Source organism: Apium graveolens, unplaced genomic scaffold (assembly GCF_009905375.1).
Source record: "Apium graveolens cultivar Ventura unplaced genomic scaffold, ASM990537v1 ctg4861, whole genome shotgun sequence".
NCBI classification, from domain to species: domain Eukaryota; kingdom Viridiplantae; phylum Streptophyta; class Magnoliopsida; order Apiales; family Apiaceae; genus Apium; species Apium graveolens.
The window spans coordinates 108899-170844 of record NW_027418719.1 but is presented as its reverse complement, the minus strand read 5'-3'; the positions used below and the strand labels follow the sequence as shown (position 1 = coordinate 170844).

Here is a 61946-nt window from a genome sequence, read left to right as displayed (position 1 = left end):
TTGTCAACCATCTACAAAGTATACACTCCAAGAAAAAGTCCAGTTTGATGAAAAGCTAACATAACTAAAGCAAAAATATTTCAAAGATGGTGCTGGATTTTGAAAGTTATGTTGAAAAGTCAAGTCTAATGTCTGAAAACCCGTGTTGCGAGTAATCAAGATTTTGTGAATATGGATGTTGATGGCCTAGATCCGAATTTCTGGAATTTGGTCTCTGAAAAAGTTGATAATGTGAAGAAGCATTCAGTGTGATTCAGAACAATTATACCACTGAGAATTTGGGAGAGATGTGTCATCCTGAAGATCAACCATGGAGCCAACCACTTATGTATAGTGAAGGTGAAGATGATAGAGAGTGGGATGAATTTCTTTATCATTTTACCATGAAAAAGAGAAGTGATGATGAAGATAATGAGAAAGAAGTTGAAGGTAATTTTCATACTTTAACAAAGCAAAATGTTATAGTTAATGACAATGTGCCATCTGAGAACTTTTCTAATAATTCCAAAAAGTAATGTTAGTATTGGGCCATTGTTGAATGATAGTGATTTTGATGATTTTTTTGCTGCTGATTTGGTGGATCCGAAGTTGTTTTCTGAACCAGAAAATGATGATCAAGTAGTTTATGATAGAATTGAAGTAGGTTTGCAATTTTTGGACAAGACTGATTTTCAAAAACATCTTAGAAAATATTGTGTATCTAATATGATAGTATGCAAGTTTCATAAAATGACAATATTAGGATCAAGGCTGTATGTCAAAATTTTGGGACAACCAATCATGTGTCCCAGGTTTGTATACGCATGGAAGATCCCTGGTGAGCCAACTTGGAGTATAAGAAAATGCGACCTACATCACACTTGTGTTGGAGATCCTAATGGAAAGAATTCAAGTGCAAATCATGAGTTTGTGGCTGAGTATTTGATTGAAAGATGAAGAAATCACATAGCAAATTATACCCAAACCTAACGAGATTGCTTATGAGTTCTGGGCTAGTCACAACACCTTAATTCCCTATCATGTTGCATGGAAGGCTAGAAACAATGTTCTGGAGAAAATTAATGGCAGTTATGATGAAAGTTTCAAACTAGTACCAAACTTATGTCAGATGATTATAAGAACCAAATCCAAAGACAATTGCAATCTACACATATAGCATGTACATTTTTTAGTTTATGGTATTCTCTGTTTTTAACTTATGATAATTAATACATACTTTATTAAGTTAGTACATAAAGTAATATATATATTAACATTAAAACTACAAAACAATACATATTTAAGTGTTTAATATTGTTTTAGTTTTAAAATTAGTGGATACTTTTTTTCTTTCAGAGAAATTAACGCCATATATCAGTACAATATTGTTGTAGTTTTTAAATTTTACTACATGTTTTTTTCCATGCAAATTAAAATATTTGTAAGTGTTAATATTGCTCTGGTTTTAAAAATGTATACCTATTTTTTCTTTTTTTTACTAATTAATACATGTTGTAGTATAACACTGCTTAGTTTTAAAGATATGTACATATTTGTTCATATAAATTAGCACGTATTTAATTGTTGATACTAATTTAGATTTAAAAAGTAGTATATATTTTATTATAATTGTAATTTAGCATTCAAAATTAATACATATTTTTTCTTTACTACAAAATAATATATATTTAAGTGTTTAATATTGATTTAGTTTTAAAATTAGTAGATACTTTTTTTCTTTCAGGGAAGCCGTTCATAAGTTATTCCCCACTTCACCACACAGGTTTTGTTTCAGGTTTGTAACTACATTTTGATATTTCTTGTTAGCTAACATCTGTAATACATTGTTAGGAATATATGTGCATTAGTTGATGATATGTTTAACAAACACTAAGTAGAAATTTAGTGTCTGTAGCCTCAACGGATAAGACCACTTTGGCTATCCGTTGATGGTGTAGCTTTACTTAGAAATAAGTCTAGTATTGTAGCATATTTCAGTCTCTGTATTTAAAATTGTAATTCTTAGAAGTTGAGAGAAACTATGAGTCATGTTGACTACTAGATGATATGCAGATAGGAAGGCCAATTGTAAATATTTCATGCCTTGTAATTTTGTATAAATGAAGTGGTATCAACGGATGACTTAAAAGACCTTCAACGGATGAGAAGCTAAGCTTCAACGGATGTCTCTAAAGCTTCAACGGATAACATCCTTCAACGGATGAGAGCATCAACGGATGAAAGCTTCAACGGATAACATCCTTCAACGGATGAAGTCATCAACGGATGAAAGCTTCAACGGATGTTCTGCTAATCAGCCGTTGATAAGTGGTAGTTGTACCTACAAGCAGAGGCACGTGGGTTGACAGAGAAAACTGAGATGTGGTAGCCGAATTTCAGGATCAACAGAAAAAGCAGCCGTTCTTCTTTTGTACAAAGTTGCAATAGTCAACAAAGTACTTGAGTGAACAGGAAAAGAAGCAAGTGAAGAACTTATTTTACTATTGTAATTTTATATTGTTTTTCACTTGTACACTTGGTAATATATATGAACCAAGAAGAAGCTAGTAATTAGAGAGATTTTTCCAGAGCTGTTAAGAAATATCTTGAGAGAAAATTCATCTAGTTTGTACTAGGATGCAGCTGTGATCAACATTGTTGAACACAGATTTTCTAATATACCATCTCTGGTGGAACAACAAATCCACCAGAAAAGTTTTTAAGGTCTGTTGTGTTCTTTACATTTGTGCTTGAATATATATCTGTCTGTATTAGCTTAAAGCAATTCACACACTTGTTCTTCTTGAACACACAACTTTATAAACTGCTCAAAACTTGAAAAAGTTTTGAGATTTACATTCAACCCCCCTTCTGTAAATCTCATTGTTAGTCTTCTAGGAATAACAATTGGTATCAGAGCAGGCTCTTGACACACAAAGAGTTTAAAGATCTTGGAATCTAACAAAGATGAGTAAGAAGGATATTGGAGTAAAGATCCCAGTTCTTGACAAAGACAGTTATCACCACTGGAAGGTGAAAATGCACCTTCATCTACTCTCCCAAGATGAAGGTTATGTAAACTGCATTGAGAATGGTCCTCACATTCCCCACAAAGTAGCCACAGTTGCTACGGCCACAATTGCTGTTGGTCAATCCATTCCAAAACCCTAGAGCAGAATGGACAATGGAAGACACAGAAGAAGTCCACAAGGATAAGAAGGCTATGAACATTTTGTTTAATGGTCTTGACAAGGATATGTTTGATAATGTGATAAATTGTTCAACTGCCAAAGAGGTTTGGGACACAGTTCAGCTGCTGTGTGAAGGTACAGAACAAGTAAGAGAGAACAAAATGCAGCTTCTCATTCAACAGTATGAGCACTTTCATTTTGAAGAAAATGAATCTTTAAATGACACATTCAATAGATTCCAAAAACTGTTGAATGGACTGAAGCTGTATGGTAGAGTGTACCAGGTGAAGGATTCAAATCTTAAATTTTTGAGATCCTTACCAAAGGAATGGAAACCCATGACTGTTTCCTTAAGAAACTCTCAAGATTATAAGGACTTTACTCTTGAAAGATTATATGGAATCTTGAAGACTTATGAACTAGAGTTGGAACAGGATGAGGTATTGGAGAGGGGGAGAAAGAAAGGAGGTTCAGTTGCATTGGTAGCTGAAAATGAGAAAGAATGCAGAAAAGAAACTGTGAGATCTACATCAAGCTCCAAAGATGGTGTAAGAAATCCAGAATCAGACAAGGGTAAAGGGCAAGTTGCTGAAAATGAAGACAACTCCAGTCAAGATGACTCTGATGGTATTGATGAGCATCTTGCATTTCTGTCCAGGAGATTTGCAAAGATGAAGTTCAGGAAAAACACTAGAGCCACTAAACCCCATAAGAACATGGTGGACAAATCCAAGTTCAAGTGTTTTAATTGTGGTATGAGTGGACACTTTGCAAGTGAGTGCAGAAAGCCAACCTCTGAAAAGAAGAAATTTGAACAAGTAGATTACAAAAAGAAATATTTTGATCTGCTCAAACAGAAGGAAAGGGCTTTCATTACTCAAGAAAGAGACTGGGCAGCTGATGGAGAAGAAGAGGATGAAGACATGGAATATGTTAACTTGGCTCTCATGGCTGATTCTGAGGAGAATGAAGTTAGTTCATCAAGCAACCAGGTAATTACTACTGATATAACACAGCTTACTAAAGAAGAGTGCAATGATGCTTTTAATGACATGTCTACTGAACTGTATCATTTGCGTGTATCTCTTAAATCTCTTGCTAAAGAAAATAGTAGGATTAAAGAGAACAATCTGTTTTTAAGTAATAGAAATGCTGTGTTAGAAGATAAGTTAATTGACCTAGAAAAGACTAAGCTGCATTGTGTATCTGTTGAAAATGAACTAGCTGAATCTATTAAGAAAGTAGAAATACTTTCCAATCAATTAGAGAAAGAGCAAGAGGTGATTAAAGCCTGGAAAACATCTAGGGATGTAAGTGCTCAAATTGCCAAAGTCCAAGGAATTGAATCATTCTGTGAAACTGCCTGGGATAAAAATAAAAAGAAACTGGAATTAATTGATGGACTGTCAACGGATGTGGAATCAACGGATGATGAAAGTTATCCGTTGAAGGAAGAAAAGGAACATCCGTTGAAGGTTCCTCAATTAAAACAGGCAGATGTTTCTAAAAGAGAAAATCTAAAGAAACTCAACAAAAAGTTTGGTTCAACTTCAAAGAACTTTGTCAAAGAAGGAGCAAGCACATCCAAAGATGTCAGAAAGGTGAATGTAGGGCACATGACCTTAGAACAGTTAAACAATAGGCTCAAGATGGTTGAGGATAAAAAGGAATCCAAAAGGAAATCCAACAGAAATGGGAAGGTAGGAGTTAACAAACATAACAATTACACACCTGACAAGTATGCTCCTAGAAAAAGCTGTGTGCATTGTAGTAGTGTTAATCATCTATCTGCTAACTGTAAATCTATTAAGAAATCTCCCATAACTGTACCCTCTTCCATGCCTAACATGTCTGTATCACCTCTACATGCTCTGCCTGTTATGTCTCAACAAAATCCTTATGCACATTTTGCAAACATGCCATATTTTAACAATTCTTATCTTGCTGCATTCAGTATGCCTCAATTGCCATACAATATGCCAATGTGGAATAACATGTATGCACAATCCATGCCTAATAATACTATAAATGTGCTGGATAATGTTGTGACTAACCCTACACCTCAACCAACCACATCTAAGACCAAGGTTGACTCAAACTCACCTAAGTCTAAAGATGCAGGAGGAATGAAGTCTAGGAGAAAGGCTAACAAGAATGGACCCAAGGAAACTTGGGTACCAAAATCAAATTGATTGATTTTGTGGTGTGCAGGAAAATAGAAGAAATCTATGGTACTTGGACAGTGGCTGTTCAAGACACATGACTGGAGATTTCTCCCTGCTCACAGAGTTTAAAGAGAGAGCTGGCCCCAGCATAACCTTTGGAGATGACAGCAAAGGGTTTACTATGGGATATGGCTTGATTTCAACAAGGAATGTCATCATTGAAGAAGTTGCATTAGTTGATGGTCTCAAGCACAACTTACTGAGTATCAGTCAACTATGTGATAGAGGGAATACAGTTTCCTTCAATTCTGAAGCCTGTGTTGTCACTAGTAAGAAAGACAACAAAGTGGTTCTAACTGGAGTTAGAAAAGGAAATGTGTACTTAGCTGACTTCAACTCTACAGATGCAGAATCTATTACTTGTCTTTTCAGCAAAGCAAGTTCAGTTGAGAGTTGGCTATGGCACAAGAAGCTATCCCATTTGAATTTCAAGACAATGAATGATCTAGTCAAAAAGGACTTAGTAAGAGGAATTCCTCTTGTTGAATTCTCAAGGGATGGTCTGTGTGATGCTTGTCAGAAAGGCAAACAAAGGAAAGCATCATTTCAGAAGAAGCTTGAAACAACAATTGATGAACCATTACAGCTGCTACATATGGATTTGTTTGGACCAGTCAATGTATTGTCAATAGCAAGAAAAAGATATTGTTTAGTGATTGTAGATGATTTCTCAAAGTTCACATGGGTCTGTTTCTTGGATCAAAGGATGAAGCAAGTGAAATCATTATCAATCACATCAGGCAAGTCAATAATCATCCTGACTTAAAGTAAGAAACATCAGGAGTGACAATGGAACTGAATTCAAGAATTTGACATTAAGGCTGTTCTGTGAAGAAAATGGAATCATGCATGAGTTCTCAGCTCCAAGAACACCTCAGCAAAATGGGGTAGTTGAAAGAAAGAACAGATCTTTAATTGAGGCTGCCAGAACAATGCTTGAAGAATCAAAGTTACCAACATATTTTTGGGCTGAAGCTGTTAATTGTGCCTGTTTCACTCAAAATATTTCTCTGATCAATCAAGCTAAAGGCATGACTCCTTATCAGTTGTTCAAGAAAAGAAAACCAACTCTAAACTTTCTTCATGTCTTTGGATGTAAATGTTTTATACTAAGGAATCAATCTGACCATAAAGGGAAGTTTGATGCAAAGGCTGATGAAGGAATATTTGTTGGTTATTCAGCTGGAAAATCTTATAGGGTCTACAATCTAAGAACCAACATTGTTATGGAATCTGTGCATGTTGTGTTTGATGATAAAAAGATTGATGGACTAACAGATGAGGAACATTATGAGAGACTCAAATTTGACAATATTGAAATATATTGTGATGATAGTGAAGAAGAGATTGATGGAGACGACACTTCAAAAGGAATACAAAATTTGCTCCTGGATAATGCACAAAATTCAGCATCCGTTGAAAGACATTGTGCATCATCCGTTGAAGTACTTAATGAAGCATCCGTTGATCATAGCTCATCAACTGATAATCAATTTACATCATTAATTGATGGAACTCCAAGTTCCCTGCAAAGGACCAACAACTCAGGGGGAGTTTCAACTAATCAAAACTCTATCTCACATCATGACAATACTGAGATCACCTCATCTAGAGCTCATCTTCCACCTCAAAGGAAATGGACCAAGAATCATCCCTTTGAACTGATCATTGGTGATGCATCATCTAAAGTGCAAACAAGAAGAGCTACTCAAGATGAATGTCTGTATAGTAGTTTTCTATCTCAGGAGGAACCTAAGAAAGTGGAAGAAGCCTTATTGGATCCAGATTGGATATTAGCTATGCAGGAAGAGCTAAACCAATTTGAGAGAAACCAAGTTTGGAAGCTGGTACCCAAACCAAAGAACAAGAGTCCTATTGATACAAAATGGGTATTCAGAAATAAGATGGATGAAAATGGCATTATCATAAGGAATAAAGCCAGATTGGTTGCTAAAGGCTATTCTCAGCAAGAGGGAATAGATTTTGATGAGACATATGCTCCTGTTGCAAGACTTGAAGCTATCAGAATCTTTCTAGCCTATGCAGCCCATGCCAATTTCAAAGTCTATCAATGGATGTCAAGAGTGCATTTCTAAATGGGAAATTAGAGGAAGAAGTCTATGTAAGTCAACCTCCAGGATTTGAAGATCCAAATTTCCAGACTATGTGTATTATCTGTTGAAAGCACTCTATGGACTGAAGCAAGCACCTAGAGCCTGGTATGAAACATTATCAAATTTCTTTTGGAGAATCACTTCACTAGAGGTACTGTTGATAAAACTCTCTTCTTTAGAAATGTTAATGGCTCTAGTATACTTGTTCAAATTTATGTAGATGACATAATATTTGGTTCTAAAGATAATAATCTTTGTAAGAAGTTTGCTAAGCTAATGCAAAGTAATTATGAAATGAGCCTAATGGGAGAACTAACCTATTTTCTTGGTTTACAAATTAAACAAGTTAGTAATGGAATTTTCATTAGTCAAACTAAAATATTCATGATCTTTTAAAGAAGTTTGACTTAATGGAATGTTCATCTGCAAAAACTCCCATGGCCACTGCCACCAAACTTGAATTAAATAAGACTGAAAGGTCTGTGGACATTACAAGTTATAGAGGCATGGTCTGTGGACATTACATTAAGTCAAACTTCTTAAAAGATCATGAATAATTTAGTTTGACTAATGAAAATTCCATTACTAACTTGTTTAATTTGTAAACCAAGAAAATAGGTTAGTTCTCCCATTAGGCTCATTTCATAATTACTTTGCATTAGCTTAGCAAACTTCTTACAAAGATTATTATCTTTAGAACCAAATATTATGTCATCTACATAAATTTGAACAAGTATACTAGAGCCATTAACATTTCTAAAGAAGAGAGTTTTATCAACAGTACCTCTAGTGAAGTGATTCTCCAAAGAAATTTTGATAATGTTTCATACCAGGCTCTAGGTGCTTGCTTCAGTCCATAGAGTGCTTTCAACAGATAATACACATAGTCTGGAAAATTTGGATCTTCAAATCCTGGAGGTTGACTTACATAGACTTCTTCCTCTAATTTCCCATTTAGAAATGCACTCTTGACATCCATTTGATAGACTTTGAAATTGGCATGGGCTGCATAGGCTAGAAAGATTCTGATAGCTTCAAGTCTTGCAACAGGAGCATATGTCTCATCAAAATCTATTCCCTCTTGCTGAGAATAGCCTTTAGCAACCAATCTGGCTTTATTCCTTATGATAATGCCATTTTCATCCATCTTATTTCTGAATACCCATTTTGTATCAATAGGACTCTTGTTCTTTGGTTTGGGTACCAGCTTCCAAACTTGGTTTCTCTCAAATTGGTTTAGCTCTTCCTGCATAGCTAATATCCAATCTGGATCCAATAAGGCTTCTTCCACTTTCTTAGGTTCCTCCTGAGATAGAAAACTACTATACAGACATTCATCTTGAGTAGCTCTTCTTGTTTGCACTTTAGATGATGCATCACCAATGATCAGTTCAAAGGGATGATTCTTGGTCCATTTCCTTTGAGGTGGAAGATGAGCTCTAGATGAGGTGATCTCAGTATTGTCATGATATGAGATAGAGTTTTGATTAGTTGAAACTCCCCCTGAGTTGTTGGTCCTTTGCAGGGAACTTGGAGTTCCATCAATTAATGATGTAAATTGATTATCAGTTGATGAGCTATGATCAACGGATGTTTCATTAAGTACTTCAACGGATGATGCACAATGTCTTTCAACGGATGCTGAATTTTGTGCATTATCCAGGAGCAAATTTTGTATTCCTTTTGAAGTGTCGTCTCCATCAATCTCTTCTTCACTATCATCACAATATATTTCAATATTGTCAAATTTGAGTCTCTCATAATGTTCCTCATCTGTTAGTCCATCAATCTTTTTATCATCAAACACAACATGCACAGATTCCATAACAATGTTGGTTCTTAGATTGTAGACCCTATAAGATTTTCCAGCTGAATAACCAACAAATATTCCTTCATCAGCCTTTGCATCAAACTTCCCTTTATGGTCAGATTGATTCCTTAGTATAAAACATTTACATCCAAAGACATGAAGAAAGTTTAGAGTTGGTTTTCTTTTCTTGAACAACTGATAAGGAGTCATGCCTTTAGCTTGATTGATCAGAGAAATATTTTGAGTGAAACAGGCACAATTAACAGCTTCAGCCCAAAAATATGTTGGTAACTTTGATTCTTCAAGCATTGTTCTGGCAGCCTCAATTAAAGATCTGTTCTTTCTTTCAACTACCCCATTTTGCTGAGGTGTTCTTGGAGCTGAGAACTCATGCATGATTCCATTTTCTTCACAGAACAGCCTTAATGTCAAATTCTTGAATTCAGTTCCATTGTCACTCCTGATGTTTCTTACTTTTAAGTCAGGATGATTATTGACTTGCCTGATGTGATTGATAATGATTTCACTTGCTTCATCCTTTGATCCAAGAAAACAGACCCATGTGAACTTTGAGAAATCATCTACAATCACTAAACAATATCTTTTTCTTGCTATTGACAATACATTGACTGGTCCAAACAAATCCATATGTAACAGCTGTAATGGTTCATCAATTGTTGTTTCAAGCTTCTTCTGAAATGATGCTTTCCTTTGTTTGCCTTTCTGACAAGCATCACACAGACCATCCCTTGAGAATTCAACAAGAGGAATTCCTCTTACTAAGTCCTTTTTGACTAGATCATTCATTGTCTTGAAATTCAAATGGGATAGCTTCTTGTGCCATAGCCAACTCTCAACTGAACTTGCTTTGCTGAAAAGACAAGTAATAGATTCTGCATCTGTAGAGTTGAAGTCAGCTAAGTACACATTTCCTTTTCTAACTCCAGTTAGAACCACTTTGTTGTCTTTCTTACTAGTGACAACACAGGCTTCAGAATTGAAGGAAACTGTATTCCCTCTATCACATAGTTGACTGATACTCAGTAAGTTGTGCTTGAGACCATCAACTAATGCAACTTCTTCAATGATGACATTCCTTGTTGAAATCAAGCCATATCCCATAGTAAACCCTTTGCTGTCATCTCCAAAGGTTATGCTGGGGCCAGCTCTCTCTTTAAACTCTGTGAGCAGGGAGAAATCTCCAGTCATGTGTCTTGAACAGCCACTGTCCAAGTACCATAGATTTCTTCTATTTTCCTGCACACCACAAAATCAATCAATTTGATTTTGGTACCCAAGTTTCCTTGGGTCCATTCTTGTTAGCCTTTCTCCTAGACTTCATTCCTCCTGCATCTTTAGACTTAGGTGAGTTTGAGTCAACCTTGGTCTTAGATGTGGTTGGTTGAGGTGTAGGGTTAGTCACAACATTATCCAGCACATTTATAGTATTATTAGGCATGGATTGTGCATACATGTTATTCCACATTGGCATATTGTATGGCAATTGAGGCATACTGAATGCAGCAAGATAAGAATTGTTAAAATATGGCATGTTTGCAAAATGTGCATAAGGATTTTGTTGAGACATAACAGGCAGAGCATGTAGAGGTGATACAGACATGTTAGGCATGGAAGAGGGTACAGTTATGGGAGATTTCTTAATAGATTTACAGTTAGCAGATAGATGATTAACACTACTACAATGCACACAGCTTTTTCTAGGAGCATACTTGTCAGGTGTGTAATTGTTATGTTTGTTAACTCCTACCTTCCCATTTCTGTTGGATTTCCTTTTGGATTCCTTTTTATCCTCAACCATCTTGAGCCTATTGTTTAACTGTTCTAAGGTCATGTGCCCTACATTCACCTTTCTGACATCTTTGGATGTGCTTGCTCCTTCTTTGACAAAGTTCTTTGAAGTTGAACCAAACTTTTTGTTGAGTTTCTTTAGATTTTCTCTTTTAGAAACATCTGCCTGTTTTAATTGAGGAACCTTCAACGGATGTTCCTTTTCTTCCTTCAACGGATAACTTTCATCATCCGTTGATTCCACATCCGTTGACAGTCCATCAATTAATTCCAGTTTCTTTTTATTTTTATCCCAGGCAGTTTCACAGAATGATTCAATTCCTTGGACTTTGGCAATTTGAGCACTTACATCCCTAGATGTTTTCCAGGCTTTAATCACCTCTTGCTCTTTCTCTAATTGATTGGAAAGTATTTCTACTTTCTTAATAGATTCAGCTAGTTCATTTTCAACAGATACACAATGCAGCTTAGTCTTTTCTAGGTCAATTAACTTATCTTCTAACACAGCATTTCTATTACTTAAAAACAGATTGTTCTCTTTAATCCTACTATTTTCTTTAGCAAGAGATTTAAGAGATACACGCAAATGATACAGTTCAGTAGACATGTCATTAAAAGCATCATTGCACTCTTCTTTAGTAAGCTGTGTTATATCAGTAGTAATTACCTGGTTGCTTGATGAACTAACTTCATTCTCCTCAGAATCAGCCATGAGAGCCAAGTTAACATATTCCATGTCTTCATCCTCTTCTTCTCCATCAGCTGCCCAGTCTCTTTCTTGAGTAATGAAAGCCCTTTCCTTCTGTTTGAGCAGATCAAAATATTTCTTTTTGTAATCTACTTGTTCAAATTTCTTCTTTTCAGAGGTTGGCTTTCTGCACTCACTTGCAAAGTGTCCACTCATACCACAATTAAAACACTTGAACTTGGATTTGTCCACCATGTTCTTATGGGGTTTAGTGGCTCTAGTGTTTTTCCTGAACTTCATCTTTGCAAATCTCCTGGACAGAAATGCAAGATGCTCATCAATACCATCAGAGTCATCTTGACTGGAGTTGTCTTCATTTTCAGCAACTTGCCCTTTACCCTTGTCTGATTCTGGATTTCTTACACCATCTTTGGAGCTTGATGTAGATCTCACAGTTTCTTTTCTGCATTCTTTCTCATTTTCAGCTACCAATGCAACTGAACCTCCTTTCTTTCTCCCCCTCTCCAATACCTCATCCTGTTCCAACTCTAGTTCATAAGTCTTCAAGATTCCATATAATCTTTCAAGAGTAAAGTCCTTATAATCTTGAGAGTTTCTTAAGGAAACAGTCATGGGTTTCCATTCCTTTGGTAAGGATCTCAAAAATTTAAGATTTGAATCCTTCACCTGGTACACTCTACCATACAGCTTCAGTCCATTCAACAGTTTTTGGAATCTATTGAATGTGTCATTTAAAGATTCATTTTCTTCAAAATGAAAGTGCTCATACTGTTGAATGAGAAGCTGCATTTTGTTCTCTCTTACTTGTTCTGTACCTTCACACAGCAGCTGAACTGTGTCCCAAACCTCTTTGGCAGTTGAACAATTTATCACATTATCAAACATATCCTTGTCAAGACCATTAAACAAAATGTTCATAGCCTTCTTATCCTTGTGGACTTCTTCTGTGTCTTCCATTGTCCATTCTGCTCTGGGTTTTGGAATGGATTGACCAACAGCAATTGTGGCCGTAGCAACTGTGGCTACTTTGTGGGGAATGTGAGGACCATTCTCAATGCAGTTTACATAACCTTCATCTTGGGAGAGTAGATGAAGGTGCATTTTCACCTTCCAGTGGTGATAACTGTCTTTGTCAAGAACTGGGATCTTTACTCCAATATCCTTCTTACTCATCTTTGTTAGATTCCAAGATCTTTAAACTCTTTGTGTGTCAAGAGCCTGCTCTGATACCAATTGTTATTCCTAGAAGACTAACAATGAGATTTACAGAAGGGGGGTTGAATGTAAATCTCAAAACTTTTTCAAGTTTTGAGCAGTTTATAAAGTTGTGTGTTCAAGAAGAACAAGTGTGTGAATTGCTTTAAGCTAATACAGACAGATATATATTCAAGCACAAATGTAAAGAACACAACAGACCTTAAAAACTTTTCTGGTGGATTTGTTGTTCCACCAGAGATGGTATATTAGAAAATCTGTGTTCAACAATGTTGATCACAGCTGCATCCTAGTACAAACTAGATGAATTTTCTCTCAAGATATTTCTTAACAGCTCTGGAAAAATCTCTCTAATTACTAGCTTCTTCTTGGTTCATATATATTACCAAGTGTACAAGTGAAAAACAATATAAAATTACAATAGTAAAATAAGTTCTTCACTTGCTTCTTTTCCTGTTCACTCAAGTACTTTGTTGACTATTGCAACTTTGTACAAAAGAAGAACGGCTGCTTTTTCTGTTGATCCTGAAATTCGGCTACCACATCTCAGTTTTCTCTGTCAACCCACGTGCCTCTGCTTGTAGGTACAACTACCACTTATCAACGGCTGATTAGCAGAACATCCGTTGAAGCTTTCATCCGTTGATGACTTCATCCGTTGAAGGATGTTATCCGTTGAAGCTTTCATCCGTTGATGCTCTCATCCGTTGAAGGATGTTATCCGTTGAAGCTTTAGAGACATCCGTTGAAGCTTAGCTTCTCATCCGTTGAAGGTCTTTTAAGTCATCCGTTGATACCACTTCATTTATACAAAATTACAAGGCATGAAATATTTACAATTGGCCTTCCTATCTGCATATCATCTAGTAGTCAACATGACTCATAGTTTCTCTCAACTTCTAAGAATTACAATTTTAAATACAGAGACTGAAATATGCTACAATACTAGACTTATTTCTAAGTAAAGCTACACCATCAACGGATAGCCAAAGTGGTCTTATCCGTTGAGGCTACAGACACTAAATTTCTACTTAAGTGTTTTGTTAAACATATCATCAAACTAATGCACATATATTCCTAACAATGTATTACAGATGTTAGCTAACAAGAAATATCAAAATGTAGTTACAAACCTGAAACAAAACCTGTGTGGTGAAGTGGGGAATAACTTATGAACGGCTTCCCTGAAAGAAAAAAAGTATCTACTAATTTTAAAACTAAATCAATATTAAACACTTAAATATATATTATTTTGTAGTAAAGAAAAAATATGTATTAATTTTGAATGCTAAATTACAATTATAATAAAATATATACTACTTTTTAAATCTAAATTAGTATCAACAATTAAATACGTGCTAATTTATATGAAACAAATATGTACATATTCTTTAAAACTAAAGCAGTGTTATACTACAACATGTATTAATTAGTAAAAAAAGAAAAAAATAGGTATACATTTTTAAAACCAGAGCAATATTAACACTTACAAATATTTTAATTTGCATGGAAAAAAACATGTAGTAAAATTTAAAAACTACAACAATATTGTACTGATATATGGCGTTAATTTCTCTGAAAGAAAAAAAGTATCCACTAATTTTAAAACTAAAACAATATTAAACACTTAAATATGTATTGTTTTGTAGTTTTAATGTTAATATATATATTACTTTATGTACTAACTTAATAAAGTATGTATTAATTATCATAAGTTAAAAACAGAGAATACCATAAACTAAAAAATGTACATGCTATATGTGTAGATTGCAATTGTCTTTGGATTTGGTTCTTATAATCATCTGACATAAGTTTGGTACTAGTTTGAAACTTTCATCATAACTGCCATTAATTTTCTCCAGAACATTGTTTCTAGCCTTCCATGCAACATGATAGGGAATTAAGGTGTTGTGACTAGCCCAGAACTCATAAGCAATCTCGTTAGGTTTGGGTATAATTTTGCTATGTGATTTCTTCATCTTTTCAATCAAATACTCAGCCACAAACTCATGATTTGCACTTGAATTCTTTCCATTAGGATCTCCAACACAAGTGTGATGTAGGTCGCATTTTCTTATACTCCAAGTTGGCTCACCAGGGATCTTCCATGCGTATACAAACCTGGGACACATGATTGGTTGTCCAAAATTTTGACATACAGCCTTGATCCTAATATTGTCACTTTTATGAAACTTGCATACTATCATATTAGATACACAATATTTTCTAAGATGTTTTTGAAAATCAGTCTTGTCCAAAAATTGCAAACCTACTTCAATTCTATCATAAACTACTTGATCATCATTTTCTGGTTCAGAAAACAACTTCGGATCCACCAAATCAGCAGCAAAAAAATCATCAAAATCACTATCATTCAACAATGGCCCAATACTAACATTACTTTTTGGAATATTAGAAAAGTTCTCAGATGGCACATTGTCATTAACTATAACATTTTGCTTTGTTAAAGTAGGAAAATTACCTTCAACTTCTTTCTCATTATCTTCATCATCACTTCTCTTTTTCATGGTAAAATGATAAAGAAATTCATCCCACTCTCTATCATCTTCACCTTCACTATACATAAGTGGTTGGCTCCATGGTTGATCTTCAGGATGACAATCATCTTCTCCAAAATTCTCAAGTTGTATAATTGGTTCTTGAATCACACTGAATGCTTCTTCAACATTATCAACTTTTTCAGAGACCAAATTCCAGAAATTCGGATCTAGGCCATCAACATCCATATTCACAAAATCTTGATTACTCGCAACACGGGTTTCAGACATTAGACTTGACTTTTCAACATAACTTTCAAAATCCAGCACCATCTTTGAAATATTTTGCTTTAGTATGTTAGCTTTTTCAATCAAACGTGGACTTTTTCTTGGAGTGTATACTTTGGTAGATGGTTGACAAATCAACTTTTTAGGTGTTACACACCTAATTTGTGGGTTATAGATCAAGGTTGATCTTGAAGTTCTGTTATAATTAACAAATGGAAATTATATTATTAAATCAATTAGAATTGTTAAATTTTAGAAAAGAGAATAACAAATAAACAATTAAAAAATATTATCTCATAGGATTGGATGATATAATCGCTTGAATCTTCTGTTTCTCCATAATTATGAGAGAACACAAATTATGAGAAAACACTGAGAGGAGGTAGGGGATGTGTATTACGCGGAGTGCAGACCTGATAAAAAAAACTAGTAATGGCGGGAGTAGACACCTAACATAAAAAAATTTGGCGGGTCATGTTACGTGGTTACTTAAAACTAATCCCTAATTTATTAACTTATTTGTCAAATGTTGGGGATATTTTAGTCAATTTAAGTAGATAAATATACAAATATATAAACTAATTATATGTATATGAGTTATATAAGAGTTAGAATTTAACCTTGGGACATTTTAATAATCATTAAACAAAACATGATACATCTGTAAAGTAACATAATAATTTGGGATATATTATACAAATCCCCATTTTTTCCTTTTAAAGGACTTACCCCTTTTTCTCACTTATTTTTATAACTTGGTTTGTATTTTTTTTTAAATTTAATTTGAGCACAATTTCAATTAATTTTGACCATCTCTTCTATATATAATAGGAGAACAAGAGGATAAAATTCATGAGATTGTCTCATTGAAAAAACTAAACTACCCATATTTTTAATAATTATATAAAATATGTGGTTTGTGGGAATCGAACTTTAGATATTTTATTCACATGTACATCTCATTCCACTACACCATATTGTCACATATATTTTTTATCATACACATAATATGTAAGTGTGCTAAATAAATATTTTATTTAACTTTAAAGATAGTTACTTGAATTTCACAAAAAAATAGATAGTTACTTGAATATTTGTACAGTAAATTTTAAAGAATTGAATTCCAGATATAAAGTTATGCATAGTACATAAATGGATTATTATTTAATTTATTAATCATCTTTTAGCTTGAAAATATATCTCATATATTTTTAACATATTTTTTATTATAAAAATTAATAAAAATGTACATATATAATTTTTAAAGAAAATATTGAAAATAGAATCTCTTATATATGAATAATCTATATTGGTATTACATATTTAGATAAGTTCGAATTATAATGAGTTAATTAATTCATTTTAGTTTATTTCGAATTTGAAACCAAAACTTGGACCATTTATTCAAAAAATACTCAAAAAACATCTTAACATTCTACATTTAGTAAATTTAAATTAAAAACTCTGCGAGAATATATCTTACCAATAATATAAAATTTTTTAATATCTTATGTTAATATAAATTAATGTGTTTGAGGTCTTTATAAGATCAAGTCAATTGATTATTTAAAATTACTAAATTCACTGGTAGCGCATTATTATTTTTGGAATTTGTCCCGATTTTAAAAATATTAGAAATTTGATATGAGATCTCACGCGATTTGTTAATAATACGATGATATATTAAATCTATTTATTTTTTTATTTTTCTTTTTAACAAAATAGTTTTTTCAAAATAATTCTTTTAGATAAGCAATATTCATTGATCAAGATAATATTTTACAAATATTTTGATTTATTTTTAACATTTTGAATTATTCAAATAAAATTTATATCTATACTATATTGTAGCATTTGATTCAATCCATTTTATACTATTTAAAGAAAAAATATATTGTTCAATAATTTGAAGCAATTATCCAGTTCAACTGATATTTATAAAACTTTATCGAATTGAAAAATATTTAATTTTAGGAGAATAGTATACAATGTTATCAAATTATTATATGAAGAAATATTAGAGTCGTAATGAAAGAAATATAAAAACGGTTTAAATAATGATATTTTACAATTTTTCTTCGAATTCTTGAAAAATCATTAATATCAATAATAAGTCTTTACAATATATAATTTATTTTTATGATTGATACTCGGTTGCGTAAAAAATATATATGGATTATTTATCGGTGATAATTTGAATACCATATATAAATTATCACAATTTATTTATTACATAATTTGAATTTTTGAACAATTATAAATGCATGTTATTTAAGTAATCAATTATCTTACTAAATGTTAATAATGATTATATATGTAGATAAATCAGATACGTAACATATAAATAATTGAAAGCATCGTAATTTACTAAGAAATATAATACGATAATTTACATGTTGACACACACATATAACTTAATCTTACTTTGTTAACAGTAGTGTAAATAAAAAACTAACATTTTTCCATACATACATCCGTTGAATTTCAAAAACTAACAGTTTTGATAAAATCAACTTTTATATTAGCAATAGTGTAAATTTTACATTATTGTATATTATAATTTCAAGTTATTCTGATATCACTTATGCATTTTTTTTATCTTTTTAACTTGAGTAAGTTAATTGTAAGTTAGTAGTGAACTCGGTAATAATTAGACCAGTACATATAGTTTATTTAAATAAAATTTAAAATTTTTGGTCAACTCTGTATTTAACCTATATGTTAATATTTATTTAGTTTTTTTTTGTAAATATACTAACGGCATTCTACAGATTAAGTTTAATCGTTTCATTTTAAACGTACACTGACTACCGTGTTTATATTGATTCATTAAATACAAATTATACAACACAAATAAGAATATATATATATTTTGCATAATGAAGTATATTAGAAATATTGTGTAATTTGGTAATATCTTGTATGAAAATAATACACGTTCATAAACAATCAACTTGTATTTGATATACATTAGATATTATACAATATTTACAAATAAAAAAATAACTAAAAATATTATAATTGCATGATTTATAAAAAAAATCTAGAAAATGATCCATGCCTCGCACGGGTTATTATGCTAATTTATCATATAATGCTTCATAATCAAATTGCGGAAAGCTAATATCCACTTTAATTATGCTATTCACTCTTAAAGATGTTGTGTCGATATATGTTGTTCAATATCCCCGCTTTCATGCCAACACTTAACATTTTATTACAATGTTCAATCAGGTTTCACTCTCAGTCACGTACGTAAGATGATATGAAAATTTAATTTTACTATTCAACCTTAAAATTATATATATATATGTTAAGTGAGCTTGTTATGGTGTTTAATTTCTCACAAATTGTATATACTAAAAAAAAACATTTTTAACCACTGTCAATTCTTTGACCAACACTATCGATCACGTTTCACTCTAATTTATCTTAAACTTATTATTTATGTGCAATATGCACATTCACATCAGACATTACATCACGTATCTCTTTATGAACTTTCTCAATTTTTTATAGCAATTTTATAAAACTCGAACACCTTAATTATATCGTCTAACAAATCTTGATAAAATCGATCATTTTTTTGTCATTTTTTTCATATTATCTCAGTATATCTAAGATTGACAATTGGTAGCCGTTATAATAAAAAAAAATCACCGGCTCTAAATCTCGAATATCGTTATTTTTTAATGTAAAAAGAATTACATATAAAAATAATATATAAACTTCAATCGTTGATGGCTAAATACTACCGCAATAATATGACATCCTTTAATTAATTTCCAACAACAATCTTAACAGATTTGAACAACAATTTGTTATGAAGTTTGTTTCCAGAGATTTTTGACTGATATCATTATTTATTATACATATCGAGTAAATACAAAATTTAAAATAAACTTAAAAATATTAACAATTTGTAATAAGAATACAAAATATATAACCAAATTATATATATGGAGGTTAATTTATTCTCTTAATATATTATTATAAAAATAGAAATTATATTAATAATCAATTCAACAAAATTTTATTTATTCGTCTGGAACCTAAAATCCTAGAGGGAACTAGGCGCAGTGTATATTGGGCAGGTCACAGGTGCATGAGATAGATTATTTTGACAATAAGTCCAGTCAATCTCGCTTCATAAATTTGACAATAGATTATTTTGACTCCACGTTTCTAAAAATTTAATGAAATGTATAAAGAATAATTTAATGAAATTAAAATTTTCGGGTAGTTCACAGAACAAAATTTGACCCTTCTAGACTTATTATAAGTGAGTAGAACTTACAAGTTACAAGCACCCCCCCCCCCCCTACTTTAACCCTCAATCTTAGATCTAGATCCATTTTTCATTTCTCAGCCTGCTACTTAACCTTCAAACCCTTGCTTCAATCAATGATAAAATACTCGAGCCGATTGTGTTGATAGGATAGGGCTCACCGCCCTTATCCTGAATCTGAATCGCAACAGCCAAACAGGGTGTTAAATTCCCTGTAACAACCTAAATTACCTGGATCCGCTGTCCAGTATGCTCAACGGATCATTGACTGTCTCCATCCGCAATTCAAGCTCTTGATATATTCTCAATTTGTCTCCTAGCAACTTGAGTGGTTTGCTCCCCCATATCGAAGAAGTTTCAACTACCGTCTCTCGGTGTTCGATCTATAATTTTAAGGTAATAGTCACTACTTTTTTCTATTTTTTCTGATTTTTAGGTGATTTAATGATGTACTGTATCTGTCATTCTTTGAAATTCGTGAATGATGTATTTATTATGATTTTGTGTAATTAAGCATGTAAATTATGTATAATAATATGAAACAGATGTTAATCTTACAAAGGACTTGCAAAACTTAATACCGATAATTAGATTTAGCCAGAAAAATAATGTAAGTGAAAATTGTTCGTTAACGTCAGATTGTTACATGTGACAATCAGTAGAGGCCTCCGAGTGATGCTTTCACTTTTTGTAGATGAAAGATTTTGTTGTTCTTTTTGTGTTTCAATTATTTGTATACAATTGCGGACGATGTGAAATTGACTCCTCTGTTTGTATTTGTGATTTTTACAAACAGATCTGTGATGTGCACGTGGCTGGACCTTTGAATGAGAGAGTTTGATAAAACATGCTATGGACATACGGCTATGCAAAATTCAACCAGAGTGTCTAGGTATCTGCGTGTGCGCCCCTTGGTATGGTACAGCCATCTTGTCGGTTATATGTAGTGAGGAATGCATGATAATGAATTTTTTTTTATCCTTAAAAGCCTTCATAATAGCAAAGATCAGTGAAACTCCATAAGATGACATAGTCGTAGCCTATGGTTTTATTTTCTTTCAGTTCCTTAGCATGCATTAATTTGGATTTCAGCCACTTGGCTAATAAGTATTGAAATGATAAGATGCATCATATATCGTTATCACTGGTTTCTAATTTTCCATCAAATTTAATTTTTGGATTAGAAATCAAGATATTTGTTTATGTAACCATATATATATTTATGCATGCTTAAATTCCACTTGTGCTAAAATTTCCTTGAAAAGCTCAAAATTGAAATTAATGCTGTGTCTTGTTTAGTGTACTCGTTTAGTATAGGAAAGATATTGTATATTGTTGATGCTTTCTAAGGTTCTTGTTGAAATCATTTTAGGAGCTATCATTGTAGATCGAGCACCGAAATATTGTTGTGTGGACTTCTTCGATATGTGGGAAGCAGACCACTCAAATTGTTATGAGACAAATTGAGGATGTAAAGAAGTTTGAATTGTTGATGGCGACGGACAATGATCCATTAAGCTTATTGGATTGCGGATTGAGATAACTTAGGTTGTTTCCGGGAATATGCTCAAGACCACCTGCTAGGCAGTTCTCAGAAAGATTCAAAGAAAAAATAAACCCTTCTCCGCCAACCAAATTCACAGAGGCGTTTCCCTTAATTTTAGTTTGTCAGATTTAGAACCATCATGATCTTGCAATGTACAAACCAATCCCTGAAGTTTTTGACTGAAGCTTAGGCCACAAATTGAGGTTGAGGTTCAACAATAAGTTTATTAAGGTTTTTACTGAAATTGGGATCTATCAGGATATTGTTTGTTCTGGATCAACAATTTCGTTTACATTAAAAACTTGAGGTAGCCCAAGGAATCAGGTCGTCCTCGATAAGGTTGTTTCTGCAGGGAAAGCATCTGAATCTACTACTTCTTTCCCCACTTTGGCAAACTAGCAGTGCGACTGAGTTTAGATAAAGTTCAACTCTTTTAAAGCCGAGGAACCGGAGATAAGCAAGTTGGTCAAGTTGTTGTCACTATTTTCTTAATTCTTTGTACAAGTCTATGGTCTGTACTACATGATTTCAAGTATCAGTTCACCATTTTTTTTTCTTGTTATCAGTGGGTAATAGGGTCAATTTGTTTTGCTTTCTGTATGTTGAGTTACAGTTTAATCAATTAACAACCTTTTGTTTGATAAGGTTTCATGCATCACTTGTTAACCAAAGATCACTGTCGACTATTTGTACGAATAGACTAATTAACTTTATGATCATTCTTGCGGATTTGCACTGGTGAATATTAATTTTCCCATTTCGTGTATTGCTTTGTATACAACAAATAACAGCTTTTGTTGATAATTTATGAAAAATAATAATAAATTGATTGGCAAATTTCTGAAACAACTATTCTCAGGAGCGATCTTGACCTTGAAAATTAAAATTACTATTTTTTGACAGAACTACTTTTTGGTATTTATGAAACTTAATATCAAATTTCGACTAAAATAATATTTTAATATATAATTTTTGGAATCTAACTCATATTTTAATAACACATCAATATTTGACGATAATCCAAAATGAATCAGAAGTATGCTTACTAGGATTTGACTAGAACTGCCTCATTAATGAATAGGTAATGGGTTTTTCCAAGTGTATTTACTAATTTATGCTCGCTTGATTTATTTCTATTCACTAATTTATGCTCGCTTAATTAATTTTTATTGATGAATTTTTTTTAAAAGCAATCTAAACCATAAATAACAGTTTCATCTAATATTTGTTGACTAAACTACCTAGTCAGAGTTAAAGACTTTAGTTTTCCATATTAGTAAGAAAAATTAGTAGTAGTTAATAAAATATTCGTACCCAACCAATCCATTAAACTTCCCCAACCCAAATAAAATAATAGAAAACGCACGAATATACATAATTTTGGCTTAAACCAAGAAGCAAGGAATCAAACCGGGTCAAATACCCCAAAACTCGGTCAGCAGCCGCCCCGAATCACCCCACACACATATATAAACACAATGAGAGCTAAAATGAGTGAATCATAAGAGTAATCGCCATGTTTGCTAAACGCCTAATTCAAAAAGCTACACAACAGCTTCATCTTCCTCATCATTCTCCTCAGGTTTAATCATCTTCTCTGTAATAATTATGAAATATTATGTTATTTTATCAAATCACACTTACCTAACTGCTATGCCTTTGACTTTAATCACACTTTATTCATTTCTATGCCGATTTGAAAATGATGATGATGTTTAGGGTTTTCATGTATCCTATTGATGATCGGAAGCTGAATTTGTAGTTTATTTGTGGTTTCGTTTTGTTGATGTCGATATGATATACTATTTGTTGAGCTTCTAGTTGGAGAATTTGTGATTATAATTTAAGTCTATGTTAAATTAATTTTCAAGGCAAGGACATTGTGTGGTCTTAGGGCTCTCGAGTGGCTAATTTTAATAGAACTATGGACTAAGAGCAAACTCTTGTTGCGGAAGTTTAAAGGCATTGGTGTCAGAAAATGTAGCTCTTTTAGGGAAGAACAACTTATATATTTTGTGTTAAAATTATATAAACCCATAATATTCAATTTTAAATGAATAATCAAACTACCGCTATATACAAATGTGGTATAAGTTTGCATATTTTGGCGTCTAGTTTCTCAAATTACGTATTTTGAATTATAATTAATTGTAATAAAAAATAAGTTTAGATGTCGTGTTGCAGTCACTTTAATGATTAACCTCTCTTAAAGGAATTCAGAAGTTGCAATTGGAATCTAATAAATAAGTATCACATTTCATATGATGCTCCCTTCTCAAAATATCTGCTTTTTTAGAGTTGGGCACGAAAAATAATTTTTACAAAAACTAGGGTAAAATATTTCCGTTCTTTACGGTATTGCCCTTATTGGAATTACTAGTCAAGTACTAATGTCAAGATACACCGAAAATTCAAATTCATAATGAGGGCATAGTCGAAAATGTGTCATTTATTATCTTATGAAATTAAGAAAGGAAATATATTGAAGCAAGGAGAATGCTCCAAAACGTGAAAGTTTTACGGAGGGAGTAAAGTTAAACATAACTTTTATAATCTCCGGATTATGGTTACATTTTTCTTTTTGAAATTTGACCTGGTTAAATTTGTGGTATTTTAGTTTATTGTTTTTAAGAAATAATATTTTCATCGTAGTATTTTGGTTTAAGTGACACTTCAGAAGAATTTCTGAATAAAAATATCTATGCGCTATGATTTCGGCACTTGCCAATCTCTTATCCGAAGTCTTACCTGATGTTTTTCTCATCAGGTTAAATGATGCTATTGAATGCAACAATACTTTAACTGAAAGTTATTAAATGGTCTTGGTTATTCGAAAATTAGTGGAGCACAAATGCTAACGAAGAGTGAGAATTATTTTAAAGGGAATTAGTAATTGTTGTAATTCCGAATCTTGAATATTCCGTATCAATACCTTTGAACTTGTATATGTCAAACCTAAATGAATGTTTAACTAATATCCAGAAATGCATAATTAAATAAAATTAAATTATTACCCATGTAACCCATCCTCAGTACAAATGTTTACCATAAAAATAAAAGTCATGTGCTAAATACTAGTGGGTCTATATTGCTAAATCCACTCTGATTAATCCATAAAATTAATTTGTATATGTATGGAAATTTTATAAACTAAAATACTGGATAAATTATGATGGTTTACCGAATCGACAATGTCAATCTCCGATTCCATTTCGAATCTTAGGTTCATTTTGCAACAATTTGCATGATCTTTGAGCTGGCAGCTTCCAGCATACCCGCGTGATGCATAAATTTTTTAATGGAACTATCTTAATATCTTCCTTTTTCCTACACTCATGAATATAAACATGATACATCACTACCGAACAAATGCAATCATGCAAATTTACCGATTCACTAATATCTGCCAGACTTTCCTTTTCTTATATATTTTAATTTTTAACTCTCTCCTTACTGGCTATGAACTTTAAAAAATGCTGGGATTTCTTAAAGACTGATTGACCGGCTAATTGGCTCCACAGAAAAATCTACTTGGTCTCTAAACGTGGTCAACGGGAAATTATAAGAACTTCTTTGGATTTCGACCTCTGAATTAATTTAAATTTTTTGGGGTAGCAACAGGGCTGGTAGAGTAATGTTATGTACCCGATGACTGATGACCATTAATCCTGACACATCCAGCCCGCATTTCATCGTAAGACACCAATTAGTAGTAAGTATGCGGCTGTGGCTTGCATGAAAATACACCATTCTTCATGCTATTATACATAATCTACACTTTCATATGTAAAACATATTGAATGAAAGTCATTTGACTATAGCAACATCCATTGGTGTTACATGACAAAACACGTGTAGTTCATTTTATGCTTTGTTCTTCTCTGTTTAGTATTAAGTATTAAGTTATACCTTGTTTGGTATAATATGTTTGTCTTAGTGTAATATGCTTATTTTCAATTGGACATAACTACAACCCAGCATTGGTTCATTTTTGATTCAGCACAATTTGAGCTCTGTGACAGCAGCTGACTTAGATTTTCAAGTAGCAGTTCACTATGGTATCCCATCTACTGCATCAATTATTTCATTTGATCCTATTCAGCGCCTGCTGGCCATTGGAACACTGTAAGTAAAAAACATCTATTTTTTCTGTTAATTACTTAATTTCCCTTGGAAGTATGATTACATATATATATATATATATATATATATATAAGAACTGTAATGTGATCCTACTATACTTTGACCTGTTAAAAGGTACATCCGAATCCTTTAGAGTAGTGTTATCAATTAATCTTCTTGGTTTACAGGTGCTTATTAAACATTAAATCTGGTTGCTCGTATTAAGAACTAGTTATGCCTAGCTTAGTTCGTAGCAGTTAAATGGAGTTAAATGGTGTGTATTTAGTGCATAGGGGGATTACAGGGATCGGATTAGAGTATATTTGATGCAGGACAACTTGTGTACACAATAACATACAAAGCAACAATCGGAATAAGATAAACTTGGGTGGAAGAACCGCCGAACACTTACTACTCCAAGGGGTTCCCAACTGCAGAAGGGATAAAAGAGATCCAATTCGATATTTAATAAAATTTAATTATCAAGCCTAATAAAAAATGCGGGGATTACAATACTTATATAGGGAATAGAAACCCTTAAAAGTTATAACCTAATGGATTAAGGCCCGTAAACAACTGGGAATTATAATAAATAAAGTAATTATTAATTTAACTCCTAGCCCCACATAGCAACATGTAAATAAATTATTTTAGTTATCTCCGAACTAGATACATATAAACTGATTAATAACATATTAAAAAATTCTTTAATCCTTTTCCTCATCAATATTTGTAGAAATTAATAATACTACAAGCAAAGTCCAAGTTAATTCTTCATCACATTAACCTAATTGTCTTAAAGATGTATATGTTTTCCTGGTCTAGTAGGGTCATTTGAAGATGTTTTAACTATTGCTTCATTGCTAGATTGACCTTGACCTTTAAGATATGCATGTTTCTTCTGACCTAGAAAAAAACTCGGTTCCTTTTGCTTGATTCTAGTTTTAATTCCTTTTGTTTATGGCTGCCAAATTAGGCTCTCTGTTGTGCCTTAAATAGATACACTGTATTATGAAAGCTATACTATGAGCTTGCTGCTTTATTGAAGAAAATCTTGTTTTGAAAAAAAATGCCAAGATAATCACCGGAAATTGTTCAATAATGGCAGGGATGGTAGAATCAAAGTGATTGGTGGTGATAATATTGAAGGACTTTTGATTTCACAGAAACAGTTGCCTTACAAATACTTGGAGGTTTGTGAGCTTCAAACACATACGTTTTCATAATTAAATGTTACTAAATAGTTTTTCTATAACTGCTTGACCCTATGGTAGTGTGGTGGTTGCAGACCCTTCATGTTAGTCCTAATATTATTAAATAATGTTCACGGTAAAAGATTTGGTTAGTGTAAAAATTGGTTAACTAATGCCCTTGTGCATAAACATATGCATTTCTGCACATACATATACTATACACAACACATATACATGTTTGCAGAATCGTGTAGGTATCTTTAAAGGAGATGTAGCATTATGATTCTAATAGCTCAAAACACATCGTTAATAATGCTTTGCTGGGAAACTCGAGCATTGTCTAAGCAGATATTTCATTACTTTGCAAGATGATGTGATTATAAATGTGGACTTGCAGTATACCAGTTAAAATTAATTGTGCAAACTTAAGTTGTGTGACTGTATCAAAGGAAGTCCAGATTGCTACAAGCTAAAAGTAAGATTTACATCTAATATAAGTAAACTTAAATTGTCATCCCTACATTATTTTTAATACAAAAAACTTCACCTGAAAAGAGGGTTTGCGGCTGCAAATAAATTAGATTGCTGATATATTCACCATTCTAGTTGGTTGTATGTTAGATTGTTAGAAAATTGGCCAACTAAGTATGTGTGCTTGTGGTGGAAATTTTATTAGGAAGGTCAATGGAATGCTGATATCAGTTTTAGGATGTATAGATACTATCACTATGTATGTAGGAGTTAACTAGTCAGTGCCAAAAAGGCAAATACTTCTAACACAACTTTCCTTTTTTGTCTTTGTTGTTTTGGCAGTTTCTAGTCAACCAAGGTTATTTAGTCAGCATCTCCAATGACAATGATATCCAGGTATGAATGTTAATTGTCTATCATGCTGTTTTTCGAAATGATAAATATAACTTGAACTATCTTATTGTGGGTGAATAATCAACTCTTTTGATAATATTACGGCAGGGTTACTGAAATAGAGAAGTAAATAACATATATCTTTTTTTGACACACTTGCATAAATTTAGTACCAAGAGGTCTTATTAGACTAGAGATTAGTATCCAGTCCCCTACTGAGAGCCAATTGTATAAAGACTAAATTTTATGTAAATCTGAACCATATGCCAAATTCATTATAATAATTTACAAATGAAGTTCACCTATAAGAAAAATATGCAGAGTGTTTTAGTAGTTCAAGAAAATGGTAAATGATACGGTGTGTGATTCTATTGATAAATAAACAAATATAAATCAAGGTATTTATGAAAATTATAATAGCTTTTTAGCTAAAGAATTATAAACAAAAAATAAAATTGTAATTCTAGTAAAATTCAAATGTAATAGTAATTTTTTTATTAGAATCTATATTTGAATAGAAAACAGAGAAAAAAAAACTCTATGATTATATTTGCAAATTCTAATAGGATTCTAATGGGAAAACTGCAAATGAAATTAAATAATAATATATGTTTATAATAGAATTTTAATTGTAAACACTAAAGGACATTATATATTATGTTAATCAAAAACCATATTTGAAACTCCATACTGGGAATTTTTTTCGGCTTTTTCTATTTTTTTAATCTTAGAGATTATTTTCTACTGGAATTTTTTGAAATATAAATCTGTAATTGAATATGCAAACTCTAATAGGATTAATGGGAAAATTTTGGACAAATTTTTTAATTTTTAATTTGTAAATGTAATAGGATTTTATTGTACAAATTAATATATATATATATATATAATATCATATTGGCCAAAATATGCCATTATAAGGGCTTGTTGGCTTTAAATTAAGAGTTTTAGACAAATTACTTGCAATTTTTAAATGTTTTCATTCTTAGTTGTCCTCAGTCTCGCTCGCAGTTGAACTAGATAATAATTTTATTATATTTTCATTATTTTTGCTAGTTATAATTTTTGCACTATGAAAACATGTCGGATAGCTTTTAGAATGTATTTGATGTTTCCCTTTATTAAAGAATTTCTTAATTCTTCTGTGTTGCAGGTGTGGAATCTGGAGAGCAGATGCATCATGTGTAGTTTACAATGGGAATCCAACATCACGGCCTTTTCTGTAATAAATGGCTCCTACTTCATGTATATTACTTGTGTCAATCGGTTTTTATTATTATCTAAATCTGATTTACTGGTTACTAATCTGAGTAGGTGCTTGGTGTATAACGTAGTTACTCGCTTATTGTGTACAGGTATATAGGAGATGAGAATGGTCTATTATCGGTACTGAAATATGAGCCTGAGGATGAAGATATTTTGCTATTGCCATATCACATTTCTGCAGATTCGCTTGCTGGTAATTGCTTGTGTGTGTGTACTTATCTTCTTCTTGAATCAGTTTTATATTACTTTCACATTAGGGTCTTTCACTTTTATCTATTTTCTATATAATTTTTGAATTGTATGTTTATACTCCAATTTTAATGTAAACGCTCAAGTAATATGAGGTATTTGTCAATTCCTAGTTATATTCTAATATTGCGTCAAGTGGCCTCAAACATGTGTGAAACCCAATAGTATTATATAAAAAGAAGGCAACATTTCATACTCTGGTCAAGTTTTGGTTGGCTACCCCCTTTTCCCATTTTATACCATCTTCGTAAAAAATGTATTCCTCTTGGGTGCATATACATTATATCTAATACATACCATTTCTATATTTTTTTCTTTATGTTGGTAATGACTGCTTGCATGAATCACGTGTTTTTGTTTATACCTAGGCCCTAGCTAGTAGCTTCGTAGATTAGGTCGAAGACCAAAACATAGAAATTACATGTTGTGCCATTAAGTTTGATGACCAAATTGATATATGACATTCAGTTAAGTGATCACTTTGATATTTAACCCATTATTGTTCGTTTTCTGTAATTACGTTATGTGTACTGCTGAGATATTACTTCCTACTATATATGCAAGGCAAATGAGCACTACAAATACTTTTCTTGCATTTCTCATCTTTAGTTAACGTTATATGCTTTATCATCTGTCTCAATGTTTGTGCTTTTCACAGAATCAGCTGGATCTTCATTTCCTGATAACCCAACCATTGTTGGAGTACTTCCACAACCTTGTTCTTATGGAAATAGGTAAGATAAAAGACTTCTCAAAATTTTTCCAGTTCTTGCTTTCTTATGTATGAAACTGTGTCCCTTTTACAGTTTGTAATTTAACACCTCGAAAGATCATATCGTCTGTCATGTCTCCTTGTCATGCACACAAGTGGATATTCTATATATTGTGCTTACCAGATAATAAGTTATGTAGGCTACCTTTGGTCATTGGGATTTTAGCCTTCACGGATAAACACACAGGTCAGAGGTGCTCATGGCTCATTTTGATCATCAGAAGTCAAAACAAATATGCATACCATGATTCCAATCTGCTTTTAAAAAAATAAAATAAAATATGAAATCTCATGAGTCCCTATCTAGTATATTTACGTTCAGTACAAGGCGAGCTTCTATAATAGTTGAAGGTCATTACCTTAATATATAAATTTAATTTGTCTTTCATATTCTAGGCGTACAGTTTTTTTTTTGTATTAAACGATATTTTGCTTTCAAAAGGCTGTCTTGTGCTCAATTTTTCGATCTTACTTGGAGAATGAACAGGAAAGTGATCTTTATGTTATAATTTGCTTTCGTGATTTTGGAAATTTATCATACTAATGAAAAACGTACCTGGTAATAAAAAGATAGCTGCATCACTAAAACCTAACAGCACGTTGGGAGGGAGGGAGGGAGGGTGTTTTAAGTTGTCAAGTTGCAAATAGTTAGTTACCCGGCTAGAGGGAGGGAGGGAGGGAGGGTGTTTTAAGTTGTCAAGTTGCAAATAGTTAGTTACCCGGCTATTCACGTAACGCGAGAAGCAGGTGATTAATCCGGCTAGAGGGAGGGAGGGAGGGAGGGAGGGTGTTTTCAGTTGTCAAGTTGCAAATAGTTAGTTACCGGGCTATTCACGGAACGTGAGAAGCAGGTGATTAATCTTGGACCTGGGGTTGGTCGAGGGAGGGAGGGAGGGAGGGAGGGAGGGTGTTTTAAGTTGTCAAGTTGCAAATAGTTAGTTACCCGGCTAGAGGGAGGGAGGGAGGGAGGGTGTTTTAAGTTGTCAAGTTGCAAATAGTTAGTTACCCGGCTATTCACGGAACGTGAGAAGCAGGTGATTAATCCGGCTAGAGGGAGGGAGTGAGGGAGGGAGGGTGTTTTAAGTTGTCAAGTTGCAAATAGTTAGTTACCCGGCTATTCATGGAACGCGAGAAGCAGGTGATTAATCCGGCTAGAGGGAGGGAGGGAGGGAGGGTGTTTTAAGTTGTCAAGTTGCAAATAGTTAGTTACCCGGCTATTCACGGAACGTGAGAAGCAGGTGATTAATCTTGGACCTGGAGTTGGTCGAGGGAGGGAGGGAGGGAATTCTCTTTATCTGGGTTTTATTTGTTTAGGAGGCGCCTCGAACTGGGGTTTCTCTTTATCTTATTGTATGGTTCTTACAGCTGATTGTGAATTCATTTATCAATTTTCAGACATATTACTATTCCTTTTGTTAATCTTCTTACAGTTCTATCTTTAGACCTTTATTCAATTTAATTCACATCATACCCTCATGTCATAATATAACTACTAGTTACTACTATTGCTTTGTATTACTACTACTTGTCGAGTTCTATCTTTAGACCTTTATTTACTTTAATTCAGACCATACCCTCACATTTTTTAATATTACTACTAGTTACTACTATTGCTTAGTATTACTACTACTTGTCTTGACATATTGTACAAATACTTGAGAGACTGCTAACATTGATGAGATGTGTATGCTCTTTTTCCATAAAACTGAAATCTAATGGTGCTTTTGCAGAGTTCTCATTGCTTATGATAGCGGGTTAATTATTCTTTGGGATGTTGTTGAAGCTCGGGTTGTCATGGTTAGAGGTGATAAAGTTCTTGATCTAAAGGACGGAAATGTTAATTCTCATAGTGCAGTTAGTACCAGCCATACAGATGATATCATTCAAAATATGGAGGAGAAAGAAATTAGTGCTAGTTGTTGGGCATCTTCTGATGGGTCCATTCTAGCTGTTGGTTACATAGATGGAGACATATTATTTTGGAAAACATCAAGTTCTAGCTCTATTAAAGTTGACCAGGGTGGATACTCAAGTAATAATGTATTAAGACTACAGTTATCTTCTGCAGAAAAAAGGCTCCCTGTTGTTGTGTTGCACTGGTCTTCAAACAATAATTCACAAAATGATGCTGATGGACATCTCTATATCTACGGTGGTGATGAGATAGGGTCTGATGAAGTTGTAACGGTTGGTTATTATTTTTTTTCCTTTCTATTGTAGTGAAATATGTTTACATATCTGCTACAATTGTACACATGGATCTGTTTTATTTATGAGGTCTACCTGTTAATATAGCGTTGTTGTGGAAGTTGTTTTTGTGTATTATGCTTTTGTGTGCAAGATTGGAAGGCATGATAGTTTTCTACTTTTCTTAACCTAAAAGAGTCTTTAAGTCGGTGTTATATGTTAAATAGTGATAATGTGTTGAAAAACATTTTCCTTTCTCCTGGTACATTGAAATCGATAAAACCTTATCATGCCTACTTCAGATCTGCTATGCGGTTGAATTTACTTGTAGGAAGATGCCTTCTATAAGCAGCAAACTGTCATGATCATTTACTTATTTGCAAACACTGCTTGCTCGAATTAAAATTTTTTTTTATTAAAATTATTAAATTAGGAATTTTTTTAATTCTTGTGCCAATTTTTTGCGTTGTTTGTATTATCATTTAAATGATGTGTCACTTTGCCATGATAAGTTAGAGTTGAGAACTCCCTATTTTGGAGAGAGTTGATCCAAATGTACTTTGGTCGTTACAGGTGTTAAGTCTTGTCTGGTCTCCTGGGATGGAGACTTTAAGATGTACCGGTCGTTCTGATCTCCACCTTAGCGGCTCCTTTGCTGATATGATTTTGTCACCAAGTGCTGGAGAAGTTAGAAGCAGTCATAATGCAGCTCTGTTTGTATTGACAAGCCCCGGAAGGCTTAATTATTATGATCATAATAGTTTGTCTGGCATAGCTAATCAAGATGACAAGAGAGTGTCTATATCTTCTGCTGAATATCCTATGGTTGTCCCTACAGTCGATCCTGTCATGACTGCCACGAAGCTCATCACATTATCTGCAAGTGAAAACTCATCAAAAAATTCGTTTGAGGTATGATATGTTGTAAAATAGATTTGCATTGCTCTGATAGTGATATTACCATCAGTTCTGGGATCTCTTTAAATTTATTTCGGCAATATAATGGAAGGGAAATGTGATTTATATAGATGCTCACGCACCTCAGAAAATGTTCATCGCTAAATCCGGTTGATGGTATCAAGTGGCCCATGACTGGAGGCATATCCAAACAATTGGTTGATGCTGAGGACAGGGTTGGGAGACTCTATGTCGCAGGTTATGAAGATGGATCTGTCCGTATATGGGATGCCACATATCCAGTCTTATCTCTTCTTTGTGTTTTGCCAGGCGAGGTGATAGTCCCACAGTCAACATTTCTCTGATTTATGTGCTTAAAGCAAACCTATTTTTGTTGATTAGGAAGTTAAGTTATGAATCTCAATTGATCTGCAGGTAAAAGGTCTAGAAGTTACTGGTTCAAGTTCATCAGTTTTAAAGCTCGACTTCTGCTCCCTTACGTGTTGTTTAGCAGTCGGCAACAAATATGGACTTGTAAGATGTGTTCTGTTTTATTGGGTGGCTGTATTTTTACATTTATCTAAATTGATATAATTTGCTATGAACTCATGTAGGTCCGTCTATACTGTTTCAATGGAAGTTTGGATGAGTCAAGCTTCCACTTTATTACTGAATTAAAATCTGAAGGTAACTTACTAAAATGCTACTCTTCAATGTGTTTTCATATGCTTTACTTGCCACTCTACAGTTTGCTTTAATACAAGATGATGGTTTTGTGCAATGAACTGAGATGTCAGATGCCACTTTTTTGCATTATAGGTTTTTGATTTATTAATTGATCTTTATATGTTGTTGAATTTTTAATGTACTTTATAGATCGGTGACTCACAAATACAGTGATCACTTCATTTATTAGACTAATCCAAAATATATTATTCAAAATAGTAAGCAAGGAAATTTTCATAGGATTGCTGTGAGGAGGGTAATGCAGTCACTCATCACTCTTTTGTAATCTGTTTTTTGTTCTTATTATAATTTTTAGCACGAAAGGGACATTTTTGTAAACCAGCATTGGATATGGTAAAGTAGTATAAAATCACTCCTTAGACCTATGATGCTCAGATTACATACACATGCAGGCCTATTCACCATTACAGTGAAGGTTATCACATCGATATGTAACTCCCAAGCTTGTATCTAGCTTATCCTAGTGGAAAATTAATACATTAAATGTCGGTTTACATGCCCAAAGTATGTTGGTGTGTAGTACTTTGAGCACTTCAGTTGTGCAGGCTACATCTTTTGCTGTTTTTATTCATTACATCGTTTTTGGATTTCTCTATCTTTTAACTTGATTGCAATCAGTGGCGGACCATAAGCTGGGCTGGGGTTGGCTCCAGCCCAGGTGAAATTTTGCTGGCCCATATAAGATTTATACAACAGTGTTATCCAGCCACGGTAAGAGAAAACAGAAGCCATGTCCTTATGTATTAGCCCAAACTAGAAGTCCATATTAACACCGGTGCATCATGTCAAAATCAAGTTACGACACACAAAAACTCCTTGCCCGTATTTTATTTACAAATTTGAAGAATAAAATACCCCAATTTCAGTCCCAACTTAAAAATTATTTGCTCTTGAGCTTCATTAAATATTTCAGCGATGAGATAAAAATTTAGATTTTAAATGTTTTAATACAAAATGCTAATAAATATAGTTTCATTTTTTTTGCTAATAAATTACAAACGCACACACAATGAGTCTAACTCTTGAATTTCCGCAAAAGAATAAGATTTCAACCACTGTACCAACCACCAACACTTTTTGGTTAATATAGTTTCTATTTATTGGATGGGTGAAAAAGAAAATTTTACACCAACCCCGGTAGATTTTGAATCCTGGGTCCACCCCTGATTGCAATAATCAGAGAAAGAGAATGCACTAATGGCTAGAAATAATTCAACAAAGTTAATATTTCTGTGAATCATTATTTTAGTTGGTCATCACATTACCTCTCTTTATCTTCAGCTTATAGTCTTACGAAAGGCGAAGGATTGAATTTTAGAGCTATTTTTGGCCTACTACAGTCTCCAATTCAGGCACTTCAATTTGCACTTGAGGGAGCGAAGCTTGCCGTTGGATTTGAATGTGGCCGTGTGAGTACATTTGACTAGTCTATTTATTATTTTGGTTAATCTACTGGTCAGGTTTTTTAAACATGGATATTTGGTTTCACCGTTAATAATTCTGTTTCAGGTTGCTCTGATTGATATGAGCTCATTATCAGTTTCTTTCTTGTCTGACTGTCTGTCTGAACCTAGCTCTCCTGTCGTAGCAATCGCCTGGGAAGCTTTAAGACAAACTGGTGATCGTATTGGAAGTCCCAAAATTTCAGAAGCAAAAATTCTAGGAAACACAGCAGAACAATCATTATTTGCACTAACGAAAGATGCAAAAATCTATGTTATTGATGGTGGTAAAGGCAGCAGGATCAGCCCTAAGCCGTTGCACGTAGATTTAGCAGTGATATCCATGTACGTTATAGGCAAGTATTTTTGGATGGAGGTGTGGTGAAATCTATTGTCTATTTGGATTTTTCTTGATTGTTTCTGAGTATATTTATCCTCCAGATGGAAACATTACTTCATCTGAGAAATTAACACAAATGCAAGAAGCTGTTATGGATGCTGCAGGAGAGGATGAGCCTTCTCAAGACACCAGTTCTGGTGAAATTGATCAGCCTAAGACTGACAGTCGTTCTCAGATTAGTTCAGAGGATCCGGTACTTCTACTTTGTTGCAAGGATGCCTTGCTTTTGTATCATATGAAATCTGTGGTTAAGGTGAGAGTATTTGTATCATCATTTATTAGTCATCATTTTATGCTTGTTTTGAATCTGGAATTTTCCATCTCGTCTCTTTGTTATTTGAATCTGGAATTTTCCATCTCGTCACTTTGTTAGGGGAAGAATAGACCTATTAGAAAAATGAAACTAGCAACTGCTTGTTGTTGGACTACGACTTTCAAGAAATTTGAGAAACTTTGCGGAATAGTGTTACTCTACCAAACTGGGGATATCGAAGTGAGGTAAATACTATCTAATTTAGTTGATCATAGACAGTTCTGTTCCAGCATTCTACTGCAAGTCTGCAACTCTGCAACTCTGTTCATATATCACATAGATATAAATTTATTGTATTTGCTTGTGTAGAGCGTTATCTGATCTGGAATTGGTATACAAGACCTCCTTAATGTCAATTTTAAGTTGGAATTTCAAGGCAAACATGGACAGGACAATGAGTTCTACAGAAAATGGGGAGATCTCTTTGGTATATATTATAAATTACACACACAGACACATATTAGTCATATGTTACTGACTCAAGAATATGCAATTGTTTATTACAATTAGGGATGTAAACGAACCGAGCTGATCGTTAGGCTCGACTATACTCGACTCGTTTAACTCGACTCGACTCATTAAGTAATCGAGCTCGAGTTCGAACAAGAAAATATGCTTGTTTTGCTTATCGAGTCGATCCGAGTTTTACAAGTGGTCGACTCGAACTCGACTCAATAAGCAATATGCATAAAAAAATCTAAATATATACATGAGCATGCTCTATTCTCTACATGTGTCTTCCTAATTGGACTGGGCTTAAATTTTATTTTATTTGGGTTGGGCCTAGTTTGACTCTAATTGTAAAAAAAGACCAAAAAAATGAAAAATTAATGACCAACTCGAACTCGACTCGAAAAGTTCGTGAACAACTCGAACTCGACTCGGTTGTTAACAAACTCGAGTTCGAACATGAAAATCTGATCGTTAAACTTTTCGAAATCGACTCGACTCGTTAAGAAAAAACTCGAACTCGAACTCGTTAAGGAAAAACTCGACTCGACTCGGTTCGTTTACAGCCCTAATTACAATGCTACCTTGCTAAGCGAGGAATGTCATTCCTCCGGATTGTCATAATGTTTAGACTGTTTATGAATTCCTAATGGTTTGTTGTCTGCATGTGCTGTAAAAGCAACACCGATTTTATGATAATAGATTTTCCTAATTATAAGTATCTGTGTAGGCAAGTGGGCGTGAAGTTGCTTTCATCTCACTGTTAACCGGTGAAAATAATTTCAGGTACCTTACTTATATTCACCTTGTTCACTGTTTTGTTGCAGCATACAACCAAAAAAGTTTTTAGTACGTGAGGAGGAAGACAAAGTATATTAGATTTGATTTATTTTTTTGCTACAGGATTCCAGAATCTTTGCCTTGTCTCCATGATAAAGTAGTTGCAGCTGCAGCAGAGGCTGCCTTTAACTTTTCGTTGGATCAAAAGAAAAGAAAGGTTTACCTTCTCTTCGGTGCTTGTTCTGTTTAATTGTGATATGTATTACAGCTTTGCTTTTGTTTGCTTAACTCTGGTGTTACAGGGGACTGCACCAGGAATCTTAGGTGGAATTGTTAAGGGGTTTAAAGGGGGAAAAGTGAACAATGCTACAGATCTAGTTGCCAACTCTAATTCGAATCTTAGTCATCTTGAGCAGATTTTTAAGAGGAACCCATTCCCGGAACCTGTTTTATTTACAAAAGATGATCAGATAATTGTTGATGAAATTGATATAGGTTTTTGCCGTTCTCCTTTACCAGTATTTGTGCAAATCTTATTCTTCTATCTTGCCATGTAACGCACACATAATTTCTTGTGTATGTAATGCAGATGACATTCATATTGATGAGCCTGTATCTGTGCCATCTACTTCAGCCCCAAAAGTTCAAAAAAGTGAGATATCCAGGGAACTGATACATTTATACAGCAGCTGTATGTTGTTTACCGAATGTAAAATGAAATTTAACCTGTTGCTGCAGAAAAGGGAAGTGAAAGAGAACAACTATTTGATGGCGAGGCTACTAACGGGAAGCCCAGACTTAGAACACGTGAAGAAATTCTAGCAACGTATAGAAAGGTATGTAAATTTGTCGCCTCAGTCCTTCCCTATCCCTACATCCCCTCTGGGGAACATGCCAATCTTTATCAATTTTTATGAATGATTATACTATATTACCTGATTTCAGGATGCCTCTTCAGTTGCTGGACAAGCAAGAGACAAGCTTTTAGAACGCCAGGAAAAGCTTGAGGTAGTAGAGGCTCACTAAGTATTTAATAAATTATTAGCATTGGGTATATGATTGATCTCGTTGTTAGTCTAGAGCAGTGCTGGGAAGAGGTGGGGCGAACATGTATAGGAAGAGTAGGGCTGTCAAAAAAATTCGAAAAATCCGATATTCGTCCGAAAAATCCGTATTCGTATTCAAAATAAAGCGGATATTATCCGTATCCGAAACAAAGCGGATATTATCCGTATTCGAATCCGACGATTGCGGATACGGATACAGATATAGGCATATTCGTATCCGATAATATCCGTATCCGATAAATATATTTTATATTTAAATATTTAAATAATTTAAAAATATATTATATTAAATTTATAGTATATTTATGTGTATATATATACATACATATATATATACGGATATATTATGTTTGTAAAATTTTATAGACATGGAGAAAAAAAATCATTTGAGTTCAACAATTTAAAGATAACGATTTTATTGAAAAGATAAATAAAAAATTAATTTTTAAAAAAATGAAATATTATTAAATCACTTTATCTCTTATTTTAATTTTTAAAAATGAATTTTTAATTTTTCTAATTGTTTTCATTTTTAAAAAAAATTTAATAGAAAATAAAAAAACGGATTTAAAATCGGATTCGGATCCGGATATTATCCGTATCCGGATAGTATCCGTCGGATCCGGATCCGGATATAATTCTTTAAATATTTTTGGATTCGGATACGGATACGGATATGGATTTTCGATCCGGATACGGATTTTCGATCCGGATACGGATATAGGCATATCCGTATCCGAATTATCCGTTTGACAGCCCTAAGGAAGAGATAAAACAAAACATATTATATTTGATTCTCTTAGATGACCATCTCCCAAAATTTTGATAGAGAAGACGCCCAAAATCAATGTTATACATTTAACACTCTCCCTCACTTGGAAGTCCATCTGGGATTATAAGTGGACCACTAGGAACCTATCTTTTGGGATAACGATTTAAGAGCAAGTCCAACAATATCTTATTGTGTTCTATATATATATATATTATAAAATAATAACTCTTAGTGATTGAAGACATTGTTTTGTATTTCAACTCCAACAATGATCCTTATATACATTCCTTATTATTATTGATATTGATATTGATATTGATACAAGGGATTACAAACAGATTGTTGGAGCACTATTTTTGCTCACTATTTTTGCTCAAAATCCTTATAATATTAGTTAAGAGCTAATAAAAGTAATCTGTGGACTTGCTTTAACATAGCATCCAGAATATTCTTATAATGTTTGGGGACAGTGTGGCTCAAACACATTATCTCTTTAATACCGAACTCTTACCATGTTAGATGGTCGTCTCTCCCAAAGCTGAAGGCTATGCTCCAGAGAATTTACTTTAAAATAAAATTTGAAAGAAGAAAAGAATGGGAGAGAAATTATGAGAATAAATTTTCTAGTTCTGAGTTTTTTTAGGAGAGAAGAAAAAGGTAGAGTGAATTCTTCCTACTACTTTGGGGATGATCGGGATATGGCCCAATCTTTTTTAATTTTTTGAAATATCTCCTTTTTATCATCAATTTTTCTTTCAAAGAACTTGGGTGCACGAAAGAGGAAAGGTAGTCCAGCTCTCCTTCACTATTCTTTTTTTCACTATTCTTCTCTTCTTTTCTCTTCTTCCATTAGAAACTCTGGAACAGAGTGTTAAGTGTTGGAATGGGCCACTAAAAGGATCTTATATCGTGGTCAACAATTACTTTGAAAAATGTGTTTTTTTGCATCTTTCTAGATATGTATGTTGTTTGTTGATTTCTGGTTGATTGTCATTCATTTCTTTTGTCAGCGAATCAGTAGAAATACTGAAGAACTGCGAAATGGAGCCGAAGACTTTGCTTCATTAGCTAATGAGCTCGTCAAAGAAATGGAAAGGCGCAAGTGGTGGCAGATATGAATCTTTGTTGTATAGTTTGTACCTAGCTGTATTCTTTGTTTATTTTGGTTTATTCTGTATTAGACTCTCCCAAATGATCTTCAGAAATGGATACAGGTCTGGTGTAGTTCTCTGAAGAAGGCATGTATATGTGAGCGATATATGGGAAGAAAGTTTAGCGTACAATAGTGTTAACCTCTAGCGACAGTCGTATGATGTGGGAAATTTTTGAAGGAGTTACTTTTTCTCAAGTATCTCACCGAACAGTTTAATTGCAGGATCAGAACTCCTTCAAGGATTTTGATAGATACAGAGGTTACTCTAATAAATCATCCCCACTCTATACTCTGGAATTTTATTTAAGAAAATTCTGCATTGGGCAAATCACATTGTTCTCTCCAGCTGCTGTATCATTTTGGCACATTTTAGCATTTTGTTTAGAGCAACTCCAAGAGATTCCCTGTTTGTTATTTTAAGGTGTTATTTAAGGAACAAGGCTAAAAACTGTACTTCAATAGAATCCTAGCGAGTCCTTTTATTTTATTAAGATCCTTCCTCCATTTCTTATAATTAACTAACATATCCTTTCTTCTCAGAAAATGTTAATTTTAATTTAATAATATAATATTAGAGTATTTTGTTTCTCTCTCTATAAAAAATAATTTTAATAATATAATATCAAATAAGAAATCAATATAAGGAACATTGGAATTTAAAGTCATTATCAATGTTCTAAATTATTAAGATTTAATATTTTATATTAAATATAAGGAATGAACTAGAATTTTATTGGAGTTGTCTACTTACCATTAATGTTTAAAACATGTTAATTTAAACATGCACTTGATTTTTTAGCTGCAGGTTCAAAATGTTTGACTAAACAAAATTTTATTTTAATTTGTTGTCGAAACATTGTTGAATATGTAGAAGTAAAACATAGTTTATACTTTATATGTATTTCATGTGTTTTTTGGATAAAATATGTATCTTTAAAATTATGTTTTATTGACAAATTGTGCATTGGATATATTTGTTTTTGTATAAATGAAGTGTTATTTCTCATTTTCAGATTTACAAATTCAACATCATATGTTTTGTGCTTGCATATTAAATTAAATGTAATTATTTAACGGATTGTTGAAACTGTTGTCTAAATATTGAAGACAATTTTTGATGATTTATATGACAAGAAAATACATTTGAGAAACAAGCATACAAAAAAGCATTTGGAGGTGGAAGTTTGTAAGTACATGTGCAGCCATCTAGAAGCCTTTAATAAGAGTGTGACGCAAGCATTTGATTTGAAGCAGATATAGGGAAAAGGAACCTGGCTGAATTTCATGTAGCTTTTTTGTTATTTAAAACTCCTCTTGAATTAAGCTGCATTGTATGATGACAACCTCACAACAAGCTTTGCCAAAGGCAAAAGGATTATTAGAAACACCACGACTCATCAACTCCTGTCAGAGTTCACTCCTTCACTCTCTTGGATGTGGCTAGTTCCGTGGCCATCGGAGTGTCACCTTCTCTGGGGAACGGAAACATAATTTGAGGCCAAGACTACTCATACAGAGCTAGTGCTGTTATTGCATTATTGCATCCATTGGTGTCAGGCTGTTCGTACCTGTCGAGGGCCTAGCCCTGGGGTCAAAATCAAAAAATGACCCCTAAATTATTTTTGCTTGTTAAATTTATCAAAGTAAAATTGTAGTAATGTAAACTCTAATTTTAGTCACTTTAAATAAGAATTCGGACTATATAAAATATCCAAACCATAATAATTCAAATAAACGATAGCAATGATGAAACAGTCAAAGTCAAGTTTTTCAATTATTTTTACTGATTGAATTGATATGTTGTAATAATACTATACTAGCCTATAATCCGCGATGCACAGACTCATTATAATATTTGTATTATTATTATTTTATTACTTTATATGAATAAATTATAAAATAATAATTATATATTATTGAGATTAATGAAATTAAAATATTTACATATTATTCTGTATATATCATATTATTGAAAGATTTAGAATTTAGATAATTAGAATTTTAAAATGTCCTCCTGCTACGGTCTATAGGTCGCTTCGTTGCACGGGTGCACAACCTATAGGAAAGTGGGAGTTTTGAATAGAAGTGGTATATATGGATGTTTTTCTAAATTTTTCTTGATTTATTAATTATTTTATTATATTATAATTTGAAGTACTAAAATTAATCTTAAAAATATTTGATTCCCTACAAAAGAGGTAAGAAAGAAGTTTTGTATAATTAGAAATTAAGCTGGATAATAATTCATAGAATTTGTAGTTATATTAGATACATGATTTAATTTTTTTAATAAAATTATACTTATTTAAACTTTATTTTGAAAGATGTTAGCATACTAAAAAGGAAGGTGTTGACTAACCGACCAAACGAAACCATGTTTTTCTTATAATATTATAGTACTAGCCTATAGCCTGTGCAATGCATGGACTAATTATATATTTATAAGTTTATTATTTTATAAAAATAATTTGTAAAAGACAATATTTATATATTATTGAGATTAATGAAGTTAAAATATTTACGTATTATCTTGTATATATTGTATTATTGAATAATTCAAAATTTAGATAGTTAAAATTTTAAAATGTCCTGCTACTACAACTTTGCTGGTCAAGATATTATAGGAAAGTATAAGTCTTGAATAATAATGGTGTACGTGAATGATTAGGTATTTTTTTTGTAATATTGTTTTTTTTTGTTTTTTTTCTTAATTTCTTAATTATTTTGTTATATTATAATTTGAATAAAAAAAAATTGGAAGGTTTTTGTTTTCCTATAAAAGAGATAAGAAAGAAGTTGACTGCGATTAGAAATCAAGTTGAATAATAATTTATAAAGATTTTAGTTATATCAGATACATGATTTAGTTTTTTTAACTAAATTAAATTTATTTAAACTTTATTTTGGAAGGTGTTAACATACTAAAATAGGAAGGTGTTAACCAACCGACCAAACGAAACCATGTTTCGCTTATAATAATATAGTATAGAGTTTTTTTAACTAAATTAAATTTGTTTAAACTTTATTTTGGAAGACGTTAACATACTAAAATAGGAAGGTGAACCGACCAAACGAAATCATGTTTCGAAATAGGAAGGTGTTAATCAACCGACCAAACGAAACCATGTTTCGCTTATTATAATATATATAATATAGATAGATTATAAAATTTTGGGCCGCAAAATTTTTTTAAACCCTCTGCGATCTGCGATCGACCTGGAAAATGGTGCCCTTATGCTAAATTATGATGTTGGTAATTGAGGTAATACTTTAAAAAAAATTCTAAAATCTGATATCGGTCCGAAATATATACATCTCTATGCCAAACAAAATAGATATTATCCGTATACGAAATAAAGCATATATTATTCTCAACATATCGATCACATTGTGAAGAAAAACTGTAATTTACTTTCTTTTTGGATAGTGATATATGCACACCCTCAATTGATGGTTGCACACCCTAAAATAATTACTTGACCATAAAACCCTTACCTATTCTCCTTTCATTTTAATTTTTGTCAATTCATTTATTATGTTGCTCCAATCTGGTATTTGCATTTTAGTTTGCATTTTAATAACTATTATTATAAGCTTATTATTAATATAAATGCCAAGAGCTATTATTTTTTAGATATTAATATTTTGTGTCCAAAATAATATAATTGATAAAGATAATTCAAGAATAAATGTTGATTTAAATAAATTAAAATTACCGATTTATTATATAAATATTATATTAAGAATAAATACAAATTATTGTATTAATAAAATGAAACATTTCGAGAATAAGGATATTTCAGTGTTCATGATTTGTATATAAAAAAAATATTTTTTCAGTTTAATCCTTAAAAAATATTCTGAATTCATCGTTAATAAGGTTGGGCCATCAAAAAAAATTCAAAAAGTCTGACATGGACATATGCATACATCTATAATTAAATTATTTGTTTGACAACCTTGACTTGTATGGTTGTATTGGTATAGTTATCTCTCATTTTTTGCATTCCGAAAAAAGTGTCTGACACGCTTTTAACGCGCATATAAAGTATACTTGCATAACTTCTTTTTAAAATTATATTTTTTTAATAAAAATCTAAACATTCAAATTTTTTTTAGATCATAAAATCATAAAAAGTAAGTTATTCAACTACATTTTTATGCACCTTAAAATTCGTGTCTAACACCCTCTCCATAAAGAAACGAGGAGAACAGAGAGAGTGACTTTTTTTTACGTATAATATAAACTGAAATAAAAGGTATATTTAAGATAATTAATATAAATATAAATTAGAAAATTAAAAATAAATATAAAAGTGTTAGTCCCTTAACAATATAGCAAGAATTACAGAAGGGGGGTTGAATGGAATTCTTGAACCTTTTTCTCGAAATAAAAATGTTCAACTCGAATATAGATATAAATGTTTTGATTAGCACAATGCGGAATAGAAACTTAATTGAATCCAATTGAGAAATATGGAATCTCAGTCTGATAAACAAGAGTCTTTAAAAACTTTCTGGTGGATTTAAACAATTCCACCAGAGATATATATTATATATCGAGAGGACTCTGTGTGCAAGAATGCTCACAGCTGCTTACAAATTGAACTGTTGAGAATACAGGGGAATGTTAATGATTCTGCTTACAAAGATTTCTCTATTTTTGTTTCTCAACACTTTTCTATTTGCTACGTTCTTGATTTATATATTACCAAGATTACAAAGTAAAAAAGACTGAATAAATATAAAAACTATCAGTCTTAAGCTTTGCTGCTTTTCGTCCTCTATTACCCAGTTAATGGGCTTCCACAGTAGATTTGTATACATCTCGACGGCTGTGCTAAACTTTCACTGTTTAACTGCTGTTTGAATTCTTTATATGATCATCCGTTGGATTTTATGAACATCCGTTGGATATATGATCATCCGTCGACTTTCTGAACATCCGTTGATGGCTTCATTGATCATCCGTCGACTGCTATACTAAACATCCGTTGATAGTCATTTGATCATCCGTCGATGGCTTTGTTAATCATCCGTCGGTAGCTATTTTGGCACTTGACTTCATTTCACTTATGCAGAATTACAAGACATCATTTATATACAATTAATCAACTTATTCTGCATATCTAGTTAAAGTGAACATGACTTAGGCTACTACAAAATCTATACAAAGATGTATACAGAACTGTGCTACAGACTTATTATTACATAAGCTACTCACTCGATGGATAATAAGTTAACATCCGTCGGGACTATAATGAGTTATCCGTCGGGACTATAATTCTTATCCGTCGAGTGCTACATTATTTTACTAAGTAAAATCTACTTAGATGTTTTGTTTATGAAATCATCAATCAAGTCCACAACATATGCACAACAATCTCCCCCAATTTATGTCTACTGGAATTGTAGCCATAAATTAAGAGATACTTGATGATAACAAAACATCCTAAACATACAGCTTTGAAGATAAGCAGATAATACTGAAAGTGCTTCATATAATCAAAATGTACAAGGTTTGGCTCACAGTCATTTTCAAGATGCTCCTCTAGCCTGAGCAGATTTTTCTAGTTCCTTGAAGGTCTGGATCTTCTTCCAAGCTTTCTGTTGTTTTCATCAATCTGATTTTAGAGCTGCCTGTGAAATTCCAGTTCTTCAGATTCTGAGAGATCTAGCTTTTCTTGCATTTCCAAGAGAGTCTCATTGCTAGAGATACTCAATTGGTCTTCTAATCTGAAGAATATTCTCACACCCTTGTCATCTATGAACTCCATCAACCAGTAGGGCCTTAGATGCACTCTTCTCCCTGTGTATGGAATGATTAGAGTCTTTGGGAGTGCATCTTTAGCTCTAATACTCCTTAGTTCTTCAATCTTATTCAATACTAGTCTTCTTACAGTTACATTGAACCCAAAGTTCTTCTTGAAGGATGAATAAACTTTGATCAGTACAGCTTGGCTCTCTTGAAGAATCCTGTGAAGTGGCCACTGAATCTCCCTTCCTCCTTTGTACTTGAACACTAACCTTTCAGGTAGGTTCCTGTATGCATCAATTCCCCTCACTTCATCCAGTTCATCCAGATAAATATGAAAATTCTTTGATGTCACACAAGTATAAATAGTCTCCCCTGTTGACTTTGGGTTGAGCTTTAACTACTGATTTGGATTTGAGAGGTGACAACTTCACTTTCTTGACTGCCCTTGACTTTGTCCTTTTTGGCTTGCTAAGGATTGGTAAGCTGAAGTCAGGAATTGGTATGTTATCCCACTCTATTGGCTCATCCTTTGGCACAATAGGTTCACCATGAATATTCCTGTAGGGATCCACCACCCTTATGTCTTCAAATACCACAGAGGGCTTTGATGCTTGAGTTGTAGCTAGTGTGGGTTCCTTAGGAAATTGATCTTCCAATTCCTTGTCAATAATATCCAGTTTTCTTTTTGTTCTTCTAGCCAATTCTTTCTTCCTTGGGGATTTCTTCTGTTCTTCAATTTTCTTCTTTGATTCAGCAGCTTCAGATGGTTGAGAGGGAATTTGTTGAGATGAATTCACAGCCTGTAGCTTGGCCAAGATAGCAATCTGCTCTTTCTTTTGTTTAGTCTTCTTTGCATCTAGAGCAGCTTGCTTCTTTTACTGCTTCAATCTGGCTTTTTCTTCTCTCTTTGCTTGAGCAAATTGTGGATGTCCAGCTACCACACAAATTTCCTTTCCATTTCTGAATATCTTAGCAATTCTCCTTTTTGAAGCTGAATCAGCTGGATCTTTATTGAAGACAATTGATCTTGACAGAAGCTTCTTCTCATCAGGCTTGGGTGTCTCATACACAGTGTCCAAGGGGTTCTTCAAAGATGATTTTGGATAATTTGCCCTTGGTTTAAGAATTGTTTCAGCCTTTGGAGACTTGATGCAGGAAGATTGTCCTCTTTCCAGATAATTCATGCTCATCTCATTCACACTTATTTGCTTCACTTGAGAGTGATGGATGGCTGACTTAACTGGCTCCTTGACAAGTTCAAACTTTTTCTGTATCTCCTCATCAATCATCTCCCAGTTGATCAAGCCCAACTTTCCTTTTTCAGCAACTTTCAAGTTTGCTGCTGTTGCTTGAATTAGATCTATACCATCTGCAACTGGTGGCTTGGAGACAGTAATTGAAGGTACAATTATTTTGCTGATTTGTACTTGAAGTTTCTCCCCCTCACTTGGTCCTTTCTCCCCCTTACTTGATTCTCTCTCCCCCTTTTTGTTATCATCAAGTTGAGGAGTTAGGCCTTGTGCTTTAGCCAGTTGCATGAGAAGATTTGTCTGAGTCTGTTGATTTTGAAGAAGGATAGCCACTGAATTCTCAATAACTTGAACTCTGTCTTCCAGCTTGGCCAGCTTCTTTTCAGAATCTGATTCTCTCCTCAATCTTAGTAATAGATCTTGCATGGTACCATATGGCATGACTGAATCCAGCTTCTCAGAATTGTAGGTCTTCAAGTCAGCTATATCCCTTTTTAGTTCATCCACACTCAGATTCTGTCTTAATTGCTGGATCTTCATGAGATGTAGAGAGTCTAGGTGAGCTTGAAGAATAGCCTTGGTACCAGCATCTGAAGTTTCCTGAAGGGCCTTTTGAATAGCCATAACTTGCTAACCAAAGATACACCAAATTGTCCTGGTGTAGATTCCTTTGTCCATGCCCATTCAGGTAAATTTGAAACAGAGCTTGGGCCTTCATCTCCCCCTAAGTTCATGCTTCCATCCAAAGAAATAGAGTCATCATCATTAGAATTTACTCCAAATTCTTCAGATGGCTCATCAGTTGTAGGAGGCATTAGATTGACAGCAGCTTTATCCCTTTTCAGAGATTCTGAAGTATGCACCAAATTTAATGTCTTTTCAGCCTCTTCATTGCCCTGAGCAGCCAACAATTGATAGGCTGACACAGGATGAGTGAAAGTGTCAGCATCCAAGGAAATGTTATCAATTACAGCCTTGTAATGTTGCTGAAATTGTCTTTCCTTTTCAGCATCATCCACAATCATTGACTCATGAGCAATGGCTGTATCCACCCTTATTACTTCTGTACCTGCTTTTCTCTCAAAATCTCTCCTTTGTTACATCAGGGTCTCACCCTGGCTCCCCACCCTCACACCCTCACCTTCACCTACTAAGGTGGGACTCCTCTCACTCACTTTTGCCAATCCTGAATAAATGGATTGCTGATTTTCACTCTTTTCCTCTCCTTTTGCCTGGGAGCAACCCAACCTCTCACTCAATACACTCTCCTCTCTCAGTCCTAAGAGTGACTGTACAACCACTAAATCTTCTGCACTTGAAATAATTGAAGTTTGAAGTTGTGTAGAGATACTCGACGGATAAGTGATATCCTTCGAGTGAGTGGTAATGCTATCCGACGGATAACTGCTGTTAAGCTTATCGTCGGGATACAATCACTACTCGACGGATGAGCAATATCCATCGAGAGAGTAGAAATGAATGAGGTGGGAAGAGAAACTATTGTTGACTCTGTGTTGATTGAAAATATTTGGGGCACAGATGTCACAATAGAGTCTGAAAGAATTGGCAAGTGAGCCAACAAATTATCTAAAAGATGATGCTCACTTGCACTAGATTTTGGCTTCCCTAACAGAGTTAAAGAAGGGGAATCAGGAATTGAAGTGTTTATCATATCCACTTCCAGAGAGTTTGTTGGTGAGTAGGGTGTTTCAGATGCTTCTATTATTAGAGATTTTGGTTGTGACTCCACATTTATTGGAGCCACATCAAACTGAATTTGAGAGAGTGCAGAGACTGTGTCTTTAGCACCAATTTGCACTGTGTGTGTGCCCTGTGCATCCCCAGAGGTTTTAGATTTCTTCTTTCTTGTGTAAGTTTGGGGTGAGCTTGTGTCCCTAACCCTTTTGGCCTATGCTCTTGGCTGAGAGCTTTGTTCAATAACTGCATCCTTTTGGGAGGATGTAGCTAGAAGTGAGCTTTTATCCTTTTTAAGCACTGCAGTTTGTTGGGAAACTGCAGTGTGGCTAGGCTGGGATTCACTCAACTCTCCAACCTTATTCTTGGGGTTTCTTTGATGTTCACCCCTTCCCTCACCTAACTTACCCTCCTTCACACTCCCCTCTTTGGCTTTGGTGGATTTTTCAACTGGTACCTTTTGAGAGATACCAGAGGGGGTTTTCTTTGATTTGGATTTAGAAATTGCAGTAGTTTTGGCAGCTTTGGTAGGCAACTGTTTGGTCATTGTCACAGTTGCCATAGCTACTCCTGAACTCAAAGAAATAGTGGAGGTTGGAATAGTTGTAGGGATGGATGAACTTACCTCACTTACCTGAGGTGTCTGCATTACAGGAAAATAGAATATTGGCACATCCCTGTGATGGTTGGCTCTGTTCAAATCTGCAATGAGTCTTCTCTCTTGAACCTAACAAGCCAGTTTGTTGTTTGGGTTCTCAAGCACAATTTCTTGACATAGATGGTTAGCCAATAACATGAAAAATCTAGCATAATACACATTCTTTCCTCTTTTAGCTAACTCACCTAGTTTAAAACCTAACTCAATCAAGACAAGGTCACTGAAATTGTAAAATTTATCTGTGACTAGCATGTATAGCATGTTAAGCATGGAAATGTTCACAGAATCAAAATTACTGACTTTTCCAGAGAAAACCTTAGTAACTACATCACACATGAAACTCCACTCCTTCCTAAGACCCATTCTTCTAATATCACTTAGTTTAGAAGTAGGAAGTGCATAATGCATGAAATTAAGCATATTGATAATATCAGTGTCAGTTTGTGGTGAAGTCACATTATTATCACGAATTTTGAAACATGCTTTTATCACATCACTATTGATGCAGAATTCATTACCTTTGATGGTTAGAGTGATGGTCTTGTCAATAGAGTTGTAGATTGTAGTGGTCCACATCTCTTCAACAACTTCACAGAAGATTGTGGGTGATTCCAGCATGGCATAGTTTAGCTTGCAGTTCTTCACAAAGTCCATCATTTTGTGATAGTCCTCTGATTGCTGAATACCCTTATTGACCAAAGAAGTGAAGTTGTTCTTCTCATAAATGAACCCAGTTTGAGATATAATCTTTACTATAGGTGCCATTGTTAGAGAATGAAAGCTTGAAGAGAAAGAGAAGATTTGCTTGAGAGAGAATGAAATAAAAGCAGTTGAATTTAAGAATGATAAAAGAAAATAATTGGAATGAAATAAGCTTTTATACTATCTAAAAAATAACTGACAAAAATAATAAAGAAAAGTAAATTAACCAATAGAAATTGCCTAAAATAGCCGTTTAAAAGTAAACTGTAAAAATTCCACCCATTATCCGTCGTGTAATGCTTACAAACTGTAAGTATACTCGATGGATAATGTTCAGGGAATTAACGGCTGAGATTTAGACAATTCGACGGATGAGGATAAACTGATATCCGTCGAGTCATAAAGTATTCCAGAAAAATAATTGACTTTTATTAGCAAGTAGTATATCGACGGATGACTAAACTCGATGGATAAGGGTCATCCATCGAGATGCAAATTTTGACTTGGCCAAAATCTCATCCAAGACTTAAAAATCAACTAAATTTCTGGCTACATTACAACTTGCAAAATAACTCAGATAAATTTAAGAGTAATTAAGCATACCTAACTCACTTACCAACCTTGAAAAGGTGGATTCATCCAGTGGCTTGGTAAAGATATCTGCAAGTTGCTTCTCACTAGGAACAAAATATAATTCCACAGTACCATTCATCACATGTTCCCTTATGAAATGGTACTTGATGCCTATGTGTTTTGTCCTTGAATGTTGCACTGGATTTTCAGTGATGGCAATTGCACTTGTGTTATCACAGAAAATAGGAATCCTCTCAACTTACAAACCATAGTCTAGCAATTGATTTTTCATCCATAAAATCTGTGCACAGCAACTGCCAGCAGCAATATATTCAGCTTCAGCTGTAGAAGTAGAAATTGAATTTTGCTTTTTACTGAACCAGGACACAAGCTTGTTTCCTAGAAATTGACAGGATCCTATTGTGCTCTTTCTGTCAATTCTACAACCTGCATAATCTGCATCTGAATAACCAGTTAGATCAAAACCAGAATCTCTAGGGTACCAAATGCCTAGTTTTGGTGTTCCCTTGAGATATCTGAAAATTCTCTTAATAGCTATCAAGTGAGATTCTCTAGGATCAGCCTGAAATCTAGCACACAAACATGTAGCAAACATTATATCTGGCCTACTAGTTGTTAATTACAGAAGTGAGCCAACCAGGCCTCTATAACTTGAAATATCCACAGACTTTTCAATAGTGTTTAATTCAAGCTTAGTTGCAGTGGCCATGGGAGTTTTTGCAGATGTGCAATCCATTTGATCAAACTTCTTTAAAAGATCAAAAATATATTTAGTTTGACTAATGAATATTCCATCACTAACTTGCTTAACTTGTAAACCAATAAAGTAAGTTAGTTCTCCCATCATACTCATTTCATACTTACTTTGCATCAATTTGGCAAACTTTTTGCAAAGTTTCTCATCTGTAGAGCCAAAAATAATATCATCTACATAAATTTGAACAAGTATGCTAGAGCCATTAACATTTCTGAAAAATAAAGTTTTATCTACAGTACCTCTTGTGAAGTGATTTTCCAAAAGGAACTTTGATAAAGTGTCATACCAGGCTCTAGGTGCTTGCTTTAGTCCATTAAGTGCTTTCAGAAGATAATAGACATATTCTGGAAAATTTGGATCTTCAAAACCAGGAGGTTGACTGACATATACTTCTTCTTCCAAATCTCCATTCAGAAAGGCACTTTTGACATCCATTTGATAGACCTTGAAATTGGCATGGGTTGCATAGGCTAAGAAGATTCTGATGGCTTCAAGTCTTGCAACAGGAGCAAATGTTTCATCAAAATCTATTCCCTCTTACTGACAATAACCCTTAGCAACCAATCTAGCTTTGTTCCTGACTACTATGCCATTTTTATCCATCTTATTTCTGAATACCCACTTGGTGTCTATTGGATTCTTTACTTTAGGCTTGGGTACCGGCTTCCATACTTTATTCTTTTCAAATTGGTTTAGCTCCTTCTGCATAGCTAAAATCCAATCTGGATCTAACAAAGCTTCTTCTACCTTCTTTGGTTCTTCCTTTGATAGAAAGCTGCTGTATAGACATTCTTCTTGAGTTGCTCTTCTTGTTTGAACTCTAGAAGAAACATCACCAATGATAAGCTCAAAGGGGTGATCTTTTGTCCATTTCCTTTGCCGAGGTAGATTAACTCTAGATGAAGAGGCCTCATGATTGTCTTGATGTGTGATTGAGTTTTGATCACTAGAAACTCCCCCCGAGTTTATGGATCTTTGATTGGAGAAGGTGATAAGTGGCATTTTATACCACTTAGAACATCTTAAAATGGCTTAAATTGGTGCCTTGAAATCAAGTATTTTGTGTATTTGATGCGTTTTTCTAATGTTTATGCATTTCAGGGTATTAGTTGCATTTCGGAGGAGTAATCATCAAGAATAAGCCTTGGCATATGTTCACCATTGAGAGAGGAAAGAAATGGGCAGATTACAGCGAAGAAACGGAGCAAACTCAGGATTTTTCCAGTAGGGTCCTGAGCGCCCGCTCAGCAATGCTGAGCGGCCGCGCAGAAAGCTGAGCGCCCGCTCAGCTATGCTGAGCGGCCGCGCAGGGTTGGGAAATTAAATAGTTGTTTTTAGACTTCTACTTCTGTTTGGCTTCCACTTCTATGTAATCTGAGTTTTATGGGACTATTATATAAGTAGATTTGGAGACGTTTTCACGATAGAGGATCGTGGTATTAAGCAAGGAGCGAAGGAGATAAGGAAGAAGACCGTTTTAGCACACAACAACGAAGAGGAAGCATATTTTCTTATGATTCTTGTTCTGTTGTAACATTGGATGCTAGTTTTCTTACTTCGAACCTATTTACTCTTGTGACGTACTCTGGTTTAATATAATTAGTTTAGTTATTATTTTCTTGTGTCTGCTTATCATGATTTCATATGAACCCATGATGACGTTAAGTGCTATTATGGGCTAATCGTGATCGTGGGGTTGCAACGGATTTACTATGAAATTCTTTAGTTAATTGTTTAATACTTTAGTGTGTGATGATTGTATGATATCTAGTATTGGTTGTGCGTATTCGTCTTATGTGCGTCGCGAACATATAAGATAGGGTGTTAATCTCTTGTGAAGCGACGGTGGATCTTGAGATTTAGAACTTGCCATTCTAGCATAGGTTCATGTATGATGTGCATGATTAGTGGGTAACTCTAACAGTTTTATTCACCCTGTGTAATCAAAAGGAATAACTTGTGCTTAAATTGTCGTGTTGTCAATTTCTGTAGACATATAGGAACTCAACATAATTGATGCCTATTCAACTTCTATCTTAATTGTGGATGTTTGGTAGAATGGTATTAGTACAATGAAAGTTGGCTTTTATCAGTTTCGTGTTATTCGATTAATATCATCACTGTCACATGCTAAAGGTAATAATAATAACTATTGAAGGAAGTAGTAATGAAGTTGTGATCTCATGAGTGTTTTAATATTGATAATTGAAGTGTTAATTAAGTGATAAATTAAGTAATTAATTGTAGTTAATATTTAGTTAACAATTCTAAGTGTTAGTGTCTTAACATTGAGAAGTAATCATACATTGGTGCGTGAGTTTAATTAGACAATAATTAGTCTGAGTCTCTGTGGGAACGAACTAGAAAGTATTCTATATTACTTGCGAACGCTTATACTTGCGTGAATATTAGCGCGTGTTTTCGCCCTAACAAGTTTTTGGCACCGCTGCCGGGGACTCGGCGTATTTGTTTAGTTTATGTACTTACCATCATTGGTCATTAGGACTCAGTGATTAGGACGTAGTTGTTACTTATTGTTTCCGGTTGTGTTTCAGGTACTTTAGCGAGCGTTTATGCAAACTCGTTCTCGTACTCGCAAGAGGACTTTAGATACAGCTGAGGAGACAGACGAAGTTCTTGATATTCCGGAGAAGTTAGATTTTGAAGATTCGGATTCAGGAACTGAGCGGAAAGAACCAGTAATCATGGGTGATCGTATTGTTCAGGCTGATCCAGCTCTTATGGATTTTTCTCGGCCAAAAATTGATGACATTCAGTCAAGCATTCTTCATCCGGCTATTCAAGCTAACACCTTTGAAATCAAGCCGGGCACTATTCAGATGGTGCAGAATTCTGTTTCTTTTGGAGGAGCTGCGACTGAAGACCCCAACATGCACATAAGGAATTTTGTCGAGATCTGCAGCACTTTCAAGTATAATGGCGTGACTGATGAGGCTATCAAGCTGAGGCTTTTCCCATTCTCACTGAGGGACAAAGCTAAGGACTGGTTACATTCTGAACCAGCTGGGTCCATCACTACTTGGCAAGATCTTGCGCAAAAGTTTCTGGTGAAGTTTTATCCGATGGCAAAGACTGCTGCTATGAGGAGTGCTCTTACTCAGTTTGCGCAGCAACCTACAGAATCTATGTGTGAAGCTTGGGAACGCTACAAGGAAATGTTGAGGAAGTGTCCACATCATGGAATGCCCGATTGGATGGTGATCACTGGTTTCTATAATGGTTTGGGGGCCCAATCTCGGCCCATGCTCGATGCAGCAGCTGGAGGCGCCTTATGGGCTAAAAGCTATACTGAGGCTTATAATCTTATCGAGACTATGGCTGCAAATGAGCATCAAAACATAACTCAGAGGATGATGCCTGGGAAGGTAGCAGGTATTCTGGAAGTCGATGCAGCCACCGCTATTGCAGCGCAGCTTCAAGCGCTGTCAATGAAGGTTGATTCTCTGGCTACATACGGAGTTAATCAAATAGCTATGGTTTGTGAGCTTTGTGCAGGTTTTCATGCTACGGATCAGTGTTCTCTTGTCAACGAATCTGTTCAGTATGTGAATAATTATCAGCGACAACAGCAGCCTGTGCCAGCTACTTATCATCCTAATAACAGAAATCATCCAAATTTCAGCTGGGGTAATAATCAGAATGCTATTCAGCCACCATATCAGCAAGGTGTGAGTAAACAGTTTAATCCACCTGGATTCCAGCAAACACAGCAGTATGCTCAAAGGCAATCATATCCTCAACAGGGAAGTGCAGCTGCACCTACTAGTGCTGATTTTGAGGAACTTAAGCTGTTATGCAAAAGTCAGGCGGTTTCTATCAAGACCTTGGAAAACCAAATAGGTCAAATAGCCAACGCAGTGCTCAATCGTCAACCTGGCACTCTTCCCAGTGACACGGAAGTACCAGGCAGGAAGGAAGCTAAAGAGAAAGTCAAGGCTATTACCTTAAGGTCTGGAAAAGTTGCTGATGCTGAAAAGACAAAAGAAGGAGAAGCTGAAGTTAGAGATGAAGAAGCTAAGCAAAAGGAGAAAGCGGTGGAACCAAAGAAGACTACTGTTGAACACACTCTGCTTGAGGGTAATACAGGGGAGAAACAACTCTATCCTCCACCACCTTTTCCTAAGAGATTGCAGCAACAAAAGCTGGATAGACAGTTCGGTAAGTTTCTGGAGGTGTTCAGGAAACTTCACATCAATATACCTTTCGCTGAGGCTCTGGAGCAAATGCCTAGTTATGCTAAGTTTATGAAGAGTATTCTTTCAAGGAAGGTGAAACTGGATGACCTTGAGACCGTTGCTCTCACGGAAGAATGCAGCGCTGTTCTGCAACAAAAGTTACCTCCAAAGCTGAAAGATCCAGGTAGCTTCACCATTCCTTGCACCATTGGCAAGTTGACTTTTGACAAGTGCCTTTGTGATTTGGGAGCAAGCATCAATCTGATGCCGTTGTCGATCTTTAAAAAGTCGGATTTGCCTGATCCAAAACCCACATACATGTCTCTACAATTGGCTGATCGTTCTATTACTTACCCAAGGGGCATAGTGGAGGATGTGCTACTCAAGGTGGATAAGCTCTTCTTTCCTGCAGATTTTGTGATTCTGGATTTTGAGGAAGATAAAAAGATTCCCATAATCTTGGGAAGACCTTTCTTGGCTACTGGCCGTACCTTGATAGATGTGCAGAAAGGTGAACTTACTATGCGGGTACAAGATCAGGATGTGACCTTCAACGTATTCAAGGCAATGAAATTCCCTACAGAAGATGAGGAGTGCTTAAAAGTGGATGTGATTGATTCTGCGGTTACTTCGGAACTCGATCGCATGCTAATGTCTGATGCATTGGAAAAGACCTTAGTGGGGGATGTTGACAGTGATGATGAAGATGGCAATGAGCAATTACAATATCTGAATGCTTCTCCCTGGAAGCGAAAGCTGGACATGCCGTTTGAATCTCTTGGTACTTCTAACCTCAAGAATGCTGAAAGAAAGCTCAAACCATCAATAGAGGAAGCACCCACCTTGGAGCTCAAGCCATTACCTGAACACTTGAGGTATGCTTTTTTAGGAGATGCATCTACTTTACCTGTTATTATTGCATCTGACCTTTCAGGTAGTGAGGAAGACAAGCTCTTAAGGATTTTGAGAGAATTTAAATCGGCTATTGGATGGACCATAGCAGATATCAAGGGGATCAGCCCTTCATATTGTATGCATAAAATTCTGCTAGAGGAAGGTAGTAAGCCGACTGTTGAACAACAGCGCAGACTTAATCCTATCATGAAGGAGGTGGTGAAGAAAAAAATTCTGAAATGGCTAGATGCAGGCATCATTTATCCTATTTCTGACAGTTCTTGGGTGAGCCCCGTACAATGTGTACCTAAGAAAGGAGGTATCACTGTGGTGGCAAATGAGAAGAATGAGTTCATCCCCACTCGAACAGTTACAGGATGGAGAGTATGCATGGATTATCGAAAGTTGAACAAAGCCACGAGGAAGGATCACTTCCCTCTTCCATTCATTGATCAGATGCTTGACAGGTTGGCTGGTCATGAGTATTATTGTCTTCTGGATGGCTATTCAGGGTATAATCAAATTTGTATTGCACCAGTGGATCAGGAAAAGACTACCTTCACTTGTCCATTTGGCACGTTTGCTTTTTGCAGAGTTTCGTTTGGCTTATGTGGCGCCCCAGCCACTTTTCAGAGATGTATGATGGCTATATTCTCTGACATGATTGGAAATAATGTCGAGGTGTTCATGGACGACTTCTCCGTCTTTGGACATTCGTATGATGAATGTTTGAATAATCTTCGCGCCGTACTCAAAAGGTGCGTGGAAACTAATTTGGTGATCAATTGGGAGAAATGTCATTTTATGGTACGTGAAGGCATTATTCTTGGGCATAAGGTCTCTAGCAAGGGTCTGGAGGTGGACAAGGCCAAGGTGGGAGTCATTGAAAATCTTCCACCACCTATTTCTGTGAAGGGAATCCGTAGTTTTCTTGGTCATGCGGGTTTTTATCGGTGATTCATCAAGGATTTTTCAAAGATATCTAAGCCGTTGTGCAATTTGCTTGAGAAAGATGTGCCTTTCAAATTTGATGATGAATGTTTGGTGGCATTCGAGACTCTCAAGAAGAGTTGGATCACTGCACCAGTTATTACAGCACCAGATTGGACAAAGCCGTTTGAGATGATGTGTGATGCGAGTGATTATGCGGTAGGTGCAGTTCTGGGGCAGCGCAAGAATAATCTATTTCATGTGGTCTACTATGCGAGTAAGACCTTAAATGGGGCCCACTCAAATGAACTACACCACTACGGAGAAGGAGCTCTTGGCTATAGTCTTTGGTTTCGAGAAATTTCGATCTTATCTGCTTGGGACTAAAGTAACAGTATTCACTGATCATGCGGCCATTCGCTATTTGGTTTCCAAGAAGGATTCGAAGCCGAGACTCATTCGTTGGGTGCTCTTACTTCAGGAATTTGAGTTAGAGATCAAGGATCGAAAAGGTACTGAGAATCAAGTAGCTGACCATCTCTCTAGGTTGGAGAATCCCGAGTCTGCTTCACAAGATAGGACATTAATCAATGAATCTTTTCCGGATGAGCAGTTGTTCGCAGTTCAGGAGGAAGAGCCATGGTTTGCAGATATTGTAAACTATCTTGTCAGCAATATAATGCCTCATAATTTGACCTCAGCTCAAAAGAAGAAGTTTCTGCATGAGGTGAAGTGGTATATGTGGGATGAACCATATTTGTTTAGATAGGGAGCCAACCAGATCATCAGGAGATGTATCCCGTTCTGTGAGACAGAGGGGATATTACGAGACTGCCACTCCACGGTTTACGGTGGACACTATGGTGGTGAGAAGACGGTAGCTCATATTCTGCAAGCAGGTTTTTTCTGACCTACTTTGTTTAAGGATGCTCATTAGTTTGTTTTAAGGTGTGATTGTTGCCAAAGAGTGGGAAATTTGACGAGAAAGGATAAGATGTCGTTAAATGTGATGCTTGAAGTCGAGGTCTTTGATGTTTGGGGAATCGATTTCATGGGGCCTTTTGTCTCGTCCTGCAATAATCAGTACATCTTGCTGACAGTCGATTATGTCTCAAAATGGGTAGAAGTCAAAGCTTTACCGACAAATGATGCAAAGGCAGTGCTGAATTTTCTTCATAAGCAGATTTTCACAAGGTTTGGAACACCTCGGGTAATCATAAGTGATGTGAAAGGAATATGTCCTAAGTCCAATCATGTATTAGGATTTAGGAATAACTTTTTATATAATATGTTTTGATTTCATTGATATTAATAAAAGACTTGTTTTGTTTTTATTACGGGCTCTATCTATTTAAGTGTTTAAATAAGATATACCATAGTTTAGAGTAAAGCTTTTATGGATTATGATGAGATCATAATAGTGAGACCTAAAAGATGATAACTCTAAACTTAAATAGTTCCTGGTCATAGGATTACTAACTGGTAATTAATAATCCGCAAAGATCGGTACATACTATGCTTGCTTCATTTTGAAGGATGTCTGTTCTCATAGATATTTGTGTGGTGACACTATAGCTAGTATATAGGTGCTTATTATAGAATAAGTTCACTGAACATGACTCGCACAGCTGAACAACTGATGGAGTTCACTCACGTGTCAGCAGTTGTTCACAAAGTGATAGTTGTACAAGTATCCTTAGACTTGAGGTCATCATAGTCAGCTTGTGTACACTGAACTATGCTTTGGTTTAGTTCTTAGTCTCCAGGGACAATTATTAGGGCTCTACTGGGTATAGGAATTTGTACACGAAGATAGTGTATGATCAATAAAGGATCTACCCCTTCTAGTGAAGGAAGCGAATGTTCAAGGCTGATCCACTTATGCTAGTTCAGGAATCTTTGGCCAGAGTAAATGAAATTAGAAAGGAGTTTCTAATTTGCATAGAACTAAGCATAGTAAATGGGAAAGCAAATGATTAAATTAGATAGGCTTGACACAAGATCCATGCCTTGTATTTAATCAGGACATTGTTGGGTAGAAGGAGTTTATTGTATGGTAACTATTCACTGAATAGGTTCTTGGTATTCTAAGCAGTGAATTCGTATTATCCGGATAGTCGCGATATGCTGAGAAGTATCCCTCACGATTAATCATATTTAATAAATTAGAGAATTTATATAAATAATAATAAAATAGTTTTATTATTATTTATTTTTACTACCGGCTTAATATTGAACCTACAGGGTCACACCATAAAAAGAAAATGATTTAATGGTGGAGGAATTAATTAATAATGGCTAATAATTATTTATTTATGAAATAAATAATTAATTGGCAAATTTAATAATTGATTAAATGAGATTTAATTGATTATAAATTAATTAAGAAAAGTTATTAATATTATTAATTAAGAATTTAATTTTTGGAAATTAAATCAAGAGAGAGAATTATTTCTAAAGTGTTTAGAAAAAGGATTAATAATTAAAAGGTGTTTTAATTATTAATGAGAATAATAAATGGGTTAATAATAATAATATTTTATGGGAAAATTTCAGCTGAAAATTTTGCCTATAAACAACTATTATAGACCCTATTTTTATTCTAACCCTAACCCAAAAATTTTAGAAAAACCTAATTCTCTCCACCTCCTCCTCCTCCTTAACGTCGTTTTCTTGGTGGATACCGGTGGAGTGCTTCACGTTTGAGGAGCAGCTGCTAAGGATCTCCGATCGTTGCTTTCAGATCGCTATTAAAGGTTAGTAATCGATTCATATGTTTTAATCACAATTTATATGCTTTTATTTGGATTTTATATGTGTAAAAAGTGTTTTACCATGCCTCCGCTGCGATATAAATCCAACAATGGTATCAGAGCTTAGGTTGTATGCATATAGATCTGTGGTAAAAATTTCATAATTTTATGTGTTTGTATGAATTAATTATGATTTTTACAAGTTATATTATGGATTAATTTTGTCTGATGAGAAATCGTTTCTCAGAATAATTTTGAATGTTGATATGGGTTCCACAAGTGTTGTAGATCGTCTGGGTATTTTTTTCATAATTTTATGATGTATAGATTTTTTATTATAAATTTTTGAAGTTGTTGCAATTAAATTCGTAATTAAATAATCATATATATATATAAATTGTAAGTATATATATTATGCATCTGCTGCTTGTCTGACTGATGGCACGGGAAGCAAAGCAAGGAACAGACACGAGAAAGAATGTCAGGCGCGGCGATCGAGAGAAAAAGCTCAGGCGGCTGCTGCAGGCGCGTGTGGCGCACGCGCGCGCGGGGTTGTCCCGCATTCCGGGAATGCGTTACACCCTGTGGCGCATTCACGGAATGCGTTACACCTTTTAATGGCTTAAAAGGCTTGTAACGCATCACCGGAATGCGTTACAGGGCTTGTAACGCGTTCCTGTAATGCATTACAGCCCGTCTATCCACATTAAATTTGATTTTTTGGGAGTTTCGTAACTCCGTTTTGGGCGTGCAATATATCGTTGGATTCATTTTTCCGAGAAGGATCTAATGGAGTGATCAAATTTTAGTTTATATTAAAGTTTTGAACTGTTTATATTTTTGAAAGTGTTTTAAAGCTATTTTTAACTGTTTTAACTGCTTTAAAATGCTTCATGTGATACATAGAGATGTATAATGCTTAGACCAATATGCTAGATGATGTAACATGCCTACCTTGACATTTATTCATGTTTATATATGTGATATATGATTAGTTTATCATGCGATGATAGATTTAGGTGAACTTAAATGAACATAAGGCGTTTGTTAGACAATCTAGTATAGTGAAATTGTTTTATAACCTAAATAATAATATTATGAATACAATCATGAGATTCTTGTGTTTATGAAACACGTAATTGAATATGAATTTTCGATATGAGAGAAAGGATGATTCTGTCAACAACAGATTTCTATCTGTAAGAAAGGGTTATTAAATGACGCCTCTTGACAATGCTCCACCCGATCTGGGAATCATCTGATTATTGATTATTGATTTGAAATATTTAATTTAAAAGGAAGAATCTCTTTATAATATGATTATGATTGTAACGTAATATAATCCCTCTAAAATTAAATAATATCAAGTAGTAATTGGCCAATGATACAACGGGCTTGTGTCGGTCATAGCCT

General features: G+C 34.2%; 1 protein-coding gene, 1 long non-coding RNA gene and 1 other non-coding gene across 4 annotated transcripts; 2 read left to right on the top strand and 1 right to left on the bottom strand.

Annotated features, from left to right (window-relative positions):
* The first annotated feature begins 20096 nt into the window (after window positions 1–20096).
* On the top strand, window positions 20097–22327 carry LOC141702303 (uncharacterized). 2 transcript variants are annotated; one of them, XR_012567072.1, is made up of 3 exons: window positions 20138–20522; window positions 20923–21040; window positions 21499–22327. It is a non-coding gene; the product is annotated as an uncharacterized LOC141702303 (long non-coding RNA). The 2 variants fall into 2 exon arrangements; XR_012567071.1 differs by having other exon boundaries at window positions 20097–20522; window positions 20923–22327.
* A 730-nt stretch (window positions 22328–23057) lies between these two features.
* On the top strand, window positions 23058–40794 carry LOC141702301 (uncharacterized). The gene is made up of 24 exons (XM_074506000.1): window positions 23058–23254; window positions 25673–25797; window positions 26903–26987; window positions 27801–27854; window positions 29005–29096; window positions 29207–29310; window positions 30025–30100; window positions 31869–32325; window positions 32899–33237; window positions 33354–33557; window positions 33658–33756; window positions 33837–33909; window positions 35251–35378; window positions 35479–35767; window positions 35853–36064; window positions 36185–36309; window positions 36434–36551; window positions 37305–37360; window positions 37478–37571; window positions 37657–37849; window positions 37944–38006; window positions 38093–38190; window positions 38300–38362; window positions 40204–40794. Exons 1-24 carry the CDS (start codon window positions 23189–23191, stop codon window positions 40309–40311), a joined length of 3321 nt encoding a protein of 1106 aa, XP_074362101.1. The 5' UTR covers window positions 23058–23188; the 3' UTR covers window positions 40312–40794.
* Window positions 40795–54858: 14064 nt separating this feature from the next.
* On the bottom strand, window positions 54859–54965 carry LOC141702306 (small nucleolar RNA R71). Its single transcript, XR_012567073.1, has one exon. It is a non-coding gene; the product is annotated as a small nucleolar RNA R71 (small nucleolar RNA).
* Window positions 54966–61946: the final 6981 nt, after the last annotated feature.

Coding starts and splice junctions, on each gene's coding strand:
- LOC141702301 (XM_074506000.1), top strand. CDS start 23,189: ATGTTTGCTAAACGCCTAATTCAAAAAGCTACACAACAGCTTCATCTT. Junction 32,326..32,898: donor GGTCTGATGAAGTTGTAACG/GTTGGTTATTAT, acceptor TGGTCGTTACAG/GTGTTAAGTCTTGTCTGGTC. Junction 35,768..35,852: donor GATATCCATGTACGTTATAG/GCAAGTATTTTT, acceptor TTTATCCTCCAG/ATGGAAACATTACTTCATCT.